Consider the following 58,834-nt stretch of genomic DNA (forward strand, 5'->3'; position numbering starts at 1 on the left):
TATTTAGTTTAACATACTGGGTGGGGTTCCTACCTCCCATAGTGGGCAGGGGGGGTACATACTGTGTCTTCTATCCCCTTATAACTGTTTTCCAACATGCTTTCTGTCTTTGTCTTGGAATGAGATTACTTGGTTTTGTCCTGGCCCTGGTCGGGGTCCTAGCTGGGAGGGAAACAGTCAAATGCATAGTTATTGTGTTGGGAGATGATATTTTTTTCCTTGTAAATCATCTCTCTGTTATGTATTATTATATTTGTTATTTTCAATGTATAATGTTAGCATTTGAGTGTATTCCTCTTGGTTGGATTTTGTGCTTGTGTCCGGATGAGACTTAGAGGTGATCTCAAACTATGTACATTGGTGGTGTGCTCTTGGAATCTACATCTGATCCCTATTTGTCCCCAGTTCCCCTATGTCTTACTTTTTCTTGTGTGCTTTAATTGTAATTCTAGAACTTTTTACTATCCCATTTTCTTCCTTTTTACTGGCGCTGATATAACCTAAATGTGTTGCAAGCGCCGTAAAACCCTTAAAAACAAAAAAACAAACATAGTTTAACATATAATCCACCAAATTTGGCATACTTTTGAATAAGGTGAACAAATAATATGAATTCTTGATAAATAATATTGCTAAAAGTTCAGTACCAAGGGTTTATAATATATCTAATTTAATCTGAGGTACACTCTCTGTTTTTTTGTAAACTCTTGTATGAACTTCAACAACATCATTGTAATTGAAGCACAATTTCAGTGTCAGGAATTTTTCGATTACGGTCAAACTATATAGGCAATAAAATTAAGGTAGTTAATTACTGGTGGTTGCTTTACCAGGATTAAATATTTTATTTTTAGTGTCTTATGATAAGCCCTTTCAGAATTTAATACGTTAATAAATCTGAGCTTCCATCTCTAAGAATATTCGCTCTCACCCTTTTCAGGTCAGACATTTATTTTAATGACCAACTCTTTTATTTTAGAATTAAAGTTAAGTAAAAGTAAAACCTAATTCCAAACGTGGTTAAAGTAAATGAGAATTGGGATCAATATGTGGGACTACAAATCTCTTTTTCATGATTTGATTTTTTTTTTTAATGAGTAACTATTAATTCATTTCTATTATTAAGCTTATCAGTATTAAAGCCGACATTTGTGATTGTCTTGACCATGTGAAAACATCAATCTATTATGTGTCCAAAGTAATGATATATAATGTTGATGAGTAAAGATATATTTTTTTTTGCAGAATGCATTCTTTTGTCAAAACTGGATGAAGGCTTTCAGTGATTTTCTCCTCGTTTTCCCCCTTTCTTTCTTTCTTTATTTCTGTCTTTCTTTTTTCTTTTCTTTTCTTTTTTCTTTTTTTTTTCTTTTTCTTTTTTTTTCAGTTTTATTTGCTCTGAACCAACATTTTCAATGGTATATAAGTTTGTATTATGAAAGTCTTTCCAACATGACAATAAAGCAAACTCTGGAACAACATTGTACTCTATATTTATGAACCAAAAATCTAACCCTGGCCATTTCTAGAGAAAAAAGTTCTTTTTATATCCACAACATTTAATCAAATTGCAAGGTATAAAGAACTTACAAAGAAGATATTTCGTACGGGGACACCGATATCTTGCTGCTGGGGTCAACTTCTTGTCTGTCACTGAACGAGTCTCCTTTTTCTTACTTTTTTTCTCATACCCATAAGCTTACTTGTGCTTGAGCAGCATATAATACCATCATGTTTTTATATTTGCTCATGAATTCTAATCTTTTGAGTCTCCCATCTCATCCTTTTCCTAATGTTGGTAAGACGCAGAGCTACCACAAGCTCCTTGAAAATACTGTCACGTTTTATGTTACAGGTGCCCATAGCTCGGTTGGTAGAGCTCTTGCCTCACCTCACAAGCAAAAGGACTTATCTCAGTCAATCGAGATTTTTTAATTTCTTATCCTTTGACTACCTAGCAATGCTTGGATAATCTGTTACATCTAGCAGAAATGACTTTCCAATATCTAAAGGGTAGCAAATAATCATTGCAGTTCGTTTAATGATACAAAAATTGGGATACATCCTGGCTCCATTGACCTCATGGCTCTACATTACCTGTCTGCCCCAAACAACCAGAACATTTGAGATTGATTCTCAGACAGCAACTATATTTTCTTTTTAGATAAAACATGTGTATAATGATGGATAAATAAAACTCCTTTTGATTTTTAAATCATGATTTATTTAATGCAGTGAAGAAAGATTTTTAAAAAATTAGATTTAGTACTAGTTAAACCAAGTAAAAATGGATGCTTCCCTTTCTTCAATATCAACTTATAACATGGTAACAATAATCTTCATTTACTCTGTTGTGCCTTAATACAATACTCTGCCAGGAATTGCCAAATGATAATACATTTCTAAAACATTCTGGGTATTTTTAATAAGTTATGATTCAGAAATAGTAAGAACTGACTTGTTGTTTTAACAGTTGGTGCCCTCGCTTTAAAAAAATGTCTTTCTTTCTTTCTTTTTTTTTATTTTTGTTTATTTTGAAAGCTCTAATTTCCTTAGCCAGTATTTATACTAGCACACTCATTTTCAAAAGTGTAAACTGTCTCCAAAAGTGTCAAAAGATGCAAAATCAAGGCTATTTAGGTGCCCATGTGTGGTATTGTTATTGAAAAACGTTCTTCGAAAAATTAACTTTAAAAAAAGGAAAAGATTGATTTATAATCAGATATACTTACTTTTCTTTTAGCTCAGGTATTGGTGGTCTTCTTTGTTTTAACTAGTTAACTGTCGTACTCTGGAAAAACAAAAAAATTGGCCAGAAAACTCGTTGTTCAATTATCGATCGATACATATTCGAAGGACGAGTTTCCCGGCAAAATTCTTAATAGATGTCCTTCCGGAGGACGGCAGTTGTGTAATTAATCTACATTAATGTGTTTGATAAATAATAATAATATAAATATAAAGTGATTTAGCTTTCAAGCTTCATTCAATTATTATCTCTCTCTCTCTCTCTCTCTCTCTCTCTCTCTCTCTCTCTCTCTCTCTCTCTCTCTCTCTTTCACTGGATGGGGTTCCTGACCTCCCATAGTGGGCAGGAGGTACTTACTGTGTCTTCTACCCCCTATATATTTTCCAACTTGCTTTCTGCCTTTGTCTTGGAATGAGATTACTTGGTTTTGTCCTGGCCCTGACCGGATACCCTGGCTGAGAGGGAAACAGTCACATTTATGGTTAGTTTTGGGAGATGATATTTTTTTCCTTGTAAATCATCTCTCTGTCATGCACCTTGTTATGTTTTGTATACATATTATATATGATTTGTAAACATTTGAGTGTGTTCTACTTAGTAGGGACGTGCGCTTGTGTCTGTATGAGACTTTTAGGTCTGGGTGGGGATCCTGACCTCCCATAGTGGGCAGGGAGGTACATGCTGTGTCTTCTATCCCCCCATACCCGTTTTCCAATTGTTTCCTGTCATTGACTTGGAATGAGATTACTTAATTTTGTCCTGACCCTTGCCGAGGTTCCTTGGCTGGGAGGGAAAATATATTATAGTTTTGGGAGATGATATTTTTTTCCTTGTAAATCATCTCTCTGTTATGCATTGTATTATGTTTAGTTTACATATTTTATTATATGATTGGTAAACATTTGAGTGTATTCCTCTTAGTTGAGACCTGTGCTTGTGTCTGGATGAGGCTTTTAGTGATCTCAAACTAAGTACTTTGATAGAGTGCTTTTGGAATCTACATCTTCATCTATTTCTTATTTGAACCAATTCCCCTTTGTCTTCCCTTTTCTTGGATGCTTTATTGTAATTCTATAACTTTTTACTATCCCATTTTCTTCCTTTTTACTGGCGCTGATATGACCTTAATGTGTTGCAAGCGCCGTAAAACCCTTAAAAACAAACAAACAAAAACAAGACTTTTAGGTGATCTCAAACTAAGTACTTTGATAGTGTGCTCTTGGAATCTACATCTGTTTCCTATTTGAACCAATTCCCCTTTTGTCTTCCCTTTTCTTGGGTGCTTAATTGTAATTCTAGAACTTTTTACTATCCCATTTTCTTCCTTTTTATTGGCGTTGATATGACCTTTATGTGTTGCAAGCGCCGTAAAACCCTTAAAAATAAAAACAAACAAACAATATCTCTCTCTCTCTCTCTCTCTCTCTCTCTCTCTCTCTCTCTCTCTCTCTCTCTCTCTCTCTCTCTCTCTCTCTCTCTCTCTCTCTCTCTCTCTCTTCTCTCTCTGTATTATATATATATATATATATATATATATATATATATATATATATATATTTGTGTGTGTGTGTGTGTGTGTATGTGTGTGTGTGTGTGTGTGTGTGTGTGTGTAAGCCTGGATATTGATTTCACATTCTTTGATATCAACTTTATTCTCAAGGAGTGCCAAATTGAATGTTTTTGATGACTCCAAAGAAGTTAATTTTTCTAAATGAAAAATTTAGATTAAGCTTACCTTAATGCGCATGGAAAAGCATAAGACAGACATAATATTTGTTAGGTTCTGTTCAATAAAAAATATGTTATGAAGCCCTATTTACGTCAACCAAAGTGCTGTATAGAGTATATTAATCCCTATACCACATATAACTTATGAATTATTTTTAAAAGAATTTGGTTCGAAGCTTTTTTTGTGTGTGCTTGTGGGGTTGGGTTTTGTTTTTTTTGTTTTGTTTTGTTGGGTTTTTTTTCACACGATGAAAGGGGTTAAGTTGGAACCATTTGTAAATTCAATACTTTTTCATCGTCTTATTGAATTTGTCATCTGGGAGACATCATTTTTATTTCATATTGAAATGAATTCACATACATTTAATGAAGTTATCATTTAAGTATCCTTTGCTGATTGTGGTTGTCTCTGAGCAATGGAAGACTATTGTCGTTTCATTTCTTCAAATCGCTTATTGGCTTAAAAGAGGCGCATGCACTGCATTCTTTAGATATAATTTAAGAAACGAAAATAAAAATGAATATCCCACTTATCCTGGTAATTAAAAAAAAACCATTCACTCTTTAATAATCGGATTGAGAGTTGAAATCTAAATGGTTGGGTTTCTCTATTCCTATAATCACACCAGCCAGCCAAATATCATGATGTTACAGGTTGAGTATATTTTCATGACTTGCTTTATTTTACTTTTTACGTGCTCGTTATTCCATCATTTTACTTTTGGCCTTTGCTTGTGTCGAGTAATGATGTTAAATTTCATTTATACCAAATGCGAGTTCCAATTCTATAGGTGTATAGTGTATTTGTATTCACGTGGCAGTATGAATGATTTACCGTTTGTTACTACCATGTTTATACATGATATGAGTCAATGGGTACAAAAAGAGTTGTTATTTTAAGTCTGATAACTTTATGGGCATCACTGACAGTAATAGAAAACATCCTACCTCTTCCGTCCTTATTTCTAGTGTCTCTGTCCCATATATATATATATATATATATATATATATATATATTTATATATATATATATATATATATGTGTGTGTGTGTGTGTGTGTGTGTGTGTGTGTGTGTGTGTGTGTGTGTGTGACTGTCCTGAATTATTAGATTCATTTTAGCACACTGGTGGCGTCTTCTGCCTGACTTCAAAAGGTGGGCTTAGGGGTCACTTTTGCTGTCTTCTATCTCCCTCTATCAGTTTATCCTTTTCACTTTACTCTCTTTGTTCTGGATTGAGATTGCTCGTTTTTTTCCTGGTCCTGGCGGGGATCCTTAGCTGAGAGGGAGGCAGTCAAATATATAATTCCTTTTTATATGGAGAGATGATGCCTTTTCTCGTAAATAATATCTCCGTTTTGTACTATTATAGTTTTTGCTTTGAATATATTAAATGTATTTTGTAAGCATTTGATTATATCCTTCATAGCGGAATCCTCTGCATGTAATAGGATAGGACTTAGGTTATGTAAAAAATAGGCACATTAATGGATTGCTCGTGGATCCTCTGTTTCCCATTTTTGTCTTACTTTTTCAATGGTGCTGTTAACGTCACATCTACAACTTTTCCTTTATCGCCTATCTTTTTTACTGGCGTTGAATAACATACAAGCGTCTTTCGTGCCGTAAAACCCCTAAAACAAAACAAACAGTAATAGTAATAGGCCAAACTGGACAGTTGTTTTTTTGGTTTTTTTTTATTTTTTTTTTTTGGGGGGGGGGGGGGGGGGGGGGGGGGGGGAAGGTTCTTTTTTACTTTTTCCTTGGATAATAGCGTGAGTGTTTGTTTTTTTGTGTGTCATTTAATTTTAATGGAAAGGGGAATGGGGGGGGGGGGGGGGGGGGGGGGGGAGGAAATGAAAATCATTTCCCTTGGTGTAGGTCATCCTATTATCTCCCTTTTACTTTTAGGTGGAGATCCTGCGGTTTTATTTATTTTTTTTTTTTTTTGGGGGGGGGGGGGGGGGGTTGTTATCTATTCATTTAAATGAACAATTCCCCTTTGCCTTACATATCCTTGGCGCTTGTGATATAATAAGGTTGCAGGCAATGAGTTCTTAAATCTTTTAAACTGTCCAATGTTCCATTTCCATATTCATATTCTTTGACGCTGATATGATCTAAAATTGTCGTGTCGTTCAAGCATCAAAGTAATGCAAACAAGTCTACATCACAGTGTTAAGTCCTTGCCCGAGGATCAAACGGTCATAGGTTCAAATTCCGGTGATTAAATGGGTGTTTAGTTTTGTGAGTATATGTGTGTATATGTATATATATCTATGTAAGTGTAGGCTATGTTTTTATTATTTTTTTTTTGTTTTTTTTTGTCATGACTCCCAAATTTAAATGTAAAAGTCTTTGCCGCATACCTACGTCTCAGTTCCGTCGCAGAGAAGATTAAAATGGAGGTATCGCCTTTAAAATATTGTAGTAATGAAGGATATAATGACAACTGCAAGGTATAATTCGTTCTTTGATTTTATTAGTGTTATCGTTTATTTATTTATTTATTTGCATTACTCAAAGTATTTTTTTTCCTTTCTCACTATTTTCGTCCTCTTCTTCTTATTATTATTTCCTTCATTCTTTCCTTCCTTCCTCCATGCTTTCATTCCTCCCTCCTTTCTTTTTTACTTCCTCACTCCTTTCGCTTGTTTTCTAAATTCATGACGTATTCAGTTACCTGATTTGTAAACTAATTTCGCGATGATTTTGTAGAATGAAATACATAATATTGTGTTATGTGCTAATGTCGATATTAATTTTATCAAACACAGTATAAGATATTCATTCATGAACAAATGACTACATTAATAATTGGTTGATTAATGCAAGTTGCCTCTGTATGTCATTCCAACTGCTCTTTCAAAATAAAAATCATCGGCATCATCATGATTCATAGTAAGTCTTTCTATTGTTATTATGTTGGGTTTGTTTTTTTAATCCGCTTGCGTGGCTGGCTGGGGAGTTCCCTTGCTGTGTTTGCCCTCCTCTAGTGTCTTTTGCACCTTCCCTTTTAGCGTAGGCTGAGCTGGAGTCTTTTGACCTCCCATGATGGCTGGGGATTTTTTATTATTTATTATTTTTTTTTTTTGGGGGGGGGGGGGGGTCACTCTTGTTGTGCCCTCTATATCTGTTTCCCCCTTTCCACGCTGCTCTCTTTGTCCTTGGTGTAAAATGGAGGTGCCCCGCAGAAAAAAAATCTCTCGTCCTTTACAATATCTTTAAGAAATTCATCATCAATCTTCCCACATAATATATTAATCCATAATCTGGGTGGGGTTTCTTACCTCCCATGATGGGCAGGGAGGCAGTTACTGCGTCTTCTATCCCTCTATATCTATTTTCCAACATGCTTTCTGTCTTTGTCTTGGAATGAGATACCTTGGTTTTGTCCAGGCCCTGGCCGGATACCCTAGCTGGGAGGGAAACAATCAAATGTATAGTTAGAGCTTTGGGATATGATATTTTTTTTTGTCTTTTAAATCATCTCTCTGTTATGCTCTGTTTTGTTTACATATTATATATGATTTGTTAACATTTGAGTGTATCTCTCTTCGTTGAGACCTATGCTTGTGTCTGGATGATACTTTTTTCGGTGATCTCAAACTAAGTACTTTGATCGTGTGCTCTTGGAATCTACATCTGTTTCCTATTTGAACAAATTCCCCTTTATCTTACTTTTTCTTGGGTACTTTAATTGTATATCTAGAACTTTTTACTATCTCGTTTCTTCCTTTTTTTTTTTTTTACTGGCGCTGATATGACCTTAATGGGTTGTAAGCGCCGTAAAACCCTTAAAAACAAACAAACAAAAAATCCAAAACAGCTCTACGGAGGCTACCATGAAATCAGTTGACAACAGTACATAACAGCAAAACAGACAGACCTATCCTAGTCATCAATAATCACCCATACAACAAGGAAATCATCAAAATTAACTACCGTCAGATTCTTCAGGAGCATGTAGAAACGATGGATATATCCAACAAACCGCCCTAAATCGCCTTCAGACGGGATCGCAATTTGAAGGAAATACTGATTATCCGTTGCACGCTTTGAGAGGGAAAGAGGTCAAACTTCTATACCATCATAATTTTGCGTTTAGGATAATATAATCTTAGGGTTATGCGTCATGGCTTTGTTTTACAAGAGGGGTGAACCTTATTAGGGCACGGGTCTTATTTGGACAGGGTACCTTAGTAGTAGTAGTAGTAGTAGTAGTAGTAGTAGTAATAGTAGTAGTAGTAGTAGTAGTAGTAGTAGTAGTAGTATAGTTAGTGTAGTAGTAGTAGTAGTAGCGAGAGCAGAGCAGCGCTAGAGTAGTAGTAGTAGTAGTAGTAGTCAGTGTAGTAGAGTAGTAGTAGTAGTTATTTAGTATGTAGATAAATAGTGAAGATCGAAAGTAGATGTAGAGAGAATAGATGAAAGAGATGAAGGAGAGAGAGAGAGAGAGAGAGAGAAGAGAGAGAGAGAGAGAGAGAGAGAGAGAGAGAGAGAGAGAGAGAGAGAGAGAGAGAGAGAGAGAGAGAGAGAGAGAGAGAGAGAGAGAGAGAGAGAGAGAGAGAGAGTTTTAAAAAAGCCAGTAAACTAAAACCCAAAAGAAAACAAACAAACAAACAAAAAAACACAAAAAAACCCCAACAAAACCGCAGCTTTGTGTGAACAGAAATAACGTTCAGCAACGGTTTTATTGCATCTTGCCTCCTCTCATTTATGGACTTGTCAACTGAGCACGAAGGGAGGCGAGGGAAAACGCAAACTGAACGTGTGTATTAGTCACTTGAGTCGCTGACAGTCATCTGCCACCGTCATCATTATTTTGCGTTTCAAGTTTTCAGTTTCAGTTTTCATTTTCACTTTACCACACAACAAAAACATGTCGGATGACTGGGGTAAGAACATGTGGAAAATAAACACTTTTGTTAGAGTTTAGATCAGTATATTTATAATTTCTAATAAATTATCTACTTTTTCAAACAGAAAACGACGACTTTGAGCCTACTCTGCCAGGCAATGCTGCCGCTTCTGACAAATGGCAAGGCGAAGACGAGGAAGACGACGTGAAGGTAACCAGATTTCGATAAAAAGTTGGAAGTATTAACCGGTTGTCTACTTTCATTTCCATATGTGAGAGATAAATTACATTCTCTGTTACCTGTTGACAGTGTTATTTTATAAATATGCTGACCTGCATGCAGCCCAACCTTTTCATTGTTTAAGTTTAGCCGTCCGTAGGAACAAAGACTCGACCTGGTGCCGGTGGTAAAGGAAAGTCGGAAGTATTTCAAGTTAGAGTCATAGTCTAGAGGAGTCTAGCTGGATCTGCCATGAGTGATCAAATTTAAGTTACCCTTTTCCCCCTTTTCTATTTGTATTAAACGCATGCGACATGCGAGTTGAAAATGGGTCAATGGCTGTGCCCGATTTTTGGGCCTTTGTTGTTCAGTGGTCATTAATTAATGATTAGTTTAGTAAGTGTGATAAAAGTAAAAGGCTGTCATTATCCCCAGACACCTGAAAATTCGTTATCCCCAGACACATATTTGAAACTCTGCTCTTTTAAATAATTATCTACACTCCAGAATGTTTCCGAATGCACATAGATATAAGGAAAGTTAATAAAATATCTATAAAAACATAAAATTAACCACACTGCTGTTTATTTCTTCATAAAATCGGATCACTTAGTTATACTGCTGGAACCCAGCAAGTGACTGACAACAGCAGCTGCATGCTGTAAAAGTGGCTACCTGGACGGGGATTCCCCTTTTTGAGGGTTAAGACGCAAAGTATTACATTTTCGTGATGTAATATAACACCATATCTAGATGACCACTAACATTACAATAATATTAACTTATGGAACAGACAGTACTGTTTTCACTTGTTATGTTGGTTCTTTTTTCGTTTTATTGTGATTATTCTTATAGGTTTTATAAGCAATTTAAAATCCCTACTATTTTAAAATATTTTTGTTGTTGTGCGGACAATAAAAAATTCAAATCTTTAAAATCAGACGTTGGATTCCGAAACTAATTAATGCTTTGTCCAGTCTTAATATTTTTACACAAAGTAAAACATTCATTTTCTGATTCAACACATTTTAACTACTTTTTTAATGGTGATAAATGTAATGGGCTGGACATAAGGTATGTTCTCTTCATTTGTATTTTGTATTGTATTTAAAAGATATGGAGATAAGTGGATTAAACAATTTAACACATCCCTAAAGAACATATAAAGCAATATATTGTGTGTGTAGGTTTTACTTCACTATTCCAAATAGAAACAAAACCACCATCATTACACCATCAACAACACCATCACAGTGGCGTAGTAGATAATACAAGCAATGAATATCTTAGAAAAGGGCATTCCTCTCTCTCTCTCTCTCTCTCTCTCTCTCTCTCTCTCTCTCTCTCTCTCTCTCTCTCTCTCACACACACACACACACATACATACACACACATGCATACATACACACCTACATCCTGCATATACACACATACAAACGTAAACGACAGTCTAAGAGAAATGCATCACATTCACACTACACCTAATTCATATCACTGACAACAACGATATAACATCAACAGTTAGTACAGATAGTATTCCACATAGGCAAGTTTGACTGGGGAAAATAAGAAGAGGGGGAGTGAGGGGGGGGGGGGGGGTACTCAAACATAGCCAAGATAGAGAAAATAATAGTGGCACCTCCTAGGAATTATCAGAATTCAGACATTATTCTCAATAGTCACAATGTACAAGTAGTGCAGCTGGTGAATAAAACCTTCCCACACCAATCAACAGAGACATGACTGAAACAAACCCATTCATTTCATACTTCTTAAATCAGTAACAGATGTGTCTTTAAGAACTATTATTGTAGGGCTACTTGCAGAGAGAGATAGATAGATAGATAGAGAGAGAGAGAGAGAGAGAGAGAGAGAGAGAGAGAGAGAGAGAGAGAGAGAGAGAGAGAGAGAGAGAGAGAGAGAGAGAGAGAGAGAGAGAGAGAGAGAGAGAGAGAGAGAGAGAGAGTTTATGTATGTGTGTACTACAATAAGTATGACTTCTTCACTCCTTTACCATATTCGTGGGAACTTTTAATGATAAAACTGTAGAATTGGTGTAGTAAAGTGTTCCATGGTCAGTGGGGAGTCCAGGAAATGATTACGACATTGTTTACATTGTGTAACTGGTCCAAATTCATCACCCACGATAGCCTAGACATCTCATAGACTGCTAGATATTCCCAGTGAAATTTGATACCCCTACCCTACACTTGTTACATATTTGTTGAACTGAATTAACATTAGTGCAACAGAAAGTAGACGGTTTGTACTATGTACTAGTGTGAATAATAATAAACTACAACGTCTGATTGTTGTTGTAGGGATTCCAGAAACATTTGATTTAAATGATAAATGTAGTGAAAATGTGAGTCTACTTTGCTGTCTTCCTGAGAAAGAACTATACTGATGATATCTATGACATTTAGTCCGCTGTGTGAGGGAGATTTCAATCTTTAACATGAGTGGTATAGGTTTACATTTAAGATAATTGTCGCTTGGCTATGCCATTATTTATCAGACCAATTAGACTACTCGCTTCACTGACTGCAGGCACGTGCCATACCAGAGCGCAGGTAAAGAGAAGGAGAGTAGTGACCTCTTGACCTAGCATCTCAACTAAGTGATCCGCTGGTAAACCACTGTGACCAACATTAAATCAGTTGTTACTACATATACACAATATGCGTCGACTTCGAAGTGGATGTCATGGCCGAATGGTTTAGTCTGCCCTGGAAGTTTTACCAGAATTGACGTTGTGTGTTCGAATCCTGGTTCCACCACTTTTAAACTTCCAGGTGTCTGGGGACAATCACAGCGGTGATAAAAATAAAAATGTCTATGTACACGGTAACTTAGGCAGTTTAGTGAGCAGCAGCAGTGGGAGTCAAATTGTGACCCAACTCGCCCATAAGAAAGTTATGACTAGAAACTACGTTCGCTTTTACCAAAAGTTTTAGAGGGGTTCAATTAACAATGCATAACTTTGTTATAAAGAGGAATATCGCAGATATTTTGGTATCATAATCATTATTATCGTTACCGGGCACCTAGCCTCAGGATCTACGTACACGGTGACATTTATACAAGGTAACCTTGAATCTCACCTTTAATGAACTTTAATGGGTTAAATTGTATTGTTTGATTTTTAAAAATAGCACACACAAACACACATACAGAGCGAGGTCTATCCATAGCTTGTATTGTAGCGGCAAACCAGTTACCGGAGCTACCGTGTACGTGGATCCTGAGGCTAGGTGCCTGGTTACCGTTTACGTATACACTGCCATAAAAAAAATCCATGGTCCACATTCATAACCTTAGGCTTAGGTAGTTTGATATTTTTTCAAAATTAGAAATTAATAATTATTTTTCACATAGACAGATAGGCCTTTAAAAATCATTTAATATGATACCTCACTTTTAGATCTAGGATAAATGGTTCCAAAGCTATGATGATTTTACAATACAACTCAAAAATTTACTATTCCAAAAGGGAGGCCATCCGAAAGCTCCTCGTGCTAAGGGAAACAACCCAAATATTCCCTCTACTAACCATCAGAAAAAATTAAGCCTAGGACCCTTAACTAACCATAATAGGAACAACACCCCAGCACCTTTACTAAGACTAAGACTAGGGAGTTTAACAGAAATTCTAAATGTAACACACACACTTGAAACCGATCTCATATGAAACACTGATTACAAAACAGTTTGAATTTTGTTTCTATCTTGTTTAGAGATGTAGTTACGGCAGTTCAAAGTCTGAAATTTCAGACTGATTTTTACCCCAAAATTACCATTGGAAAGTTGTGACTGAAACCAATATTTCACTGAAACAATTGCAAATAATTCCCCTCTTTGGTTTAATACATAGAGAATAAAAAAAGGGTTTGAGAGTATTTAAATGAAAAGATATAAACATGTTGCATAATGACATAATGAGTTTATTTTTACCTCTGGCAAATTAATTGCATATAAATAAAATGGTAGATTGAAAAAGTTCTAATAAATTGAAACGGATTCCCTATTATAATTAGAAGGAACGTTCTGGCTTTTAATACTTTTCAAAATTCTGCTGAACCACTTTGGGTTTATTGCTATTAGATCATTTGAACTGACAATTGATGTCATTTAATTCCCCCACTCTCCCCCCTCCTCCCTTTTTTTTTCTCTCAGTGTGTGGGGGTGTCAAAATTTATAACTAATAGAACTTCTTACCATAATAATTATTAAGGCTAAGGCCTTTAGAATATGGATACAAATGTTAACAAACATATCTAAACATATGGGAAAGAAACTAGATGACTTGAGGGCAAAATAAAATAAAATTAAAGCAATTGGTATTTTTAAAATAGCGATATTAATATCGGATTTCACAAAGAAGAAATATACGAACTTATAAAACAAAAACTATGAAGTGCCCATAGAAAAAGTTGGAAAGTATGTATTCAAAATAAAAACATAGTAAATAATAGTATTGAAAATATTGTGGACTAAATTTAAAATGAATATCAATATCGTCGGGCAGCCATGATGAGAAGATAATGTAAGCATGGCATTTCGGCGCAGAGTTAAAAAGTGTCTGCTCATAGATATAGAGCCCTGAAGTTTGGTATGAATAAAGTTTAGATGTTATTCTAAAAACAAGCGTATTTATTTTTAAAACACACGCTGTACTGTAAAAAAAAAAATGCATTTGAAAATTGCCCAATTTTAACTTCTTATAACTTCTGGAATTCTTAATGGATTTTTCCTTAATTGGCATCATTTAAAAGGAAATTGAAAGATGAAAATAATGATACCAAAATATCTGCAATATTCCTCTTGATAACGAAGTTATGCATCCTTAATTGAACCCCCCAAAACGCGAACGGCAATTTCTAGTCACAACTTTCCCATAGACGAGTACAGTTTTAAAACGACATAATTTTTATCAAATTTTATTTTTTTATATAATGTGCCTACGTTGATATCGATCACATTTAAAGAAAGCTTGATCTCTGCTCTTCTAAATGATACCAGAGTCATTCAGATACTGTGAAAAAAAATGTAACAGTGATTTTATGTGAAATTGTGTTATAGTTATTCAAATTTTAACCCAAACTAGCGCTTCACTTTTCCAATGGCTAATCGACACCTGTCTGGAATCATAAAAAGAAGCAATGCTATTGTGTGTTTCAGGCTATAGAAACAAGAAGAAAGTAATAAACTGCGGCTCTGTGGGTATAGTGGCTCTGAAGGACTACTTTCTGTTTATATCACGTGGAAATGTAAATCTTTTTCCCCTTATAAGGAAGTTCCAATAATTGAAACTGTATTTTATTCAGGTTAAACAGTTGGTCCATTTTTTTTTTTTTAAGTTGAAAACAAAAGAAATTCTCTCTTTGGGAGACCATTTTTCAGGCCACCCCACATACATAGAATATTGCTATGGTATTAGAGTTTTGCTCATAGAGTGGCAATCATCATTTTTCTGTCTTGTTGGTTCTTTTTTCATGGTAATAGTTCTTTTGATAAATGAAAATATAAATTCTTATTTCAGGAGAGTTGGGATGATGAGGATGACAGTCAACCCAAAGGTAAATTATACAATATTACAACGTTGTATTTATTTCATTGACTAACATCATGATTAAAGAATTCCTTAGATTCACTTCTTTCAAAATAATTTAAATATTAAACTAACTTCACGGATCCTTTAAAGCTTGTTTGAATGGTAAGGTGTATGGTTTATAATAACTATTTTCACTTTTTATCAATAAGCAATTTACCTTTCTATATTTCTATGTTATAGGCTATATTGTAGTTATCAACTGTTTATATTATTTTTTTAAAAATGTATTTTATTGTTGCAAAGATCATTTCGCTTTTTTTGAAATAGTCTGAAAAGTGTAAGGTGTTCTGTTGTCACAGAAATTTTATGCTCATTTGCTGTGCATGATTAATTAATAATTGCCTTTTTCATCTCATAAAAAGTAATGGAATTTCTTTTGTATCCCCTCGAAATACATGGAAGAATCTCTTATTCAGAATTTCGGAAACAGAATTGATCAGTTTATTGTGATTTCAATGTAGCGAGAAGAATGGGATAAAGTTCTGATAATATTCCTCTGATTTGTTATTTCTTTCCTTCCATGTAGCCTACCAGAGACCCAAGAAAAAGACTCTGGCAGAAAAAATAGCAGAGAAGGAAAGATTAAAGGAAGACGAGTCCAAAAATGATAAGGAGGTAATGAATCCCGTTTTTAGTTTTGTCGATTGCATGCCTTTTTTTATCTCTCTTTGATCGCATGCTTTTCCTCTTGAATTTTTTTAATTTTTTTTTTTACATTTTGAATCATTTCTCACAATTAAACTAGGCAATTCCACAGGTAACTGATGCAAAAATTACAAATTTCTTTGTTCACATTGAAACCTACACCATAGTAATAATAATAATAATAAAGGGATTTTCAACACGATTCTAAACCTAATAACATTATTTTTAAAAAATCAGATAATCAACAGAAAATTTGTAGTGTAGTGTAAAGACTGAAATGCACTCCTAATTGCCTGGTGTTATTATTAAATTAAGGGTTTTGTGACCTGAAGATGATAAATATCGGGTAGTGACCACCATTTCAATTCAAAATTGCCCTAAGTAAGATGGCTGCTGAAATTTGTATAAGGGTTTTTATAGATTCATTTCGGCACTGGGGGTTATATTTAGACCCGAATTTAATTTTAATAAAAAGTTTAGGTGTTGGATTATGTGCAATCACAAAAGTTTAGATTTGCAAAATTCTGATTTTTTAATTATCCAAAATTAATTTAACCCTGTTTTATCCACGATGAGAAGGTATACTAAATTGGCATTGGTTTAAACATAAACATCACCAAATAATGGTAATTCCTCTTGACAAAAAGGAGACATGAATCAATAAAATCCATCCATAAACAAAATAATCAGTGGATTTTCTTCTGAGACTCATCACTCGAATGTCCTAAAAACATAAATGCCGAATCTTACAAATTTTTCATAATTTGCGAGTTTTAGACAAATTTCTGAGCCAATTACGAAAATACGAAATTGTATGGAAGATTACGAATTTTTAATTCTCAGTAATACTTAAATAATAATGATCAGTGATGCCAATCTTCCGCGGATCCGAGGAATTCCTCCTTTTTGGAGGTTTCTCCCTTTTAATCTCGGTTCCTCCCATTTTTCCTCCGTTCGCAAAAAAAAAAGTTTAAAAAAGTTATAATTTAGTGAATCAACTGCTACCTTAACCATCACACAATATGATCCTTGTAATCTTTGCAATATGTTGGTGATATCACGAAAAATATAACTGCATTATATACATTAGATTTAAAAAAAAATGTTTTATGTTTTATTGACTTCTTCACCTGATCTTTGAATGGATAATAAATGCTCCCAAATTCATGGGAATTAGTCCCAGATAGCCTTATTTTGGCACTCCCCCTAGTAGGAGGCTGCCTTCGGCAGCCTGAGCCCGCCTTTGGGGGGCATGATGAGACATCGATCATTTTCCTCCTTTTTCATTTTTTTCTGTTGGCATCACCGAATGATGATAGTAATAATAATAAAGCATTTCTACAGCGCATAAGCATGACGATGTAATGTTGAAATGATCATCAATGTGAAATTCGTGCACAATTTCAGGAATTGCTAATTTCCTTGTCAAATTACTAAAGATTGACATAAAAATGACTAAATTTGAAGTTTTCAATTTGGCATGTCTGCCTTTGGCACGAGAGCTAGTAAATGCTTGTGCAACTTGCAGCACCACCTAAGCTTTTTGTCTTGCTTGGTTTTGGTGATTTTCCACAACATGACCAGATGTCCATGTGCGTGGTGACTTTCTCTTCAACGCCCATTATATAGATTTAATACCTGATTCTCATTACTTTTAGGCAGATGAAAGACTGTTCTTCATTTTTCATTTCTATGAACTTTTGTTTTTGAAGAAAAAGTACTCTCTTATCATAATAAAAATAATTTAAAGCCGACATGAGCAGAGAATACCTTTTTTGACCTGATGAGAACCTAGATTTTTACTAAGATGAAAATTGTCTTGAACTGAAGACTAGAATAGTCTCATGAAAAATCAACGGTGACAGGCATCACCTTGTGTTTTACGATCTTACAATGGTATTAAGTACCTGCCTTCCTACATATCATTTTCTTTGCTTTTAGGAAACAAAAGAGCTCACACCAGAGGAAAAATTAGCCGAAAAGATTCGCTTGCAGAAAATTCAAGAGGAAGCAGATTTGAAAATTGCAAAAGGACTTTTTGGTATGTAAACCTATCCAAATGTTTACAATATTTTGAAAAATCTTGTTTCTGATTATAACTTTATAATTTAAAATGTCAATTTCCATTTTAAAGTGTATTTGCAGTTCCTTGATGTTTTTCATGTGGCAGTGAAATATTCTCTTGAGGATATTTGACAAGGCTATTTGATTACAAATTTGCTTTGAAACTGGAAGAATTGCAGCTTTTATAATACATTGGGAATTACAGAATGTCTGATAAAAGTTGCAATTATGTTAAGTATCAAGGACTATGAACGTTTTTCATTTTTTTTATCTGGGAGAGTGCTATGCTACAATCAAAATCTGTGTCGCTACTTAGTAGATTGTTTTTGATTTTTAACAATCTGTCCATGGATAAAAAAGTTAATGCAGGTTCAAATGTGTCGCTGATTTGGATGACCTGGAGGGGGAAAAGTAAAAATTATGAGTTATGGCCGTGTCTTACTTAACAATGTTGCCTTGAATGCATTGAAATAGACTGTAGTAGTCATTACATGCAGTTCATGTAATTTTGTTTTTGATGTGCACCACTATTTCTCCTATATAATGACTGAACCTACTATTTTCATAATATTTTTTACTATAGCCATCCGTTTATATGACTACATATTTAGATACTCTACTTAGGAATGCTTGTCGAGTTTAGTGCATAATCTTTAGCTCATGTGCAAAGCCTAAATCTTTTGTGCTTTGGGAAATCTGATCTATATTTTTCTATCATTTTTTTTTTGTTTTTCAGGCGAAGAGGGTAGTAACCGTCCCATAGAAGGAATGTACCCACAGACTGAGGCAGAATTCGACCAATTTTTAGATGCATTGAAAACCAAAATCACTTTCTTTCAGGTATGTATCAGATTAATTTTGTTGCAAGGAGTACTCTATGCCTAACTCAAAATATGACTTTGTAACTGCCAACCTCCATGCACATTAGATCGGTTAAGTGTGATCTGTATTCAGTCCAAAAATTGAAGTGTCTTTTTAGATCCAGAAATTCCTAAGATTTTTTGTTGTTGTTTTTTTTTGTTTTTTGTTGTTGCTCTCAGAGTGATGGATTTTCTAAAAAAAAAAAAAATATTCTGTTGCTTGTGAAAAATTTGATAATTGTGTGGAATGGCCATTCATGATATGACATTCTGATGAAAATCTTTGAATGAGCAAGATGAGATTCATTTATTTTTTGTTTAGGATCATTGAGATTCTTTGTGGATTTAAGTTCAAGCGTCTGGATGGGGTTCTTGACCTCCCATATTGGACAGGGAGGTACACCCTGTGTCTTTTATCCCCTTATATCAGTTTTACAACATGCTTTCTGTCGTTGTCTTGGGATGAGATTACTTGGTTTTGTCCTGGCCCTGACTGGGAGGGAAACAGTCAAATGCATAGTATTGTTGTGGGAGATATTTTTTCCTTGTAAATCATCTCTCTGTTATGTATTATTATATTTGTTATTTTGAATGTATAATGTAAGCATTTGAGCGTATACCTCTTTGTTGGATTGTGTCCGGATGAGTCTTATAGATGATCTCTAAGTACATTGGTGGTGTGCTCTTGGAATCCAGACCTGCTAAGTGCTAACCAGTATGATTTCGCATATTTTAGTACGATTTTTGGACCCAAATACGCGGATACGATTCCAAAGGATTTAGTACGATTTTTTTTTTCAAAATATGTAATGTGAATGGTGTTGGTGATACGTTTGATGCAATGAAACATACATGTCGTGCACCAACTGTTGGCTGTGTTTCTGAATGAATGGTGCATCACATTTAGTAGTATTATAGTTATCATTTCAGTTAGTTATATGATGCCAGTTTTCACCAATATTTTTGTCATACATTTTTAAGGATTTGCATAGAATTATGCATATAAGCTTATTGTTATTTTAAATAGTCTCAGACCACATTTAAGCTTTTGCCACTTATTAAATAGAAAATTTTAAGTGAAAATTAAATTGAACTAACATATTTGGTTATGAAGCCTTCAATTAAAAGCTGATTAGCTTAAACATGAGTGGATTATCTCCCTTTGTAATAACTAAAATTACTCTATTTTGATTTATAAACTTTATAATGATCTTTTTATTTTCTTTATTACTTTGTACGAGTCTTGAATTATAAAGTGGGCAGCTTTTGGAACGGTATTTGGTTCAGAATGAATTCTCTAGAACCATTTTAGAAGAATTTAACTTGTTTTTGCATATTACATAGTTGCGAATTCCCATCATTTGACCAAAGTAATAGTATAAGTAGTAAAAGTAGTTGTGATAGTAGTAATAGTAGTAGTAGTAGTAGTGAATGCTCAAAAATAATAATAAAAAAACAAAGAGAGAGAGAGAGAGAGAGAGAGAGAGAGAGAGAGAGAGAGAGAGAGAGAGAGAGAGAGAGAGAGAGAGAGAGAGAGAGAGAGAGAGAGAGAGAGAGAGAGAGAGAGAGCATATATGAAAAATATCTTGCTACTGTTGCAAAATGTCATCTATTGAATTGAAGACCACTCTTCCAAATATTTTATCTCAAAACTTACTCATAACTCATGTACTGGAGATGTCACCATCACAACTTCATTTGGTACATCAGCATCATCATCTCTTACCATCACCACTTCTACAATCGCCACCACCACAGCATTGTCACTGCCACAACCACCACCACATCACTACTACCACCACTGCCACCACAGCTTCATCATCATCACCGCCACAACTAGAGCACTTTTTCCACTGACCCTAGCATCAATACTACCAACATGTTTGGGGTCTTTTGGACATTTCTTTGAGTGTTTCGAAAGCAATTTCCTTAGATACTGCAATTTCTGAGCCTTATACTAATTTAAAATGGTCATTAAGTTTTAGTTTCTCAATAAATCAATAATCTTTAGAGATTGCTTGAATGATGAAGATCAGGGTTTATTTTGATTTGGGTTTGGTGTTAGCTTTTATATACATTTTTGTATAGTACACACTTTTTTCCACACGTGCAGACGAAATACACTTTTTAGGGTCATTGAATACACTTTTTATCCTGGGAAGGTTGGCAGGTCTGGGAATTTACATCTGATCCCTATTTGTTCCCAGTTCCCCTTTGTCTTAATTTCTCTTGGGTGCTTTAATTGTAATTCTAGAATTTTTTACTATCCCATTTTCTTCCTATGAACTGGGCTGATATGACCTAAATGTGTTGCAAGTGCCGTAAAACCCTTAAAAACAAAACAAAGTTCAAGTGACTATTTGATGTTTGGCAAATGTTAAATTATTATTATTATTGTTGTTCTTCCTTTTCTTCTTCTTCTTCTTCTTCTTCTTCTTCTTCTTCTTCTTGTCAATGTATCACCGATATCTCAAACATGCAAATATCGAAATCACAGAAATCTATGGATAAAAGACTCACAATACCACCACTACATCGTCACCACAACTATTACAACCACCACCACATCGTCATCCTTACCATCACAACTACTATCTCCACCCAATCATCACATCAACCACCACCATTTCTACAACTACCACCATATCACCAACCCTACCATTACAACAGTCACCACCACTACTACTTCAACACAACCACCTCAACACCACCATTCCAACCACCATCACTACTACTGCTATTACTACTACTACTACTTCTATCACTATTACCAGATCATCATTCCTACCACCACTATTACTACAACCACCAGACCATTATCACTGCCACCACTACATCATCATCCCTACCACCACCACGTCACCAGCCTTACTCCCTCCCACATCATCAATCCTACCACCACCACATCATCATCCCTATAATCACCAAAACATCATACCGACAAATCAAATGAGTATTTTAATTTAAAGTGAAAAATGGGGGTGGGTGATTTTTATTGACATTGTATTATCACATGGTAAATAAGGTTTTATATATTGTAATTACTATTTCAATTTTTGAAATACCTCCAAGTGGTGTCAGAAACTGCTGCGAGACACATTTTGGATTGCATCTCAGTAAACTTTGATGAAATTCAAATTTATAGGTTATAGTCGCATTTCATGATCTACACGCTGAAAAATTTGCCCCTTTTTTGTGACCAGTCATTCTCACCCCTGTTATTAGGTACTCTGGATTCATAGGTAAAAAGCGTTTTGACAGTTTTGAGCACGTTTAATGGATAATGCTCTATATAAAAGCTCAATTTTTAAAATATATTTTTAAAACTTCATGTATTGTGTGCCTCTTAATTATATCCACCAAATTGGAACCTTATTCCACTCTGAATAAAACAGGATGCACAAAACACTACACCTCATTATTTTGAGACCTTACCAAATCCATTATGTTACCTCCACAATCTTCTTCATATTCTTTGTAAAATACTCAACACAGAAAAATGTGTCACAGATATATTGTAAAAAAATAGGCCCGGTTCCGACTTGTTCAAGATTTCGTTGTTGCACTGTGTTATTACTATTATTGCGCAGAAATAATATTTTATTAGTATTATTATTGTTGATGATTTTATTGTCACTTGCATTCTGTATTGTTTTTACGTTGTTTGCATTTACATATTTTACATGCTTTATACAACTTGAGCTGTTATTTTTTTCTCCATTATTACTTGTTTATTATTATTATTGCTTTTTTTTTCTATTAATTCAGGACAGCAAATTGTATCCCGCATTTGCAGCACAGCTTATTAACAGTATATCTTTAACATGTAAGTACTCGTCTACAGGTATTTCGACCTTCGGAATGTATCATGTAGAGATCAATAGATAATAGAACCCTGCCAATATACAATGACACATTCATCAATGATGATACTTTTCCGCGGATCCGCGGAAATCCGCGGTTTTCTTTCCTTTCCTCGGTTTTCCTCCTCAGATCCTCGATCTTGTTTTGGTGGAAATAAAAATTTTTGTCATAACCAAGAAGGACTTTAATGGGGAAAGGGTTGATTTGTGGTGGAATAGAAATAGTGACTTTCCTATTCTTCAAAAGCTGGCTAGGGCTTGCTTATCCATATTTCATGGCCCACAGGTAGAGGGTTCCTTTTCTAAAATGAAGGATATTCTTAAAGACAAGTGTGGCAACATGAATATTTCAACATTCTCTGCCATACAGACGGTGAACTATTCTTTGAAAGCAAGGAATGCCACTGCCCTGGAAGCTTCAAAAGAAAAGACATAGATCACAGTGAAATTGATCCTGTCCTGATAAGTTGCATTAAAAAATCTCGCAGCAAGTATCATGCTGAGTTGCAAAAACAGAAAGAGGAGAAGGAAAGAAAAAGACAAATGTTTGATCAAGCAGTTGTAAAGGCGGAAACAAAAAAGCAAGCAAAGGCAGTCCGGGAGAAGGCAATTAAAACAGCCTATAAGCTTCATATAAAGAAGCAATCCAAACAGGTTGGGCCCCCACCTAGAAGGAGGCCCAAAACACACTAGTACTCTTCAAGTACTCAAAAGAAGTCATCCTGCCTACTTTCCTGTGGTGAAAGAATGTTCTAGGTGAGTTTTCCGTTTTTCCGAGACTTTTCCTCCTTTTTGACTTTTTGTGAGTATCATCACTGATTCATGTATAGATTTTTCTAAAATTTGGTGTTCAGAGTAATGTTGGTGAAAATGTATGTGTTTTACTGACTTGATTAAAAAAACATTTTTTGGACGCAAAAATAACCAAAAGAAAATTTCAAGGCCATCATTGAAAAGCAAAATCCTTGATAGTGGTGTTTGTGGTAGTAGTAGGAGAACCTACTAGTAGTGGTGATAATGGCAGTCGTTATAAACGAATCGTAATTAAACAACTGTCTAATAAGATGAAATCAGGTGATTTTCTTAGATCTTTCTTGGAAGGGAAATAGAAATTTCCACTTCAATAATAGGTCTTAGTTTGATAAAGTAAACAGTATCATCTTGATACAAAGACTGCACATACTATACTAGTTGAAGTTAGCTCTTTACAAATACACATACAACCATCTCCTCTTATCTGAACCGTCCGTTTTGTAAAAATGCAATCTGAATTTTTTTTTTACTTGCCATTGACATTGACATCCCTGTTAATTGCTTACCTTATTACTTATACCAAATGGTTGGACTTAAGAAGGGAAGGCGTGGTAATTCTTCAGCATGGGAATGCATTTCTTTGACTTTGTGGGAAATTATTTGATTTTTTATTTATTTTTTTTTTTTTTTCAGTGCCTCCAGATGATATCAAGAAAATAGGAATTACTTTGAATTCATTATATCATGAAAAAGAAAAAATGAGGAAGGTATGTTTCATTCTTTTTACCTTTAAATGCTGTGGTTCTTGTGATTTAACATTTCCTGGCACGATGTAGGATGACCAAAATAACTTGATCAAAAGAGCCATTTCCAAGTACCTATGTCATTGTTCAGAAGTTTGTCCTAAATTTAGACAGAATTTTTTTTTTTTTTTTTTCTCTTTAGTTTGAAAATGATAAACTTGGTCTTTAACAATCTCGAAATTTTGTCTTTTTATTTTTTCTTCTTGTGGCATAGCTATGTATCTAATATTTTAAACTATACCTTTAAATTGCATTGTGTAAACATCTGAGTTTGCTTTTCTTCTGATTTGTCTGGTTGTCTTAAAAAAGTTTGTCTCGAGCCAAACTCACTTACAGATTGCCCCTGTAATTTACTCTGTTCCTTGTTTGAGCAATACCCTTTTCCTTCAATGTTCACGAGTGTTGTAATCATGGCTAAGCTCTAAAGATTTATTCTCTTTTTACTGTTCCATTATTTTTCATTTGACCTTACCTTAAGTAGGTCATTGTTGCTCTAGAATCGTTTTTGTATTAAACAAAAAGAAACAAGACAAAGGGAAACCATAAATAACTTACTTTTTCAATTTTTGACCTGCTGCCTTCAAAACATGGCAAAGTGATTGATATGTTAAAATTGAATTTTTAGTTGAAAATATGAAACTTTGGTTAAGTTTTTATTTTTTATTAAGAATTATTATTATTGTCTTAAAATGACATACTAAAATTTCATTGTTATGGTAATTTTGGTGTTAAAGTCCCTGATTCACCAGGAGATGATACCATTTTGATGCCTTGACTCAAATCCTCGTTTATTTTGCATTTTTTATTATTTAATTCAAAGAAATGAAATCAAAACTAACACTTGCACAATTTTTCCAGAGTAAATTAATATTCATTTCAAAATATAGCAAAAATGTTGGCACTACACCATATCTACTAAATGCCCTAAAGTGTTTTACAAGGGGTCTTAAACCGAGAAACTTCACTGACTATTCATGTAAGAGGAGAAACGCAGCCTGAAAAGCACCTTTAATATGGTTTCCCTTTCAGCAGGAACACTGTTTTTCACCAGGTATTTTCTTTACACTTGGACGTGGTGAGAAAACAGTGAAAAGCCTTTTCCATTAAGCTGAGGGTCATTCCACTAGACTACAAAAATGCACATATGAAACAGTTTTTCCATTGATATTATACAAAATAATATCTGATTATCAGAATATACATGTTCAAATCATATTGTTTGAGATTTGAAAGTGTGTTTTTATTCTTTTCAAAGAAGAAACTTTGACCCAACGTCGATCCATAGACTAGATTGTTACTGGTTTGGCAAAAGTATATGGTGTAAAATTAATTGTTTACAATTGACATGAGAGAACAGTTCATTGCTAAATATGTTTATTTGTCATCGCTTGGGTTTATACATCAAAGAGTTGTATTTTTGCATTCCATGATGTGTAGCAGCTATAAATCACTGCACTGTGTGATTCATATTTAACAAAATTAAAAGCTAAGTTCATAATTTTAATCCACTTTTTCAGGATCAAGTCAAAAACCAGAAGAAAAAGAAACAAAAGGCCACCATCAGGAGAGAAAGAGTAGACGACCTTGGTTTAGCAGATGAAACGGCGGCATATTATGACCAGGATGATGAAGATGATTTCATATAGCGATTGTGATTATAGGATATTAGTTAATTATTATTTTACACTATAATGTCAACCCCTCTGTTATGTCTTACTTCTGTTCAAGTAGCCGTGTCTGTTCCTACGACGTCTTTCCGATGTGCCTAAATTTGTCTTATTATTACCTCACTTTCTTTCTTACATCCTCTCCTGACTTATATTCCCATTTGTTTCTGATTTAAGAACAAACATTTTTCGTTTGTATTATTGATATCTCAATTGTTTTCAATCCTATCTATTGGTTTAGCAAGGGCTGAGATTAATATTTGAGAGGATCTAATTGATTAAAACGAGTTGAAGTTTGAAATCATTATTGGGTGATTTAATCCTAGAATGGGTTGTGTCTTTACAATATATATTTCAAATTCATTGGTCTGCTTCTATAATCTAAAATTGTTTTAAAGGGTATCGGTGCATGTGCTGCTGAAGATGTATGTTTGCTCAGTTGTTATGTTTGTTCTGTATAACTTGAGCATTTACATGCCACGAGGGGCGAGTTTGTAAGATGTTTTGTCTTATTTATTCTCACTTGGATATGCTACCACAATCCTCTCCTGATTTTGTACATCTGTTATAGCAATTGTTGGCAGTCTGAATGACTGAATTTTATTTGTAGTAAGATGGTAAAATTCATAGATTGAAAGTAAGTAGAAATATAATGCAATAAATATTTTGGCTTCAAATCCATTTTCAGTTACGAGTAGAAACGGGCAAACCATATTTATGTACTACGATGAAAGATCTTTATAAGATCCTTTGTTATGAACGGTTACATCACTTTTTTTTTTATCACATAGGGTTTTCACAATATTATCTACCTTCTCAATGTTATCTATCTATACGCTGTAATTGAAGTGAGATTGCTCGGGTGAAAACTTTGGACAGTTCTCTGAAAGAGGGGGTGTTAGCTTTGAGCTGTCCTATTAGTTTGGGGAGATGGTATTTATTTATGCCACTCTAATAGTTTTGAAATGAGACATTTAATATAGTCCTGTAATTATTCATTGATCTGCCTTTGGAATTTGCTCGATAAATATTCTGAATATAACAATTCAGGCCTCTGAGGCAACTGGTGTCATATTTTTTTTTGTTGTCCTTAAATCCTTGTTTCAGATTTTCATGGAAAATGTTTAGCAGTTTATTGCTATATTAAAAATTAGAGACATTGATTAGTTTAGTTTTAATTTTATTATGTTTAGTCGTATAAAGTCAATCTCTTCAATAAAAAAATCCAATTGGCATTAGTTTTAAAAATAATATAATTCATCATTAATCTATTCATTGTTTCATATTTGAATAGGGCTTTTATTGTGTCCAGAATTGTACGTTTTCGAGTTGTTTGCCATATCCTCCCCCACCCCCTCCTCCTAATGAAACTGGAAGTCCAAGACAGTTTTTTACATATTTCTATTCAGTAATAAATTTCTACCAACAGATTAGAATCAGCTACATTGACCTATAATTGGCAATGTTATGCATACTTAAATGGATTAGCAATTTATTTTTGTTTTTTAAAGTCCGGATTAGACCAAATTTTTTAAGTACTTGGCAGGTTTATTACAGTGCACTCTCCCGATAACGACATGGCTCGGGACCAGAGGTGCATGTCGTTATCGGGAACATGTCGTTATTCGGAAAATTTCAAGATGGCGGAAAAAGGGGTGTGGTTAGACCCTTAGAATGTACATTAATGTGCCAACCATAGTGGGTAATCAGTGATCGGACTTTCCAAACATGTAAAATACACGAAGTGTGTGTGTGTGTGTGTGTGTGTGTAGTTTTGTTGTTTTTTGTTGTTGTTTTTTGTGTGTCATTTTCCCTCTGTTGTTTATCCGGGCTTGGGACCGGCATGAGTGCAGCTGTATTTAATAATACAACTGAACACATGGCCACATTAAAAATGTTTTTTTTTTGTTTTTTTTGGGGGGGGGGGGGTTGTTGTTTTTGTTTGTTTTTGTTTTTTTTTAAACTAACTGTCGGATTTCGATTTAGAGAAGAAACCCACAATCCCGGTCTGTCGCTTGTTGCTGTAAATCATAGGGCCGACTTTATCTTCCATCTGATGCAACAAGTCGAAAATAGATGCACCATCCTTATGTTGCAGTGCAAACCGTCTGACATTTCATTGGCCGATAACAAAGTGATCTCATTGGCTATGAGGTGCCTCTGGTAGGACATTTCATTGGCCGATAACAAAGTGATCTCATTGGCTATGAGGTGCCTCTGGCTCAGAGAATGAAATGAAACTTACCGGAAACAACATTTTAGCTATTTTTATTTTTGTATCTAGCAAAGTCACAGCCGATTATTGCTAACTCAATGTCGTTATCCGGAGAGTGGTCTAAAAAGTATGTCATTATTTAGAGAGTTTTATTACTAATAACATATAGTAAAAAAATCGGGACCGGGGGCCAATGTCGTTATCGGGAGAATGTCGTTATTCGGAGAGGTCGTTATCGGGAGAGTGCACTGTATATGGGTTTTCATTCTTATTGCATTAGTGTGTACATTTGAATTTAAAAGACGTATTAGGGTGTGTAGTAAAAGGATAAGGTAAACGTTGCTCTTCTTATATGCATGGTATGATTTGGTTATTGCTTTCTGGTGCAAAACATTGTACATATAATTAGAAAGGTTTTGAAGGCAGTTATATTAAATGCTATATATTTCTTTTTATATCATTTGTTTTCCCTAATGCTGATATTACTATGTACATCATGTCCATGCAAATAAAGGAGATGGATGGACAACGATTTGTTTGTTTTTATTTTTTGATTATTCATTGGCAGGTGCTCATAATTCTGGGTGGGTTCCATTCCTGACCTCCCAAGACGGCAGGGAGGCACTTTCTGTGTCTTCCTGGGTGGGGTTCCCGATCTCTCATAGTGGGCAATGAGGTTCTTTCTGAGTCTTCTATCCCCTTGTTTCTGTTTTCCAATTGCTTTCTGTCTTTGTCCTGAGTCCTTGGCTGCTGGGTGGGGTTCCTGGCCTCCCATAGTGGGCAGGGAGGCACTTACTGTGTCTTCTATCCCCTTATATCTGTCTTCCAACTCACTCTCTGTCTTTGTCTTTGAATGAGATTACTTGGTTTTGTCCTGGCCCTGGCCTGATACTCTAGCTGAGAGGGAAACAGTAACAGTCAAATGTATAGTTAGTTTTGGGAGATGATATTTTTTTCCTTGTAAATCATCTCTCTGTTATGCATTGTACTGTTTTCTTTGTTATATACGATTTGTAAAACATTTGAGTGTATTCCTCTTAGTGAGGACCTGTGCTTGTGTCTGGATGAGACTTTTAGTGATCTCAAACTAGTACTTTGATAGTGTACTCTGGGAATCTACACCTGTACACCTGTTTCTTATTTGAACGAATTCCCCTTTGTCTTACCTTTCCTTGGGTGCTTTAATTGTAATTCTAGAACTTTTTACTATCCCATTTTCTTCCTTTTTACTGGCGCTGATATGACCTTAATGTGTTGCAAGTGCCGTAAAACCCTTAAAAACAACAAGTCCTTGGCTGGGAGGGAAACAGTTCAGTTGAATGTATGATTATAGTTTTGGGAGATCATATTTTTTTCCCTTGGAAATCATCTCTGTTATGTACTGTTATTTTTAAATATTTTTTTTGAACATAGCCTCTATGATTTGTTAACATTTGAGTGTATTCCTTAGTGGGATCTTGTGCTGGTGTCTGGGTGAAACACTTGGGTAATCTCAAACTAAGTACACTGATAATAGTGTGCTCTTGGAATCTACATTTGTTCCCTATTTGTACCACTTCCCCTTTGTCTTACTGTTTCCTCAATTCCTTTTAATTGTACATCTCTAGAATGTTTTTACTATCCAATTTTCATTCTTTTTTTACTCTAGTGATTGGGAAGCTTGGTCCTTTACGTCTAGTGGAAATTATTTTGCATCAGTCTAGATGATAGCAAGTAATTGTTACTGTCCATTTAACATAACAAGCCATGATTCACCAGCTCCATGGCCCCTATAGCTGTGAAGGACTTTTAAAGAAAACGAGGCTATTTACACAAAGAAGTGATAGGTGGAATTTCCATTATGTACGGCAAAGGAATGTTGGCTGCCCCCTGGGCTGGTGAATTCTTCATCAATCTACAGCATTGCCATCTCTTCTATTTCTATTCCCCTAAAATCATTTCTTCTTTCCTTAAGGCCTGATGCCTTTGTTCTGGAAAGGGAGGAACCATTTGGTTTGCCTGAAACCCTTATCTTTTGCTGAGGGGGAAATTGAGTGGATCTTTCTCTTTGTAATAATCATTTTTTCCTTTGTAAATCAGCTCTCAGTTATTATGTAATTGTAATAAATTTACTATAATGGATAGTTTGTAACCGTTTGAACGTATCCTTTTTGACAAAGATCCTGTAATGGTGGTTTGAGTCTAGCTATAAAAGTAATATTTTGCTTTTGGATAAACTTCTGTTTAGCTCGTCTTTTTTTGTGCTAAATCTTTGGTTGGTTATTTAGCTATATCTAAATCTTTTGGCTATTCTTTTATCATCATTTTCCATTGGTGCTGAAATGACCTAAATGTGTCACAAGACCTCAAAAATACCCCCCCCCCCCCCCCCCCCCCCCCCCCCCCAAAAAAAAAAAACACCCCAAAACAAACAAACATCCAAAACACAGGGAATATGGAATTACAATGCAACCCCTGAATAACGACATTGCCCAGGACCGGAAAATTATTCCGGGGGTTTTCAAGATGGCGGAAAAAGGGGGCGAGGTGAGACCCATGAATACCTAACAGTAACAGTGCGATGCGCGGTCCAGTGCCTGGAGTAAAGACACGTCCAAAAGCGTTAGAATGAGTATTTATCCTATTTACAAAGAGTATAGATGCTATGCGCTTAGCTAAGCAGAAACTCACAACATTGCCATCCTGAAAAATAATGGACTAACACACATAACTATATGTGCACCTGTGTGATGTCAACTTCGTTCTATCTATACCAGTTTCGATTTCACTTTCAAATGTGTATTGTCTTTGTTTTGATCATAAGCATGCAGTGCTTGAACGCCATTTAACAAAACTGAGAATAAAGCATGAAAATATATTCCCAATATGATAAATTCCCACGAGAAATATAGATGCACATATCTACAGTAGTTTCGATTTTAATTAAAATGAAATCCATACGATACTGCTGATGATATTTGAATACCGAGATACTTTTTTAAGTGCACCAAAATTTACAAGCACTTAAAAATCAGTAGACCTAGTCTTACGATATTAACACCCCCCCCAACCGATGGTTCATATGAAAATAACAAAGAGGCTGTTACTGCTTTCCCCGGCTATTTCAACATATTACGTATAAGACTATAAATATCCTTAATTGCCCCCATAGCACACGGCATTGCCTGATACTGATATCAGTTAACCTCAACTGACCTCAGACAGGTAGCTATCATGGACGGTAAATGGACCCTTGAGAGTACTGTCGACTGATCAACTTCTTTGCTGTGAGCAAGCGCAGATTCCACACAGTGTAGTAAACATGTTCTGATTGGTCGGTAACAAGGCAATCTCATTGGGAGGGGGAAAAGGCGTTTAGAGTGAGTTGACCATGTTTGCGTATTAAATATCGGTATCAACTGCCGATTATTGTTATAACGATGTCGCTAAACAGGGGTTTTACTAAAATGTATGTCACTATTTGGGTTTTTTAAAATTACTAATAACATATAGTATATAGCAAAAAATTCGGGACCAGAGGTCAATGTCGCTATCCCGGGGTTGTCGTTATCCAGAGGTTGCACTGTATTTATTCGTGCATGATTAAAAAAAAAAATATCAGTGAAGGCCATGCGTAAAAATCACATTGGTATATTTTAATATTTCCAGACAATATGAAAATAATATGAACAGTATCAAATTTGTAACCATATCACTATTACCCAACAATACAGAATAATAGCAACATATTTTTCAACAAACATTTGGAGGAGGAGAGAACAGAGACCTTTTGCCCACATTCCCAACCTCCTCACCTCGCCTTATTCTCCTGACCACAGTTGTCATTTGTCATAGATGAGACATAAAAAATGATTTTGCAGTAAGGGCCCTCCATCCAGATGTGTCCTCAGGATTTCCCAACATGAAATTTTAAAAAATCCTAATTCTTTCCTAAAGCTTTCAACAGAGGTACTTCCCGCTTGTATTGACAACACTTTAAAAAAAACCCTGGAAGGTTCATGGTTTGAGTTTCGCATTGAGTGGCCTATAGTTGAGTCCTTGGAAAAGGCTGTTTACTCACATTCTCTGCTGTAATTAGGTGTAAAAAAATGACATTAACAGCTTTGTCTCTAAAAAAAAATATAATTGAAATATTAACATTAACAGGCACCGTGCCCATGTGCCCAGTGTTTCTGTTGGCTAGGAACCCCTTTGGGGGCAGTGTGGCACAGCGATACGGTCTTTGCTTCGTACCGAAAAGTACCAAATTGATCATCCGCCATTGCGCCGTGCTACTTTGAGCAAGTCATCTTGCCCTAGCTCAATTTGCGGTGCAGCAAATGATGCCTGGGTTATTCTAGTCTTCCCTTGGAATAGACCCTGGAGACAAATTTCCCCTACGTGATGAAGAAAGAAAATTTTATTTAATTTTTTAATTTTTTTGTAAAGCAAACTTTTAACTGTCTCTATTGGTAAAAGCATTTATTATATGAACAAACATTTTATATACCCCAAACAATGTTTTCATCAAAGTTGAATTAAGTCAACCTCGCTTAAAGTCAACACACCTTCAGTCCAAGTTTGTTGACTTTAAGCAGACAGCATTGTACCTTGATGCACTTTGACATTCAATCACAGAAACTGGAATTAACATTTCATCATTTCTAACCTACAAGACAACCTTTGGAATTGTAAACAGAAGGGAAAAAAAGCATCACACATGACAGCTTAAAATCACTAATACAATTAACATGATAGTAAATTAAGAATTGAAAGACCATTTGGATACATAAGTAGCCTCTTCATCCACTGCAGTTCAGTAAATGGGTCACAAGCCATCGGAGACATGGTTTAATTGTGTAATTTTCACTGAATCAAGCACTGTTTGGATTGACCTGTGAACACAGATAGGAAGCAATGATGATCATTTGACTGTAGAAATGACAAGTCTTGATAGAGAATTTAGCGAAGAGAAGAATAAATAATATAATGCGTTTGTATTGAAGTGAAGATCAGATTCAATTTCTGGATACAAACAGATCCTATCACAGATCTTCCAAATTTCAGACAAACTGAAATGCTAAATTCTGTACCATTGTCATTTCATGTCAAATTTACATTCTGCACAAGAGCTTGAGAAGTGAATTGCCTCACTGGCTGGGTAGCCATTGTGAAGTGATATATTAGTATGCACGTTTAATATTAAATTGATAAGTACAGGTACAGCATGTAAATGATAGAATGGAGACAAACTTTAGCAAGGATTGCTGAACTCGCTCTATCCCATTATTAAAGTCAGTCACATTTTTCTGTGTTGGCGGTTTAAAAATAACAAAACGAAACAAAACAAACAGCATACTTTATATAACATTAACATATTACAGAAGAGGAGAAAAAAAAAAGATTTTTAATCTACTAAAAATGATGAAAATAATAATATAGCCATGAAATGAAATATTATGTACCGATCCAACCAAACAGTATTCTGTACATATAAATGTAGATCTTGATGATGAATGAGTAGATGAAAATGTGGATGAAATGGATGACGTGTGAGGCGTGGTGATGAACAAGTGGCCATGATGTCTCCTTACTCATTTCTGTGTCCTCATCCAACATGGGTGAGTCCTTAGCTGTGTCCAAGTGTTGGATCTCCATGTAAGACTTTATTGCTTCTGCTTTCTCCATCCACTTTTTCACCTGAAATCCATGGCAAATGAGCATAAATCTTTGTCACTTACAGAGCTTATAGACCATGCATGTCGCTGTGTTGTGGTAACATGTGCATTCACTTTGAACTTATAATATATTCCAGAAGTTTAAAACTAAGCACTTAGGTGACTAGTTCTAGGGAAAGTTTTTACTCTTTTTCTCTGACATATCAGAGACGGACTTAAAATGTCCTATCATGCTAAATCCCTCACCTCCCTGACCATCCATTAATGCAAAACACTTATTTGACAAAACATAATTTATGAAAGCTTTGAAAAGCTGCATTGTGCTTCATGTATTTAATATGTCTATTAAAGGTTGCTGGGAGAATGTTGGGATAATTCTATACATTAAAATAAACAAACAAATAAAATACCTGGTTAGAATAGTAGGTAACAAGGAAATGAAAAAAAAATTACATACCCCTTTCCCCCAAGAAAGTTCAATGTTATGTAATATGACACATTAGAACGTGCAGCGCGAGACTCGTTTGTTTTTTTGTTTTTAAGGGTTTTACGGCGCTTGCAACACATTAAGGTCATATCAGCGCCAGTAAAAAAGAAAGAAAATGGGATAGTAAAAAGTTATAGAATTACAATAAAGCATTCGAGAAAAGAGAAGAAAAAGGGGAATTGGTTCAAAAAAGAAACAGGCGTAGATTCCAAAAGCACACTATCAAAGTACTTAGTTTGAGATCACTGAAAGTCTCATCCAGACACAAGCACAGGTCCCAACAAAGAGGAATCATATAATATAATTTGTAAACTTAACATAATACAATGCATAACAACAGAGAGATGATTTACAAGGAAAAAAATATCATCTCCCAAAACTATAACTATACATTCGACTGTTTCCCTCCCAGCCAAGGACTCTGACCAAGGTCAGGACAAAACCAAACAATCTCATTCCAAGAATAAGACAGAAAGCAATTGGAAAACAGATAAGAGGGGATAAAAGACACAGCAAGTACATCCCTGCCCGCTATGGGAGGTAGGAACCCCACCCAGAGCGCGAGACTCATTTCGGCTTTTAGTCTGTCTTAAAACTTTTAGTCTGTCTTAAAACATATGAAGATATCATTTAGACATGGGCCTTCACTGCATGTTGAAATTTACAAGATTTTCTTTACCTGAGAATTGAGAAGGTCTTTTCTTTTACCTTTTGGTTCATCTGAGGGGAAAAAAGGGAAAAAATAGCACTCATTAAAGAGAAATTCTCTCTCTCTCTCTCTCTCTCCATTGTTCCCCCCCCCCCCCCCCCCCCCCCCCCCCCCATCTTTATTTCCTTCCTTAACTCCCTCAACTTCGCCATTGTATTAATAATGTGTCATACTGAGGTCAACAGGATCACACAATATTTGGGTGAAGGATGGTGGCCATAATATGGATGTTTTACAAAAGGCCTTTCTGACTTACAAAGCGTAGTTTTAAATCCTTTTTTTTTTGTAAGCCTCTACATGTTTACGTCTCATAAGCACTATTCCCTTCTTCCAACAAAGGGGCATTAGCGACCTTTCTCCAAATGTTGAGTGAATTATTTGGATGATTCATTTTGGGATGTGAATAATTATACTGTTTTCAACAAACATTAAAACAACGATTGATGAACGGGGCACCAGTTGTATGATACAATCATTCAAAGAGAAGAAAATAATAAAACAAAAAAAATCTACCAGCATTTCGAGGCCTGATGCTGAATGAAAACACTGGCTTAGAGAGTAAAATGTGTCCATCAGGTTTATTGAATGAGCCTGCTGGATAAAAGAATATCTGGGTCAGTTCTTTATGTAATTTTATTCCTACAAAAATTCATCGCAAATAGCATGATATAAATATCATTTGTAGTGTTAATAGATTTCTCATATTAGTTGGACTTGGAGGAGGATCTTATGGAAAACAATGAAATTAATGATATTTTCGACTCACATGACTTGTTTATTCCAGAATCAAAGTTTAAACTCTTTGAGATCCTTTAAAGTACAACAACAAAGCAAAATCTGCTAACCCAGTATGCTTTATATTTTTCTTATTGAGTTACATAACACCATTTACATCTCTTGCAAAGCAAAATTTGGTTTGTGTAACAACCGCAAAGGCAAACTTCTGTGATCCACAAAGCAAAATTGGTTTCCAGGAAGTTAAATGCCACTTGTAAGATAATATATTTAGTATTTAAAAAAACAAAACGTTTTGGTCTGTTTCAAAAATAAAAGATGATATTGTAAAAAATATGTAGAAAAAAACAAGCAAACAAAACACACAAAGCAAAATCACCATGTACTAAAAGGATTGATATAGTTTAATAATTGTTTATATTGTACAAAGCAAGTAAAAATGTATGTCATTTGAAAAGTATAATTCTATCATTTAAATAAATTTATTGTCTTTTGCAAATGCTTTTATCATCACAAAATGTTTACAATATGTCTTCTGTATAGTAGAATCTATTTCATATCCTCATGTGTGTCTGTAGTTACAAAATTGACATTAACAATTATTTCATAAAAACATAAAAAGCAAATCGCATCTTTTTATATCAATAACTCACAGGAATTCTTATAAGACCAATATTTAAAAAAACAAACCGAACAAAACAAAGTAAAATCCGACAAAACATTTAAAAAAAAAAAAAGAAAAAGAAAAAAAATCTGCTTAATTTTTGTGTTCATGAGGTAATAGTTTAACGAAATTACATTTTGTTTCAGCAAAACACTTTACACTGTCTTCAAAAATCTACTTTATGTAAATGTGTATTATTTTAAACAAATCCGAAAAGATGACCTTATGAGACCAGCAAAGAAGAACTTAATATTGCAAAATCAAAAGTTCATAAAAGCAGTATCAGAGGCAATAACCATTGGTTTTTTTTCCACACCAAGAGCAATTATATTGAATAAACTCAATGGGTTTAGATAATGATGATGACGGCCAAAAGGGTCTAAAGTAAGAAATTAGGATCTGAGAGAAAGACAAAAAGTAATTTTCTGGACAGTTTTATAGGACTTTTAAAAAATCCCTATATCAAAATATTGAGATCCAAGCAAAGTAAATCTCAGAACAAGGGTTTCGAGGAAGGAATTCTTGTATTACCATTAAGACAATTTGGTAAACATTTCCAGGCTGAATAAAAAATTTAAGCATAAAAATTCTCAGAAAATATCAAATTAGGAAAACAAATTTTAAACCAAGAAAAAATTGTAAAACAAATGTTATATTTGGACAGCTATAAGAGTACATGTACAAAGCTGAACCACTCCTCTTCACAAAAATACTAACCAGCAACTTGAAAGTTTAACTTCTGAAAAAAAAAAACTATGTTTTTTAATAGTTTTTTTTAATATAAAAAAAGACCTAAGCATGGTCGCATATATACATAAATTCAAGTTCCAGTCTTTATGTTGCATAAGGCATAATATGTCACAAACTGGAAATCAAATAACAAATCACTCAATCTCGATGACTCTCGTCACTCACTCATCCTATGGTTCTTGTGCATGTGAAAAATGTCTATTATAATGTCAGGTGGTAGGCTATACCATTCGAGTATGGAGTGAATTTTTAAAAAAAATCATACCTGGGTACCAAAAAATTTGTATTCTTAGACCTTGTTCTTAACTATTTGGGCAATGAGAAAATTTCAACTGAGAGAGCTGCTCAGTTTTATGGTCCAGTCATCGCTACAACCCACAAAAATGGGGTCCAGTAAGTTAAAACCAAGTGCTTGCAACCAATATTTAAAAGCACAAAATAACGATAAAAAGCGTGATCAAAAAGTTCCACCCCCCATAACAAAACTCCCATGAGACAAGTAGCCTTGTGGCGTGGTAATTAAGCAGTTTTGACTTGTATCCAAGATAATGCAGGTTCATATCTTGGAATGTACTCTCCTCATTGTTATCAGTATCTGTACACTAAATGTATTTGATATTTATTCCTAATCATTATTATAATGTTGCTAAAAAAAAAAGTAATAAGACTATTTGGCAACAGTGCATAAACAATCCTGTGGCTATTTGGGCAATATTGCTCCCATATATTTAAATGATCAACTGATTGGAATTATGCTCCAGAAAAGTGATGTGATGTTTAAAAAAATGGCGAAGAAGATCAGAACTTCCCATTTACAGCTTACGGATGAGTAAAACAAACATTTGGCATCATAAGCTCAGCTCAGATTGTACTGAGGAATTAACCAAAGTTTTTTCTGACAACCCCTTGTCCATCCAGCATTGATTGGGCAGTTGGCTCTGTTAGATCTGGTGGAAAGTACTTTGTGATTGCTATTGTCCATTTCACGCTTTAAAAACTTGGATAAATTCCGGCTCCATGGGGCTAATGGCTCTGAACGACTACTATTTACAGTCTCTTTCCCAAATACAGTTCACTCTGCGCAATCGCACACTCCACTTATATGCTACACATTCCTGAAAAATGAATTTTTTCTTTATAATTGCTCCGCTTAATCGCACACCTTCTCCGCATAATCGCTATACCTTGATTACATTTTGATTGGAGAAAAATATCTAAAAAATCCACAAAAAAGTAATGAAAATGTGTTTCTTATTGAACTATTTTCACATTTTAATATCATAATACTTGTGAAAAAGTCTTTCCCGTCAACACAATTCCACTGTCCCTCTGACCCTTACTAGGTCAGTCGCCCAATGCTTGTTAACTGACATCAAAGGATTACCTGTCACGATGGTTTAATTGACTCAGCACTCACTGTCCGCATCACAAGGTGTGAAACGTGATGCAGTTCACTCAATACCAAGTGTTTGTTTACATTGTCTGGCCACTCAATTGCAATTCTTTGCTTGTGCATTGTTTTCCTCAATGGGCCGTGAACATTAAGAAAGGATTACAGAGAGGACTCACCTCTCATCTTTTGATTGATCTATATGGTCCCTGTCTACATTGATACACTCAAAAGGCAAATGAACTGGCATCAACTCAAAGCATGTCTTTCTTCCCATCAGAAGGCTGGCTCTCGAGATGGAAAGGTTGACAGAATATCGTGTTTAATTAAGAACATGGTGAAAAACACAGACTGAGGTCTCCTCTGCCAGCCAATGGAGTGATGAAGTTTTGAAACAATTTCTTCAGCAGTACGGCTCAAATGACATTTACAACGCAGATGAGATGGGGCTTTTCAACTGTGGATTCCCTCATAAAGGTCTTTTCTTAAAGCAAGATGAGCTCAGTGGTGAAAAAAAAAAGGCGAAAGAAGAAATCACTGCGATGATGTGTGCCAATATGACAAGCACTCACAAAGTTCCTCTTCTGATCATAGGTAAGTTAATTTATTCAAATGTGTGCATATTATGAACGTTTTTCAAAATGTATTTTGGTAAATCACGAGGTGTGTGTGTGTGTATGTTAAGCATGTTGACCTTTTTTTCTGAAATGAACCAGTTTTTTCGATATTTCTTTGCACACATGCTAAAAGTCAAAAGCTGAGATGTTTTCAAAGTGATCCAAAGAAACTGCCAGTTTACTATAAATCTTCTTCATACGTCTGGATGAGAGAATAGAAAGCAATCAATGCTTCACGATTACTATTCTTACGAACAATAATGTCACATTTGGTTGTTGATGAAACATAAATAAGAAAGAAAAAACCCCAACCCAATACAAACCAAAAAAAACCCAAATAAAACCCCTTTCCAATGATATTAATGTCCTGAACATGACTGTCCCAAGCCACTAGAAAACTCAGACGGGAAGGTCCTACATGAATGGCACACGAAAGCTGGTGCTTAGATGCTATTTATAGCTTCACCACCTAATCGCACACTCCACTTAATCGACACACGAACCTGAACTCCCAAGGGTGTGCAATTAAGCGGAGTCAACTGTATTTCTTAGCCATACATAATCCAGTCTATTGAATTTTGGTTTAATTTGTAATTTTCTTTTTCAATGTATAAGTTTTGTAATCTTACACTCATATCCATAACAATCGTATGACAATTCAAAAACAAAACAAGTATGATTTTACCTGGTAATATCTTCAATAAAGCACCTAGACCAATTTCAAAATGGTGCAGACATTGGCTATACTTTTCTGTCTGTTCCTAAACAAAAAATGGAAAAAAGACATTAAAATTAAGTCTTATCCGCCAATAAGCAAAGCACACATTAGGAATTTTTATGCAATCTATTAAAGGCGAAATGATTACAAGAACGAAGAAGAAGAAGAAGATTACAAGTTAAACTTGTCATAAAGTAACATCAACACCCTCCCTTTAGTGATTTAAAAATAGTTATTGTATGGCGCATACAAGAAAAAAGCAAGAAATTAAAATATCAAATCAAACAAGACCCCCCCCCCCAAAAAACAAAACAAAAAAAACAACAAAACAAAACAAAAAACAAAACAAAAACAACAAAAAACAAACAAGAAAACAACATCCCCCCCCCCAAAAAAAAACAAAACAAAACAATACAAAGCATACATCAGGACTTTTTAAACAGTCTACTATAAGAGATGAAATAAATACAATTTAACATAGTTATAAGCTTTTCATAAAGCAACATATACTCTTCCATCCTTTGGTGCTTTAAAATAGCTATTGCTGTATACAATTGAAAAAATAGAAAAAAAAAAACAAAACAAAACAACCCCCCCCCCCCCCATAAAAAAAAACAAAAAAAAAAACAAGAAACAAACAAAAGAGGCTACCAGGTTAAAATACTCAATGACAACAACAAAACGTTCTTCAATACCAACCTCCATCAAAGCACCATTAATAACTTTCAAAGCAGCAGTAAGCTCTGGAGAATTGTCACAAAGTGTAACTGCAATTTAAAACAAAGGAAGATAATAATAGGGATAAGGGGGAGCATTGCTTTTAGAGAAGCCACAACAAATATTATGCAAAAATATAAAATACCCCCCCTTTAACTTTAAAAAAAATGGTCCCAACATTGAGGTTTATAACTACCTTACTCGTATGAATCATAAAAAAACAGTTGCAATGAAATGTAAAACAACCATATTTTACCACTTGCATAAAGTTTTCTTGTAATCTAAAAATCAATTTATTGAATATGAATTGTTATGCAAAATTCATGAAAAAAAAATATCATGGCAAACAAATATGAGGACAAATGTGTTCTATTCCTTTTTCTAACTTACAGCCTTTCTCAAATCTTCTCGAAAAAAGACTGACATTATGGAATAAAAACAACAGACAAGTTGCAGCACCCCCCCCCCCCCCCCCCCCCCCCCCCCCGACAAAAAAAAATTGATACATAACTATAACTATGACTTCTTTCTCTGAATTTTCTTTTCTATAAAAATTATTGATCACAATTGCTTATTACATCCATTTATCAAAGTGTCCATCATGATATTTATCCGTTTGACCAACTAGTTGCATACATTTTGGTTACGTACTGTTTACAAACGGGAAGAGAGGGGGGAGAAGCATAACATAGCCATATGGTCTTTGCTTTGCAACCAGAAAGTACCGAGTTCAACTCCCTGCCACGATGTGTGGCCTTGTGCTAGTCACCTTGCCCTAGCCTAATTTTTGGCTCTGCACTGTGGCTGACCTCTGGGTTATTCCAGCCTTCCCTTCCCTAAAGAAAAAAAATTCCCCTTGAAAATAAATAAAGGAAATTATTATTATAACAATTTTTTATTTTTTTTTATTTCACTTTTATTTTAAGCTTTGAGAGATATATTAAATGTAAAATCTTGAGAAATGTTGGATAAAGGAATTTCATGATCCCCTGGTATGAATCCTACAAAATTATTCTACATGTGCCTTGTAAAAAGTTTATTTTGGGTGATCATAGTCTGTTACTGAAGATTAAACTAAACTAAAAAGAAATACTAATTGAGGTCCATTTAGAGAACAACTACCCTGAAAGAAATCAGCAATACATTTTTAACATGAGGTTAAAACTTCCGAGATGTCAACCAACAAGAAAGAAGGTCTAGTTAGGGTCATTAGATTAATAGAAGACAAAAATGAAATATGTGTAATTTCCCTAATTCTTCAATACTTCTTCTTTTTAAAAATAAATATGCCTAGCAAAAAATAGTCATCATATATTATTAAAATTTTATTGTCTCTTCATAAAATTTTGATATTTAACTGTAAACAAGTTGTCTGTTAATGAGAAATTTCAAAATAATTGCACTATCGACGAAGGTATTATAACGTCTTAAAAGTTCGAGCTCCCTTTTTTATTTCTTTTTGGTCCACCCGAGATGTATCTCACTGTTTGTGACAAAATATACTGTTTGAAGAATGTAAAAATGCATTGTGATGATTATAGAAATTTCATAATTACTCCAAGTACCATGCAAAAGTAGTGAGCACTGTTTTATTATCATTATTATAATAATAATAATTATGATGATGATGACGATGATGATCACCATGATCATCATCTTTAGTTGCTTTAACTTACAAAGTTCTTCAAAGCAGTCATTGCCTGTCAAATCTCGATGGGGAGGGGAGTGAAGTTTGGTGGTGGTGGTGGGTGATGATGGTTTGCATTTGCCGGTGGTGGTAGTTTTAGTTGAGGAGGGGGAGGAGGAGGATACAGACGTAGGTGACGACGGTGTGGATGATGTTGGCCCAGTAGTCCTTGAGGGTGAGCTGTTGGAAGATTTATTGGGGTGTGAGTCAGAAATAGACATTTCTGACAAGGACTTCTCAGCTGTGGCGTGATGGTGGTTGGGGTGGTGATTGTTGGATGATGGTGTTTTTGATGATTGTGGTTTCATCATTTGTTTTAAAACCTCTGCACGGTCCATGTATTCTTTGACCTGAAATAAATATTGAAAATATTGTATTATGAATACAGATAAAGGAAAGTTGTACAAAACAATACAGCTTTTAAAAATTCAACAACTGAAGTAAAAAAAAAAACATGCTTCGAGGGTAGTCATTTTCAGGATAGTCATAAAATGAAAAGGCTCCAAATTTAGGGTAACTACATTCATCAACTTTGTATCTACATTGTGGAATAGATCACTGGAGAAGTATGAGACGCCAACATATTTGGAAAGATAGTTGTGGGTTATAAAGAAAATATGAAGTTGTATGGCGTCCGGGAAAACATTAAAAACTTATTGATTTATGAAACATAAAAGCCTTAAACATTTGCTTTCATTATTGTTAATACTGTCAGGGTATGTGTTACTTAAAACACAAATTTATTTACTTTCATATGGTGTAGTAGGTAGGAATGCTACTTGATATTTATTTGATTTAAAGCTTAGATTGTCAAGCTAAAAATTAAAAACAATAAAAAATATCTATACCTTTCGACGTAAGGCATCTTTCTTTCTGTGATTTGCTTCATCTGAAAAAAATAGAACATAACTCAAAGGTGAAACAGAGAATGATTTTTTAAAACCTTTTATTTTCTCCAATTTATTGGTTCATTATGTACATTTATGTTCATTTTTATAAATGTCTCATTCTAATAACATCAGTGAGAGAAAAAATATGATCACATAATAGTACACTGCAAGTCAAAAGCTCCAACTTAAGCACAATCGACTGAAAGATTACCAGTTATAAGAGGCCACGTTATGAAAGTAGTTCATAAAAAGTTAGAATCAGAATATCACGGGTTTTCATTGAGCATGGCTTGGCAAAATCATGAGACTATTTCACTGAATAGAGTTAATAATCTAGTTAATGCGTGTATTAAGAAATCCAAAGGGTAAATTGGCAGAGCTCTGGAGTACCACAACATCAAATATGGTTTGTATCTGTGTATTGTCAGATTTTATTTCCTGGCATTTCTGTACACCCAAGAATGATTAGGTTGCTTGGTAATTTTTAAACATTTTTTAAGTAGAGCATTTATTTTGTACAATATCCACGAAACCTGCTCAAAGTACTTTACAAGGCTAACAGCAACACTAACATGCAGGATGAGACATGAAGCTTGTCAGGCGATATTACAATTTTTTATGTCTAGATTTCCCCATTATTATATCAGACTGACTTGTTTGGTCACATTTGAAAAATCAACAACAAATGTAGATTATCTTACAGTGTATGGCAGGCATAAAGAATGATAAGGCTTCACAGTAGAGCTTGACAGCTGATTTCAGATTTCCTTTCTGGTCTTCGTCTACTGCTTTAGATACAATTGCTAACTGGAAAATAATAATGATGATAATAATAATAATAATAATAATAATAATAATAATAATAATAATAATAATAATAATAGTAATAATAATAATAATAATAATAATAATAATAATAATAATAATAATAATAATAATAATAATAATAATAATAATAATAATAATAATAATAATAATAATAATAATAATAAAAGTCATTGAAATTTTGAAAAATCATGGTTATGATTAAGTTGCATTACGAAATGGGCACCATTGTCCAAATGTAACCAATATGCTCATTAAAATACTAAACTCATTCATTCAATATATCTAAAAATCAGAACAACCCACAGATGATTGAAAAAAAAATGCATGATGTCATCAGGTGTTGCGATACAATTCCTTCATCAGTGAGTCAATATGTTGTGAAAAATACTGACTTACTGGGCCAAGCATATTTGTGTGTTTTGCATGTACCAAGGGTCGCTAAGGCCTTTTTTTGACTGGAAATAAATAGTCAAGGGGAGGAACAGGGTAAATAGCAGGAAATATTCTGATTGGTTAATGCTTAGTACAGGGCAAATCTTCAATAAGCATCGTATTTTTCACCTCCAGCAGGAATCTGTTGACTAATTCCATGAACTCATTCCCTGTTGCGCCCTAGACAGTCAAATAAGCACAAGCGTTGAATTTTAGATAGTGTGCCCATGAAACTTGTCTCATTCAGTACATGAGCCCTGTTTGCATCATCTCTCTAGTACAACATCCTTCATTAATAAATGGAGTAATCTGTGAAACATGCTTTGTGTTTATATCAGCACCAATAGTTCTTGGTGATGCATAGTCATATTTTTTTTTTGTCTTTGATTTTAGAGATTTTATAACCCTTGCAATGTTTTTGTGTCCAATTAATGCGTACTTCTTTGCAGGTCTGATAACCCAAAGTGTTATGGGCTCATTGTTAAAATGGAAATACTCTCAAACCAATGCAAAATATTTACCATTACAACAATGTTAAATCAAGCTCATACGGCTATCAGACCTGCTATAAAATATACACGTTGTGTCAAATCAATGCTAGGTAAAAAAAAAATATTAATTAAAAATTTTTAAAAACAAACTATCAAAACAAAACAAAAACAAAAATAAAAACAAACAAAAATAATTTTTTTAAAAATATGATAGGATGAGTGAAAAAAAAATGTGAACCATATTGAGAGGTATTAATTTTAAGGACAGATACTTGAAAAAGAATTGACACATATAATGTGGAGTTACTCTACATGCAAAATAATGAGTTCATCCAACATATATTGTTACTAATTATAGCACAGATCACATACAAATGATCATAAACATTGACTGCACAAAAAAAAAACAAAAAACTTTCGCTTACTGCACTGGGTAAGGAGTCTTTGCTAGGTAAATGTTCCATGTCAACAAATGGGTGAGTGAAAAATTCCTCAAAGCGTATTCTATTTGATGGATCCCTTTTGAGGAGACGTAGAAGAAGGTCACGGGCATTGTCTGATATGTTAAACCCAAGAGGTATCTGATGAGTAAAATTTATTAAATGGTAATAACTGCGCTTGAAGAGGAAAGAAGGTCAGTCTCAATCAAGAGATCATTCGTCTTTACAGTTTCGATGCCCTTTTCAAGGCATTTTAGATTATTTTAAATTTGGCACCTGTTTTAAAATCTGTCTGCAATAGGACTTTAAGGAACGGTCATTGAAAATTCTTTATTTACAAGAAACAGTCTCAGATTTAGAACTCATGACCTTTCAATCTAAATGTGAGAGACTTATGCCTATAACATCTGCTCATATTCTTAGTTTAAATAAAATCTGGAAAATGTTCATAGGTGAAGAAATAGATTCATAATCAAAGGTAAGGAAATAGATTATAAATGATCAAGTTAATTTCGATGAAATGAGGTCAACAAATTTCAAAGACCAGGATTCCCCATTAAATGGGTCAACTTTAGCCACTTTAGAGCATATGGCTTTTGGTATAAATTTGATATATAATGGATTAAAAACTATTCCCAGGCAAATTTGGCCCAGACATTCACGAAAATATATATCAAGATTAAGTTAAAAGTCAAATTGCAATATAATAGCTGGATGGCCGTATCCCCCCAAAATAAATAAATATATATATGTATATAAGTTTATCAATGATCCAGTTTACCTCTATAGGCTTATCATCCCAAATTTTCTCCCCCAACTCCCTGTAACTTTTGGATGCAAAGGGTGCTTTTCCAAAAAGACATTCTGTGAATCAAAGTAAATTGTACATGTCTTTGTTAGTTATTTAATTATTTATTGATAAATTCATAATTCTATTTGTCAATGAATGGCTTTATTTGTAATATATTTAGTTACATTTCCTTAATCTGAATACCACCGTTCCTAGCACGTTGTCAGGATTACAGGTTTTTATGGGATTTTGACTTTCCAAATTTCCAATGCAAGGTGAGAATTTCAAATCAGGAAAGGCATATGTATCTACAGTATTGAAGGCCTCAAACATTTTATGGTAAAGGGTTTTACAATGCTATTAATATCTGGCCAGAGGGTTCAGAAAGATAAGGCTAACTCAGTGATTATACTTTTTGTAAGCAGCTTTATTTCTCTTCTCTTTTCAGAAGGATTTTCTGTCACTCGTTTGTCCTTCACTTTTGGTTTGTGCATTTATAACTCTTCTCGTTGATTACTACTATTTGAAAAAAAAAGATGTGGTATATATAATCTAATTTATTGATCATTATGTGACAACCATCACCATTTTATCCTAACTCTAAATGTAACCACTAAAATGTATTAAGAAAGCTTGAGCTATCCTTCTTACAAAAAAGAGTGAAGGATAGGCCAAACAAAGGTATACCTATACTTTGGTTTCCATAATACCTAATACCATAAGCTTAGTATTTTACATAAGAATACTGTACTTTAATATTGTCAATTGAAATTCTTCCTCTTTATACCAGCAATTTTCTCAAAACAATAAAAACCTGTATAATAAGAGGATTCACCTAACACGCATCAAGAATGCTATGTTAATGATTAATATTAAATTTACTTCAAACAATAAAAACATAAATATAAACCTAAAGTATTAAACTCACCATATAAAATAACACCTATGGACCACAAGTCCACCCTATTGTCGTATCGTTTCTGGCAAATTATCTCAGGTGCCATGTAGAGAGGTGACCCCCTCATGACATGCAGGCTGTCCCCGTCATACAGAGGCTTGGCAAACCCAAAATCTGGTATGATTGATTTAAGATTTGAAAACAAATTCAAAACAAATGTATCGTAGTGCTATAATATTGAACTTTAATCATTACATACATGATATCTCTTATGCTGACATGCTTTTTGTTTATAAATTGAACAGTTAATCATCATAAAGAAATTATAAAAAAATAAAAATCCAAACTTCAAAATCTCCATAAACAAAAAGTGACATCCTACAATGTAGAAAAAAGGAACCAGCAGGAACAAAGTCAGAGTTTATCCAGGTCTCTATAATTGGAAAGTGACGAATGCTTATAATCTCTGAATAGGATATTAGTTAATTGCATAATACATTATGTGAGAGACGGCTGGGGGAGGAGGGGCAAGATGGTTCAGAGAGTAAAGAATTGCACTTATAACCAGATCCGTAGGACCTGGTTTCAAGTCCCACTGTATACATCTTGTTTTTTTTTCTTTCTTTAAACAAGAATCTGAGCTATTACTGCTCACCGACTTCTGAAATAACATGGTATTTTTAACAAAACTCAAAAGACAAATGGAGTGGAATTTTAATTCTTATTTCACCCATTTTATCATAAAGGATTCCAGCTAGCTCAGTTGGTAGAGCACTCACCTCACAAACAAAAGCACTAACAACAATCATGGATCAGTCTAGATTTTTTCTGACAGGTATTTTACCAATTGCAACACAACCCCACATCCTGTGATATAAACAAAAATCCAAAAATGATATAAACGTAAGAAACAGAAATTTTTAAGAAGAAGAAAATTGCGCAACCTTTGACATTAACTAACCTGCTAGCTTGATCTGAGAATTGGATGTGGATGATAAGAGAATGTTCTGAGGCTTCAAGTCCATATGTGCGATACTGTTGTCCCACAAAAATTTCATTGCTGATGCTGAAAAAAAAAAAGTCAATGCTAAAATATATATGGAATCTATCTTTAAAAATTGAGCATTAACAAAACATTTCTAATCACAAAATGAATGCTCCCAAACAAACAATCATTAGTCAACGTCTTTTTCTTCCTCCCAGACCGAAGGGTCTGATGAAATATTTTACTCTCCTTTTCACATCTGTCACACAACACAAAGCACTGTAGAAAGGTAGCCCTGAGAGGAAGTGAAAAGTGAGGTATTGGTTTTCAATGGATCCTTTTCTCTTTGTTAAAAATAATCATTTTTAGATTTCACACGAGCTTAATATCAGTGGTATGCAACAATGAGGGCAAAATAATAATACCTATTTGCTGTAGAAACCTTTTGACGACATGCTCAGGCAATGCTCTCTTGCTACGTATGAATCGAGAAAGGTCTCCACCACTACAATATTCCATTACCAGGTAGATGTAATTGGCATCCCACTGTGAAAGATTATTAGGCTTTACTCTGGGTAGTTAAAAGGGTAATAAGGCTAATAGTGTTGATATTGTATAATAAAGTCTAGGACAAATACCCCATGACAACCCACCCAGAGAATGTTCCCTTTAAGGCAATGTATCAGTCTTTTCCTGGAATAATTATAATGTTTATATTTATTGCTTATCAATCAGTTCAAAAAATGAGGGGAGTCATATATGTCTTGGTTGATACAAAAAGGCACACATTCTACTAAAAACCAACCTTCGTAAACTCATAGCCTGACACTGGCAAAAATGATGTCAAAGGCCATGGCAATGACCTCCAAATGAGAGTGATACACGAGTTGTACTCAATATGATGGGGCCATTTGATTCCTTGAGCACTAATAATGACTATTAACTTTCTGAACTACAACAAAACAAACATTTTGGGCGGATAAGAGTAAGAGAAACTTGACATCATAATCCTAGAATGTCAATTGCATTATGTAAATATGCAGAAGTATTAGAAAAGCCATATAAAAGAAACCCAACATATTGCAAGAAACAACAATAACAACACAATCAGATCTTCAATTCTCCTCATATTAAATATCATCATTTAGTATGGAAAAGAATATCAGTTATTTAAAAAAGCAATCTCTTTCATGATAAAAACATCGTACAACAAAACAAATATATCAATAATCAAACAAACATTATTACATGAAAATCTTTTAGAGTCACTATGTATTCATGCTTCAGCTTTTTGAGAATTTCAATTTCAGTTAGAAGATTATCAGTTGATGCTTTGTTGAGACTGCTCTTCAGTACACACTTGATTGCAACAACTTCACGGATTCCAGTCTGGGAAAATAAAAAGAAAAAAGATGAATGCATAGCAGCGTCATGAAAGAAATTACACTGAATACATCCTTAATTATTTGATACCATTTTTAAAAAAGTACATGGCACTTATAACAGCAAAGCACATTGGGCACAGAGAGCTGACTGGTCTAATTTTAATTTTGAAGTACATTATCATTTTTAAAGGGGCAACGTGGTTCAGAGATACGGTTTTTGCTTCGTACCCGAAAGGTAAAGAGTTTGATCGCCCGCCGCTGCAAAGTGTGGCCTTGAGCAAGTCACTTCACTCCAGCTCAATTTGCGGTGCTGCACAGCGGCTGACGCCTGAGTTATTCCAGTCTTCCCTTGGAATAGACCCTAGAGACAACTTTCCCCTATGGGATGAATAAAGGGAATTTTATTTTATTATTTATTTATTTATCAATGATGAGTCTGAACGAAAATGAGAGGATATAATATTACATTGCGACGTGCACATATTTGCAGACCTGATAACCCACATTGTTATGGGCTCATTGAATTGTTGTAATGGAAAAACTCTCAAACTGACACAATGATTAACAAGTTTCTTTCTAGTTGAAAAAAGAAGACGAATTGCCGGTTTGATGTTTCAGTTCAAAGTATCAAAAACTTACCATTTGCCTTTGAAAAAAAGCTTGATTTGGCATTTGAGCACTATTTACTTTCATCTTGTGTTAAATATCACTTGATATTAATTGATTTGGGACACAAATAACCACTGGCATTTTTTCAGAATATTTGGTATTTTCCACGCCTACTTTGGCATTTTGCATAAAATAGTTCTACCAACTTAATAAATGTGCCTGCCAATAACGAAAAGGCCAGGCTTTTGGTTATTGCCAGACAGGGTCTGCCAATTATCAAAAGTCCATATTTTTAAAATTATTGTCAGACAGGTGTCTGGCAATAATCAGTTTTCTTTATTGGCAGACATGTCTGAGAATAACGACAGCCTGTATATATATTACTACTACTACTATCTACAATCTTTCAATTTCAAATATTTATTAATTTATTGTCGGCATTAAAAAAAATGTTTCATAAATAATTTAGTCAGGCTAATAGTAATAGAAGCCTATGACCGCCATAGGTTTTAACACATAATGCATAAAAATATGTAGTAATAAATTGTCGCTTAAAAACATTCCCTCATCCAAGATTCTAATCATGACACACAAAGAAAAGTAACATAATATTATATACGATTAGATTAATTACAAATATTACATTTGCATAGCTGGCCATTCCATGAAAGGATATGATTTTTGAAAACATTAAAATTTGAAAGTTTCCATATTCTGGAATGTGGATAATAAATGTTTAAAAGAGCGGAGTTTCAAAAACACCGTCTGTGTATAGTGTATTGTTCATCGCCATCGTTATTGACAAGACTGACAATAATCACAGGGTTAAACTAACCGTTGCCTTATATTATAAATAAGGATATAATAACATTATTTTATTTGAGTTGGTATATATGCATTTGATGTGTTATTGACCCTAAATGGTCGTAGTCGTAGATGATTTCACCATGACTCACTGTCTGCTGTTTTTCAGTCAGTCAAAGATCGAGGTTTTACCTTGCGATAAGCTTTGTAGACGGTGGCGTAAGTTCCGCTGCCCAGCTTCTCCGAGAAAACATACTGACCAAGGGTTGGCTTAGGTATAATTCCAGAGTTAGATGTAGAAGTAGCCATTATTCGGCTCTGTCAACCTTTCCAATAGTACAGGTATTCATCTCCCATTAGACATTAGATTGTTCCACTGGACTCCACCATTTGTTTGTTGACATTCATTCGAATTACCGAAAACACGACAATGTCCTGTGAAAACTTGGGAAAAACGATTTTTACACAGCTGAAAGCAAAGGTCCGATGAAATTTGAAAGAGCTCCATAAAGCAGAGGTTTTTAGTTTGCTTTCATTGATAACAGCATAATGTATTATAAAAAAGGAAGTGGTTATTCAGTATCAGATACTGAATAGTGCTTTGCCACTATTCAGTATCCATAAGGAACTCTTTTATTATAGAGAGAGTGAAAAGTGCGACAATCTCAGTTGAATGTAAATAAACTGCTGACCTACTACCAGATTGAACTCGTGCAGTAACTGACAGCCCGATTCAAAGTTGTAGAAATATTTTGATCGTTATTTTTAAATTTCTGCTATAGTGCAATTAACATAGTTCAAAATATCAAAAGAAGAGTGGCATTCAAATACATTTTTTAATGTCTAAATAGACATGATTAAATGTCACTAAAAGTTCAGTGACACCATGGCTTGGTGGATAAGCTGTTTGACTCTGAACTTAAGGTTCGAGAGTTCAAATCCCGGCCGGGTTAACTTTTATTTTTCCCCAATATTTTTGTTTTAATCATTTTATTTTCTTGTAATATATTTTAATGTATATATTATATTATTATTATTATTATTATTATTATTATTATTATTATTATTATTATTATTATTATTATTATTATTATTATTATTATTATTATTATTATTATTTCTACTTACTATTATTATTATTGTTGTTGTTGTAATCGTCATCATCATCATTATTATGATTATGATTTTTAAATCAAGTAGTAGGAGTTATTTAATCAGTTATCGATTTATTACGAATATCTTTTATGTGTTATAATCTCGTTGTTGTTTTTCATTGATGTGCTCTTCTATTGTTCATTACTTTTTAAAATCTTGCTTTTTTCTGTTTGTCACATTTGTTGTTGTTGTTGTTCTTGTTGTTGTTTTTGTTTGTTTGTTTGTTTTGTCATCTAAGACAATCCCGATTCATTATAAATATGTGGCCAGACTTTCTGCCATTTTTAATTGAATGATGTACTTCCGTGAATTAATTGCAGTATTATATTAAAATTTACGTGATAATAATAATAATAATAATAATAATAATAATAATAATAATAATAATAATAATAATAATAATAATAATAATAATAATAATAATAATAATAATAATAATAATAATAATAATAATAAAATAATAATAGACGTCTAATAATAATAATAATAATAATAATAATAATAATAATAATAATAATAATAATAATAATAATAATAATAATAATAATAATAATAATAATAATAATAATAAAATAATAATAATAATAGACGTCTAATAATAATAATAATAATAATAATAATAATAATAATAATAATAATAATAATAATAATAATAATAATAATAATAATAATAATAATAATAATAATAATAATTTAAACAGATACTGAATATTAGACTACAATTGACATCTATTTACTGAATACACGTGGTATTTTTAGGGGTGTTTCTTTTTTTACGAAACCTAAAACCTGCCGAAACACGCCGAAACCTGACAAAGTTAGGGGAAGCAGGCAGCAGTGGGGAGTGAACCTGGGACTCAGGGAAGTGTACACCATTGGGGAGTGAACCTGGGACTGGGTTTCGTAACAAAAAGCAATTACTTTTTTTACGAAACCCAACAATATCCAACAAATTTATGGAAAGAAAGTAGGCAACAGTGGGGGAGTGAACCTGAGACTCAGGGAAGTGTACACTATTGGGGAATAAACCTAAGTCTATGTTTTTCGGTGGGTTTTGGCTGGTTTCGTAAAAAAGTAATTGCTTCATTCTCATCTGGTACCCAACTCCCATAGTCCCAGGTTCATTTCCACTGATATCCTCTTCTCACAGTCCCAGGTTCACTCTCAACCAGTGTGCACTTCCCTGAGTCCCGGTTCATTGCCCAATGGTGCCCACTTCCCATAACTTTTGATAATTTCGGTAGGTTTCGAAATAAAAGTACATTCTGAGCTCACTGTCCACTGGTATCAGCCTCTCGCAGTCCCAGGTTCAATCCTCATCTGTGTCCAAATCCCAGATTCACTCCCCACTGCTGCCTGCTTCCCATAACGTTGTCGGGTTTTGGCAGGTTTCGTAAAACAGTAATTCCCCCTCCCACTTGGTATTGTCTTTTTACAATATCCAGAGTCCCAGGTTCACTCCCCACAAGTGTACACTTCCCTGAATCTCAGGTTCACCCCCCCACTGTTGCCTACTTCAATAACTTTGTCGGATATTGCCAGGTTTCGTCGGGTTTCGTAAAAAAGTAATTGCTTTTATATGAAACTCGCTGAAGCACGCTGAAAACCAGAGTCTCAGGTTCACTCCCCACTGGCGTACACTTCCCTGAATCTCCCATAACTTTGTCGGATATTGCCAGGTTTCGTATAAAAGTAATTGCATTTATATGAAACTCGCTGAAACCCGCCGAAAACCAGAGTCTCAGGTTCACTCCCCACATGTGTATACTTCCATGAATCTCAGGTTCACCCCCCACTATTGCCTACTTCAATAACTTTGTCGGATATTTCCAGGTTTCGTCGGGTTTCATAAAAAAGTAATTGCTTATATATGAAACTCGCTGAAATTCGCCTAAACCCAGAGTCTCAGGTTCACTCCCTACTGGTGTACACTTCCCTGAGTCTCAGGTTCAGTCCCCATTATTTGCTTACTTTCCATAACTTTGCCCCAATTTGTTGGCATTTGGCGCATTTCGTAAACAAAAAGTAATTGCTTTTTTAAAATAACAAAATCCGCCGAAACCCAGTCCCAGGTTCACTCCCCACTCGTGTACACTTCCCCGAATCTCAGTTTCACTCCCCACTGTTGCCTACTACCCATAACTTTCTTGGATATTGCAAGGTTTCGTCGGGTTTTGTATAAAAGTAATTGATTTTATATGAAACTAGCTGAAGCTCGCCGAAAACCATAGTCTCAGGTTCACTCCCCACTGGTGTACACTTCACTGAGTCCCAGGTTCACTCCCCACGCGTTGCCTACTTTCCACTTCTTTGCCGCATATTGTCGGGTTTCGTACAAAAGTAATCCCCCCCCCCCCAATTTGTTATTGCTTTTTTATAAAACCCAGAGTCCCAGGTTCACTCCCCACTGGTGTACACTTCCCTGAATCTCAGGTTCACCCCCTCCTCCCCCCCCCCCCTCCTCAGCCTCTACACACACACACACACACGCTGCTGCCTACGTCCCATAACTTTGTCGGATATTGCCAGGTGTCGTCCGGCTTTTTATTACGAAACCCGCTGAAACCCAGTCCCAGGTTCACTCCCCACTGTTGTACACTTCTCTGAGTCCGAGATTCACTCCCACAGCTGCCCTCTTCCCATAACTTTGTCGGGTTTCGGAAAAAAAAAACACCGTATGAAAGTGCAAAACCACTATTCAGTGTCAGATACTGAATAGTGCAAAACCACTATTCAGTATCAGATACTGAATAGTGCAAAACCACTATTCAGTATCAGATACTGAATAGTGCAAAACCACTATTCAGTATCAGATACTGAATAGTGCTAGCCTATAAAAAATGCTTGCGTCACCATGTTATAATCGACCCAAAAGATTTCACCCGTAGCCTTCGTGATACCGCACACTTCCCGAAATATTACATCACAATATAAGGCGACCGTCACTAAAAGAAAGCGAAAAGCGAGTTGACGTTAGTAGTGCTCAGTGATCCCAATTGTTGAATACAACATTCTTGTTGTTTTTTTTTTTCTTTTGGTAGTCGTCACCTTGCATTGAGACATATAATTTTGGCCAATGTCAGGCTTTGAATCTACGAAGCCTATGGTTTATTACGTGTCTATTCCGTACTTATGATGTTATGTTTGTGTTATGTTTTTATATTTCTCTGAATAAATATTAATGTGAAATTGAATGTAAGCTTCAATTTAATTACAAAAACAGATCAAATGAACATTTCGGGTTACATTTGATCTTTTTTTTTTTTTATTCCATTGTATTTATTTTCCAACAACAGTCTACACGTTTTTATATTTCACTTTCTAAACTGCATTACACAGTTCCTCCCCGTCTCCCCTCTTTTCACTTAATTAATTGCACACTTTTTAGAAATATCTTGTATTCTATTTTAATTCGTGCTTCCTTACAAAGGATCATACTAATTTCCTGCCAACCAATGTTTTTGTTTATTCATCTTAATTACGCCACTACCACATTATCTCATTCATTTGTGGTGTTTCATTCATCATGTTTTGTTGATAAAGGGGAAACCCAAAAAGTTCATTTGATCTGTTTTTGTAATTAAATTGAAGCTTACATTCAATTTCACGTTATTATTTATTTCTTCGAGCTTCGAGCAGCAACATTGACATTATTTCTCTGAATATAGCGTTTAACTTTTAAAGCTACTCTCGTTGAAATTTGTGGTTTATATTTGACTCGTTCGGACCCCATCACAGACAAAATTCCCTATAGACAGTAAATGTAGTTGGTTTCTTTTCTTTGGGTTTCTCTCTCTCTCTCTCTCTCTCTCTCTCTCTCTCTCTCTCTCTCTCTCTCTCTCTCTCTCTCTCTCTCTCTCCCTCCCCCCCCCCCCCCTTTTGAGTTGAGGATAAGCAGTGGCGTGGCGTGCTTACAGTATAAGGTGGTGCCAGAATCAGAAGAATATGAATGACTTAAAACATGCTGTATTTGTAAATTAAAAAGAAAGAAGAAAAATTAAAGAGAAGACTTATTCAAATAAGTAAGAGTCGGTATATACCATTTCTCAAATTTTATATATATATATATATATATATATATATATATATATATATATATATATATATATATATATATATATATATATATATATAAATATATATATTTTTTAAATGCTATAATCCATGTTTAAAAGATGGATGTGGAGCCAGGCACCAAATCAACCAATATAGCCACGCCCCAAGTAAGTTCACAAAGTCTTGGCGCGCCAACTTCCCTCTTCTACTCAAAGAGAGCGTGCCATGTCAGTTCGATCCCTGTTTCACTTCTAGATTCGACTCCCAATTTCCGTGATACCTTTATTTGCTGGAGGTTGTTTTTTCCCTTCTTTTTCTGACATTTCTGTATTCAGCAATTTCTCATAATTTGTAAAACCCAACATGATTCGAACTCATAATGTTTTTATTCGGTCCACAAAGAATGCCGACATGTTCATATTGATGGTACTGTATCATGAAAATGCATTATGATGGAATTTATAAGACGGAAAAGGTAAGTAGCCGATGGACTGTGTGGGACGTCAGATATATCTGATCTGATTCATCCCCCCCCCCCCCTCCCCTCCCCTCGGCTTACTGCATTGACGAGATCCCGATAGCTCATTTGGTAGAGCACTCGTTTCATAATTAGGGGCCCCAAATCAATCCCGAGAGAAGTCGATATTTTTTTCTGACCCCCCTAGCTGTCCATCCAGCAGTAATTGGGTAGCTAGTTATGTTTGATCTTATGGAAAGTACTTTGCGATAGACTATCGTCCTATCAAAAAGATAGAATTGCCATTAACCCGGCACTTCTCTACAACGCTATTTCTTCTCCTCGCCTTGAATAGACATTCCCCCTGAACAGGATCAATTTTTCAGTGAGTTTACTGTAGTTTGTGTGTCGTATGTAGGGCACGGATCTAAATGAAGGTCCAAGAGTTCAATGATATTATATATTCGTTGATGAGTTCTAGCCGCCGGCTTAGCACCTCGATATTCAACAATAAGGAAACACATTATTCACCCAGTGTTTTCTGTCCACTCAGCAGTGATTGGTAACTAGTAGCTGGATCGTTTGCTCAGTTCTTTGCGGTGCGCTAGCAATCTGCCTGCAAGGTAGAAAACAACTTGCATTACGTTTAACCGGGCCTTGTGACTCTTTATTTGTAACCTTGTTGCTCAATAGTCCCATAGAGCTCTTTTTGGTATAAAACATTGTTTGACTCATAACTGGGAAAAAATCAGAGTGACGTGAACAAAATTTCTTGAAAAATATTCTAAAGTCGTAAAAAATAAAAAAATGGATTTTCAAATCTAAAATAGACAATGCTATCAATAATTAATATCTCAGCGACCAGAAACTTCAACAATATATATAAAAAACTGGATCATAGTATCAAATTAAAATATTTAAAAAAATGTATTACTAAATTAATTTTTTGCAACATAACATAGTTTATAAATGGCGGATAATGTTGTTGTTGGTTGTTAGGTGTACTGAAGAGACGATGACGTGCGACATGCCATCACAATAACAATTAAATCGTATTATTTTCCTCTTGTATTGGGTGCATAACGTCGGTATGTTGCTTTTATTTGTATTTGTCATAAATATTTAAAGCCATTTTATAGCAAGATTAAACGTATGATAACTGCAACACGACATAAACAGTAAACACTGCTAGAAAGTCCCGGTTAGTAAAACTATCTACTGAATTAATTGGCACATTTTGAAAAAGACAAAAAAAAATTTTAAAAACAAAAAATGGGGAAAAAATCATCTCTAATTGTGTGGTCGCATTAAAAAAACTGGATCCGCTGTTACAGTTACTGTGACAAAATAATTTACTAGGACTCAAGATATTTTATGTGGTGATTGAAAACTTCTATCATTTATTTTGTCAGGTCTGCATGTAGTAGTAGTAGTAGTAGTAGTAGTAGTAGTAGTAGTAGTAGTAGTAGTAGTAGTAGTAGTAGTAGTAGTAGTAGTCATATTAATATTGTAGTGGGCTGCGGCTATTCGGACTCGAGTCTGAATAGTCTCCCGTGGCTATTCGGACTAAAATTCCAATGCGCATGTGTAATCAAGTCAGTCTGAATAGTCTTCTGTGGCAGTATAGATTTTATTAGGTTTAAAGAAAATATTTTGATTATTGATAATTACATTAATGCAAATCAAAATTACGATTTTAGTAACAATCAACAAGTAGTCGAAACTCGCTTTATTTGACTAGAAATACAACATCATAGATCAATTGGAAGTCCAGATAGAAATTAAAAAGAAAAGAGTTAAAACTCGTTAAAAGTAACAAAAGTCAGTCAAAGGAACAGTGGGTATATATGAAAAGCTTTAACTAACAACATAACAGAACACGATGTCCAAATAAAATCAAGACAAAAATAAATAATTTAAAAATTACATATTCTGATAGTGTGAGACAGGCAACAATGCTTCTACAGTCCAAAGTAGAGGTTATGAGCTGAGTCAGTGTGATATGGGCAAAACAGAATTTCTTCTGAACTCTGCCTACTACCCACATTGTGTCGTCCTCCCCTCTGTATGCACACGCACATTGGAGTTTAAGTCCGAATAGCCACAGTATTCAGACTCGAGTCAGAATTGCCACTTCGATTATTGGTGACTTATTAGAAATGGATTGTAACCTAATGCAAATTAAATTTCCACACAGACTTGATCCAGGGGTAAACTTTTATCAAAATCGGAGAATCCTTGAATTATGAGTATCAAAACCGGTCCATATAAGCAACCTCTAACTTCAGTCAAGTAATTTTTATACTTAAAAATCTTTCTAATAACCTCTAATAGTCGTATGTTATACTTAGAAAAAATGCCTGTAGGTAGTGCACTAAGTTTAATAGTGGTCAAATAGATAATAAAGTTGAGTCTAACTAGAGCTGTAGTTAGGGCTTAGTATG

General features: G+C 34.5%; 3 protein-coding genes across 8 annotated transcripts in view; 2 read left to right on the forward strand and 1 right to left on the reverse strand.

The window, feature by feature from the left end:
* The first annotated feature begins 9,136 nt into the window (after positions 1-9,136).
* LOC144965163 (eukaryotic translation initiation factor 3 subunit J-like) lies at positions 9,137-28,568 on the forward strand. Its single transcript, XM_078900200.1, has 9 exons — positions 9,137-9,372; positions 9,461-9,546; positions 15,098-15,134; positions 15,696-15,784; positions 17,756-17,855; positions 18,615-18,718; positions 22,507-22,564; positions 24,048-24,121; positions 25,675-28,568. Exons 1-9 carry the CDS (start codon positions 9,357-9,359, stop codon positions 25,801-25,803), a joined length of 693 nt encoding a protein of 230 aa, XP_078756326.1. The 5' UTR covers positions 9,137-9,356; the 3' UTR covers positions 25,804-28,568.
* Positions 28,569-31,653: 3,085 nt separating this feature from the next.
* Positions 31,654-51,328, reverse strand: LOC144965164 (serine/threonine-protein kinase ULK3-like). Of its 5 annotated transcripts, none has more exons than XR_013643976.1 (16): positions 50,915-51,147; positions 49,173-49,313; positions 48,350-48,470; positions 47,901-48,005; positions 46,970-47,113; positions 46,033-46,115; positions 45,237-45,392; positions 43,762-43,867; positions 43,019-43,059; positions 42,160-42,520; positions 40,466-40,533; positions 39,734-39,809; positions 37,009-37,030; positions 34,863-34,903; positions 33,613-33,718; positions 31,654-32,913 (listed from the first exon to the last, which is right to left on the reverse strand). XR_013643976.1 is itself a non-coding variant. In XM_078900204.1 (16 exons), exons 4-16 carry the CDS (start codon positions 48,441-48,443, stop codon positions 32,885-32,887), a joined length of 1,410 nt encoding a protein of 469 aa, XP_078756330.1. In that variant the 5' UTR covers positions 48,444-48,470; positions 49,173-49,313; positions 49,538-49,687; positions 50,915-51,158; the 3' UTR covers positions 31,654-32,884. The 5 variants fall into 5 exon arrangements, 4 of the variants coding, with proteins under 4 accessions (XP_078756330.1, XP_078756327.1, XP_078756328.1 ...); XM_078900204.1 differs by lacking the exon at positions 37,009-37,030 and adding an exon at positions 49,538-49,687 and having other exon boundaries at positions 50,915-51,158; XM_078900201.1 differs by lacking the exon at positions 37,009-37,030 and adding an exon at positions 35,406-35,486 and having other exon boundaries at positions 50,915-51,148.
* A 6,023-nt stretch (positions 51,329-57,351) lies between these two features.
* Positions 57,352-58,834, forward strand: part of LOC144965165 (zinc finger protein 474-like) — a 10,501-nt gene continuing 9,018 nt past the window's right edge. Inside the window, exon 1 of one of the 2 annotated variants that reach the window (XM_078900205.1) lies at positions 57,352-57,478. The gene's annotated coding sequence lies outside the window, so the exon portion shown is untranslated. Of the gene's footprint in view, positions 57,592-58,834 lie in introns of both variants that reach the window. The other variant, XM_078900206.1, reaches the window with a different exon arrangement.

Source organism: Berghia stephanieae, chromosome 2 (genome assembly GCF_034508935.2).
Source record: "Berghia stephanieae isolate SIO BIC M18660-M18661 chromosome 2, UCSD_Bste_1.3, whole genome shotgun sequence".
Classification (NCBI taxonomy): domain Eukaryota; kingdom Metazoa; phylum Mollusca; class Gastropoda; order Nudibranchia; family Aeolidiidae; genus Berghia; species Berghia stephanieae.

Bases quoted from the DNA above. Each gene is read 5' to 3' on its own strand.
- LOC144965163 (XM_078900200.1), top strand. The intron at 9,547-15,097 runs GTAACCAGATTT...TTCTTATTTCAG, and splicing joins ACGAGGAAGACGACGTGAAG to GAGAGTTGGGATGATGAGGA. The intron at 18,719-22,506 runs GTATGTATCAGA...CTATTAATTCAG, and splicing joins CCAAAATCACTTTCTTTCAG to GACAGCAAATTGTATCCCGC.
- LOC144965164 (XM_078900201.1), bottom strand. From the start codon at position 51,031: ATGGCTACTTCTACATCTAACTCTGGAATTATACCTAAGCCAACCCTT. The intron at 43,868-45,236 runs GTAAGCGAAAGT...ATTATTTTCCAG, and splicing joins AAGACTCCTTACCCAGTGCA to TTAGCAATTGTATCTAAAGC. The intron at 34,904-35,405 runs GTAGATTTTTTT...TTTTCCCCTCAG, and splicing joins CATCAGGCCTCGAAATGCTG to ATGAACCAAAAGGTAAAAGA.